Here is a 68028-nt window from a genome sequence, read left to right as displayed (position 1 = left end):
CTCAGGAGGCTGAGGTGGGAGGATGGCGTTGCAGTCTTTCTGCTCCTTAGCTCAGCTAGGTCTGAGTTCTTTACCCAGAAAAAAGAAAAATTAGGAATATGGACACTGGAGAGTGAGTGGAGTAGAATTTATTAAACAAAAGGAAAGCTCTCAGCAAAGAGAGGATATGAGGGGTGGTTCTCCTACCCTACTTGAAAGCGGGAAAGTCCCCCAGGGGGTTGGGTGGGGGGGGGCCCTTTATAGACTCAGAATGGAGATTGTGTGCTGATTGGTTTGTGAGTATGCAAAACAGGTTCAAGTAAAGACACCACTCAAAGGTGGGCACAACAGTGCAGAAAAACCAATTAGGAAAGGGTAGGTATATGTAAAAAAGGTGAAGGCTGGGGCCCAATCAGAGGAAAGTGCACCAAATAGGAAGAAAGTTCTCAATCCAGTTGCAGGATTTAACTTGTAGTTTGGCCTTCAGGCTTTAAATGCTCTTCAGCTTGGAGCTGGGGTTTCACCCGGGACTCACCTTTATCTGCGTAGGCATTTGTCGGCCTCCTGCCACTCTCACTGGCTTAGGCCCGGGAGGTCAAGGATGCAGTGAGCCATGATGACACCACTGCTTGCCAGCCTGGGCAACAGAGTGAGACTCTGTCTCTAAAAAAATAATAATTAAAAAAAATTAAAAACTAATTTTAAAGAAGATGAGAAAACCAAAACTTGAAGAGGTAAAGGAAACGGATTAGTATTTATCCAAACATTGTCTAAGGCTGTTTCCTGAGTGTTGTCTGATCAAGAAAATGTGGAATTTATGTCTAAAACTTGGCAATCTTCTCAATTCATCTGGTTAAGCGGATACATAATAGATAATATCGTCAAACTTTGGGGGTTTTGTGAAACCTAAAAATCTAATCAAGCTGACCCAGGGAGAGGATTAAGGTGGATTTGAGAAGTGTATTTTGTTAATCTAATCACGAAAACCTAATCCATTCCATTGTAACCTAATCAGAGAAAGATAGAAATCTCAAAATAGAAACTTGTAGTGAAGGTCATTCTAGAAAGCCTGGGTTCAGGAATTTTGAATGCTACTTCTTCACAGGGTAGCGGTTCTCAAAGTGTGCTCGGAGGCTTAGTGGTGTAACAGCCAACCTGGCCCTGCTGACCACTGAGAACAAAGTCCACAATAGACAACTGTGATACAATTCCACAGATTTTCATTCTCTTACAACAACCTGTGTTTGGCTAGTACGTTCCTATCATCCGGTATTTGTAAACTGAATGGAAAGCATTCTTGGCCGGGCATGGTGGCTCATGCCTGTAATCCCAGCACTTTGGGAGGCCGAGGCGGGCGGATCATGAGATCAGGAAATCGAGACCATCCTGGCTGACATGGTGAAACCCTGTCTCTACTAAAAATACAAAAAATTAGCCAAGCGTGGTGGTAGGCACCTGTGGTCCCAGCAACTACGGAGGCTGAGGCGGAAGAATGGCGTGAACTCAGGAGGCACAGCCTGCAGTGAGGGGAGATCAGGCCACTGCACTCCAGCCTGGGCAACAGAGTGAGACTCCGTCTCAAAAAAAAAAAAAAAAAAAAAAAAAAAAAAAAGCATTCTCAAGTAAAGTTTATATCCCTCAATTTTCAGGAAGGATTTTTCTCTTTGGGGGAGGTGGATATTTTCCTATCAATGTTTGAGTTGCTTTTTCAACTATGTTACACTTGTGTTTTTCTATTTGTAGAATCTCCCTTGGATGGCACTTCAGTTCATTGTTTTGGTGCTTAGGTAATTGTTACACTGTTAGCATTTCCACTGTCATTTTGTTTCTTAGCTAGTCATGATTATTAGAGTGCTTTTCCCATAGGAAAGTAGGAGTGAGGAAGAATTTGGACTTCTGGTATTGGTAGCTGTGTAATTCTGACCAACCCTGGTAAAACTGGAAAAATATTTTTAAGATCTCTGATTGATATTATTGGAAAGCCAATAAGGTAGTGAAGAATTACTGAGCCAGAATTTCTGAAAGGAAAGAAACTGAAGGATGTAAACCACACATTTAGAACGACTTTTCCAGGTGAAGTATTTCCTAACAGATAGCTAAGAGGGTGAATGGTGTTTGGTTTCTGTTTTTTAAGACTTATTTGAGATCTAGAGTGGTGTTTTTATTTTATTTTGTTTTGTTTTTTGTTATTTGTTTATTTATGTATTTATTTTTAAGGCAGCATCTCACTCTGTCACCTAGTTTGGAGTGCAGTGGCACTATCATAGTCCACTGAAGCCTCAACCTCCCCGTCTCAAGCAATCCTCCCACCTCAGCTTCCTGAGCAGCTGGGACTACAGGCAGGCACCATCACACCCAGCTAATTTTTCAGTTTTTTGTAGAGACAGAGTCCCACTATGTTGCCCAGGCTGGTCTCAGGTCATCTGCTCACCTTGGCCTCCCAAGGTGTTGTGAACCACAATACCCAGCCTATTATGATTTTTTTAAATTATATTTTATTTTGACACAGGCTCTCTCTCTGTCGCCCAGTGCAGTGGCACAATCATGGCTCACTGCAGCCTCAATCTCCTGGGCTCAAGGGATCCTCCTGCCTCAGCCTCCCCATTAGCTGAGACTGCAGGCATGCACCACAACACCTTCCTAATTTATTTTTATTTTTTTATTTTTTAGAGCAAAGGTCTCACTGTGTTGACCAGGCTGATTTTGAACTCCTGGGTTCAAGATATCTTCCTGCTTTGGCCTCTCAAAGTGCTGGGATTACAGGCACGAGCCACCATGCCCAGTTATTTTATTATTTATTTATTTATTTAGAGATGGAGTCTTACTCTGTTGCCCAGGCTGGAGTGCAGTGACGCGATATTGACTCACTACAACCTCTGCCTCCCAGGTTCAAGTGATAATTCCTCAGCCTCCTAAGTAGCTGGGATTACAGGCACCTGCCACCACAGCCAGTTAAGTTTTTTTGGTTTTTTGGTTTTTTGGGTTTTTTTTTTTTTTTTTTTGAGACGGAGTCTGGCTCTGTCCTCCAGGCTGGAGTGCAGTGGCCAGATCTCAGCTCACTGCAAGCTTGGCCTCCCGGGTTTACGCCATTCTCCTGCCTCAGCCTCCCGAGTAGCTGGGACTACAGGCGCCCGCCACCTCGCCTGGTTTTTTTTTTGGGGGGGGGGACAGAGTCTCGCTCTGTCGCTCAGGCTGGAGTGCAGTGGCTCGATCTCCACTCACTGCAAGCTCCGCCTCCCGGGTTCACGCCATTCTCCTGCCTCAGCCTCCCATGTAGCTGGGACTACAGGCACCCGCCACGGCGCCTGGCTAATTTTTGTATTTTTAGTAGAGACGGGGTTTCACCGTGTTAGTCAGGATGGTCTGGAACTCCTGACCTCGTGATCTGCCTGTCTCGGCCTCCCAAAGTGCTGGGATTACAGGCGTGAGCCACCGCGCCCGGCCTCTTTTTTTTTTTTTTTTTTTTTTTTTTTTTAAGACAGCGTCTGGCTCTGTGGCCCAGGCTGGAGTGCAGTGACAGAATCTTTGCTCAGCCTCCCAGGTTCACACCATTCTCCTGCCTCAGCCTCCCAAATAGCTGGGACTACAGGCGTCCGTGACCACGCCCAGCTACTTTTTTGTGTTTTTAGTAGAGATGGGGTTTCTCCATCTTGGTCAGGCTCGTCTTGAACTCCTGACCTCAGGTGATCCACCCACCTTGGCCTTCCAAAGTGCTGGGATTACAGGCATGAGTCACTGTGCCAGGCCTTTTTTTTTTTTTTTTTTTTTTGAGATGGAATATGGCGCTCTCACCAGCCTGGAGTGCAGTGGCATGATCTCAGCTCACTGCAACCTCTGCCTCCTGGGATCAAGGAATTCTCCTGCCTCAGCCTCCTGAGTAGTTGGGACTACAGGTGTGCACCACCATGCCCAGCTAATTTTTCTATTTTTAGTAGAGACAGGGTTTTACTATGTTGGCCAGGATGGTCTTGATTTCTTGACCTCGTGATCCGCCAGCCTTGGCCTCCCAAAGTCCTGGGATTACAGATGTGAGCCACCAGGCCCAGCCTAATTTTTGTATTTTTAGTAGAGATGGGATTTTGCCATGTCGGCCAGGCTGGTCTCAAACTCCTGACCTCAGGTGATTCGCCTGGTTCAGCCTCCCAAAGTGCTATTATAGCACAAGCCACGGCACCTTAAAGCCACTTTAAAAGTATTTATAACTTTTAAACCAGAGGAAGAAAGCTTTGTTGTGAAAAGAACAAAAACAATGTACAGTAAATAGGAGATATAAAGTATAGCAGAAAAAAGTCTTAAGAGTAATTCCAATAAATATAGAAGGGTTAAACTTACCACTAAATACAAGAATGCTGTGATGGGGCTGGCTGGGTGCAGTGGCACACTCCTGTAATCCCAACATTTTGGGAGGCCAAGGCAGGTGGATCACTTGAGGTCAAGAGTTGGAGACAAACCTGGCCAACATAGTGAAACCCCATCTCCACTAAAAATATAAAAATTAGGCCGGGCGCGGTGGCTCAAGCCTGTAATCCCAGCACTTTGGGAGGCCGAGACGGGCGGATCACGAGGTCAGGAGATCGAGACCATCCTGGCTAACCCGGTGAAACCCTGTCTCTACTAAAAAAATACAAAAAAACTAGCCGGGCGAGATGGCAGGCGCCTGTAGTCCCAGCTACTCGGGAAGCTGAGGCAGGAGAATGGCCTGAACCCGAGAGGCGGAGCTTGCAGTGAGCTGAGATCCGGCCACTGCACTCCTGCCCGGGCGACAGAGCTAGACTCCGTCTCAAAAAAAAAAAAAAAAAAAAAAAAAAAAATTAGCCTGGGTGTGGTGGCACACACCTATAATCCCTGGAGGCTGAGGTGGGAGAACCACTTGAACCTGGGAGGTGGAGGTGCAGTGAGCCAAGATCACACCACTGCACTCCAGCTTGGGAGACAGAGCAAGACTCCATCTCAAAAAAAAAAAAAAAAAATGATTGGGTAAGATTATAAAAGGGATGGTTAAAAATAAATACCACCTAAATATGAACCTGAAGAAAGCTAGTATAAAAATGTAAATATGTAATATAATAAACTTAAGTTTAAAAATACCAATAAGGGCTACCCTGTATGATAGTATACAAGTGCATATAGCTGGGCGCAGTGGCTCACGCCTGTAATCCCAGCACTTTGGGAGGCAGACGCAGGCAGATCACCTGAGGTCAGGAGTTCAAGACCAGCACAGCCAACATGGTGAAACCCCGTCTCTATTAAAAAAAATAATAATAATAGTAATAGCCAGGTGTGGTGGCACTTGCCTGTAATCCCATCTACCTGGGAGACTGAGGTAGGAGAACTGCTGGAACCCAGGAGACAGAGGCTACAGTGAGCTGAGATCACACCACTGCACTCCAGCCTGGGTGACAGAGAGACACTCTATCTCAAAAAAAAGAATTAAAAAATGTATACATGTCATTATACAATTTGTCAAAACTCATAAAACGTGCAACACCAATTGTGAACTCTAATGTAAATATGGACTTGGAGTGGTGATGATGTGTCAATGTAAGTTCATTGATTGTAACAAATGTACCATTTTGGTGCTACATGTTGATAGTGGTAGAGGCTGTGCATTTGGAAAGGCAGGGGGTGCATGGGAACTTTCTGTACTTTCTGCTCAATTTGCTGTGAGCCTAAAACTGCCATAGAAAATGAACTCTATTTAAAAAACATATGAGGTAGGCCCAGCACAGTGGTTCACGCCTGTAATCCCAGCACTTTGGGAGGCCAAGGCAGGCGGATCACCTAACGTTGGGAGTTTGAGACCAACCTGACCAACATGGAGAAGTCCCATCTCTACTAAAAACACAAAATTAGCCGGGCATGGTGGTGCATGCCTGTCATCCCAGCTACTCAGGAGGCTGAGGCAGGAGAATTGCTTGAACCCGGGAGGCGGAGGTTGTGGTGAGCCGAGATCGTGCCATTGCACTCCAGCCTGGGCAATGAGAGCAAAACTCCACCTCAAAAAAAAAAAAACAACTATGTGTGTATATATATATGTGTGTGTGTGTGTGTGTATATATATATGTGTATATATGTATGTACACACACATATAATAAGGGTAAAGGGTAAATAAGTATGTTATATATTGATAAAATGAATATATGGGCCAGGCACGGTGGCTCACCCCTATAATCCTAGCACTTTGGGAGGCCGAGGCAGGTGGATCACCTGAGGTCAGGAGTTGGAGACCAGCCTGGCCAACATGGCAAAAACCCATCTCTACTAAAAATACAAAAATTAGCCGGGTGTGGTGGCAGGTGCCTGTAATCCCATGTACTTGGGAGGCTGAGGCAGGAGAATTGCTTGAACCCAGGAGGCAAAGGTTGCAGTGAGCTGAGATCGCACCACTGCACTCCAGCCTGGGCAACGGAGAAAGACTCTGTCTAAAAAAAAAAAAAAAAAAGATAGAGTATATGGCCATCATAAACTTTATTTACTTTTTTACAAACAAGGTCTTGCTCTGTCACTCAGGCTGGAGTGCAGTGGTGTGATCATAGCTCACTGCAGCCTCACCCTCCTGAGCTCAATCAATCCTCCCATCTCAGCCTCCTAAGTAGCTGGGACCACAGGTGTACACCACCATGCCTGGCAAATTTTTTTTTTTTTTTAAGATGGAATCTCGCTCTGTCACCAGGCTAGAGTACAGTGTTGCACTCTTGGCTCACTGCAACCTCCGCCTCCTGGGTTTAAGTGATTCTCCTGCCTCAGCCTCCCGAGTAGCTGGGACTACAGGTGCCCGCCACCACTCCTGGCTAATTTTTTTAATTTTTACTAGAGACAGGGTTTCATCATTTTGGCCAGGATGGTCTCGATCTCTTGACCTTGTGATCCACCCGCCTCGGCCTCCCGAAGTGCTGGGATTACAGGCATGAGCCACTGTGCCTGGCCAATTTTTGTCTTTTTAGAAGAAACAGGGTTTCACCATATTGGCCAGGCTGGTCTCTGACGCCTGGCGTCAGATGATCCGCCCGCCTTGGCCTCCCAAAGTGCTGGGATTACAGGCATGAGCCACTGCACTTGGCAGATGCCTGGCTAATTTTTTTTTTGAGCAGGGGAGTAGGAGATTCTCACTATGTTACCCAGACTGATCACAAACTCCTGGGCTCAAGTGATCTGTTGGCCTCCCAAAGTGCACAACCCTCTCTCAATCATTTTAGTTATTATATACTTCAGTCTATGTTTCTGTCTCTGGGGTTATTGTGTTGTTGTTGTTGTTGTTTTCCTTTATATTTATCTCATTATTTTTCAACTAGCTTGTCTTTTTTTTTTTTTTTTCAGTTGAGATAGGGGTCTTGCCATAGTACCCAGGCTGGTCTCAAATCTTGGGCTCAAGCATTCCTCCTGCCTTGGCCTCCCAAAGTGCTGGGATTACAGGTGTGAGTTACAGTGCCCAGCTGTTCATGATAAACTATATGTATCAATAACACAGCCTGAGCCAGGTGCAGTGGCTCATGCCTGTAATCCCAGGACTTTGGGAGACTGAGGCGGGCAGGTCACGAGGTCAGGACATCAAGACCATCCTGGCTAACACAGTGAAACCCCATCTCTACTAAAAATACAAAAAATTAGCTAGATGTGGTGGCAGGCACCTGTAGTCCCAGCTACTCTGGAGGCTGAGGCAGGATAATGGTGTGAACTCAGGAGGTGGAGCTTGCAGTGAGCTGAGATGGTGCCATTGCACTCCAGCTTGGGCGACAGAGCAAGACTCCGCCTCAAAAAAAAAAAGAAAAGAAGAAAGAAAATCACAAATCCTGTACTTGAAACCAAACAACGTTATTAAAAAACTATTGAGTTAAGATAATTATAGAGGAGGCTGGGCATGGCAGATCATGCCTGTAATCCCAGCACTTTGATAGGCAGAGGTGGGCGAATCACTTGAGGTCAGGAGTTTGAGACCAGCCTAGCCAACATGGTGAAATCTTGTCTCTACTAAAAATACAAAAATTAGCTGGTCGTAGGCAGAGGTGGGCGAATCACTTGAGGTCAGGAGTTTGAGACCAGCCTAGCCAACATGGTGAAATCTTGTCTCTACTAAAAATACAAAAATTAGCTGGTCGTGGTGGCACACACCTGTAATCCCAGCTACTTGGGAGACTGAGGCATAAGAATTGCTTGAACCCAGGGGGCAGAGGTTGCAGTGAGCTGAGATTATGCCACTGCACTTCAGCCTGGGTGACAGAGCTAGACTCCTCTAAAAAAAAAAAAAAAAGACAATTGTAGAGGAAATTGCTTAGAAATGAATAATGAAAATACTACATGTCAAAATTTGTGGGACAGAGCAAAAACAGAATTTGGGGGAAAATATGAAATTTAAATACATTTTTTAGAGACAAAATTGTTCAGAATGAACAGACTAAGGACTTCAATCAAGAAAAAAAAAGTTACAGAGCAAGCCTAAAGGAAAAAGAAAGGAAACCCATGTGGATTCTTATAAGCAAAAGCCAAGAGAATATTAACACAAGAATTAAAACTGCAAAATATTCGTTGGCTGTTATTCTCTGTGGAGATGCCCCGGTCAATTCTATGATCTTGCAGAATATTTTTTAAAGTGTAGAAAATTACTAGACACATCTGTTTAGGGAAAATATGTATATAAGCACGATTATTCAGTGGACACTGTGACTCTGTTTGTGATATTAAAGATATATTATCCAGACTGGGTGCATTGGCTCACACCTGTAATCCCAGCACTTGGGGAGGCCGAGGCGGGTGGATTGGTTGAGCCCAGGAGTTCAAGACCAGGCTCAAATGATTCACCTGCCTTGGCCTCCCCAAGTGTTGGGATTACAGGTATGAGCCACCGTAGCTGGCCAACTGTTTTTTTGTAAAGATGGGGTCTCACTAATTGGCACAGGCTGGCCAACCTATTATTATTATTATTATTATTGTTATTATTATTATTATTTGAGATAACGTCTGGCTCTGTGGCCCAAGCTGGAATGCAGGCCCAAGATCACAGTTCACTGCATCCATGACCTCCTGTGCTCAAGCAATCCTCTGTGTAGCTCAGATGTTTTATATATATATATATATACACACATATATATGTTTTGTTTTGTTTTGTTTTGTTTTTTGAGATGGAGTCTCACTCTGTTGCCCAGGCTGGAGGGCAATGGCACAGTCTCGGCTCACTGCAACCTCTGCCTCCTGGGTTCAAGCATTTCTCCTGCCTCGGCCTCCTGAGTAGCTGGGATTACAGGTGCACGCCTCCACACCCAGATAATTTTGTATTTTTAGTAGACATGGGGTTTCTCCATGTTGGTCAGGCTGATCTCAAACTCCTGACCTCATGATCTGCCCACCCCGGCCTCCAAAAGTGCTGGGATTACAGGCGTGAGCCACTGTGCCTGGCTATATTTTTTAAGCTCAGAAAACTGAGAGTAGAATCTTAACCTGTTTTTTATACCATAGTATAAAATGTTTGGTATAAAAATGTTTTTTACCAAAAATCTACAGCAAATATTACATTTAATGGAGACTTTTTTGGCACATTTCTTTTAAACCGAAAACAAGGGCCAGAGGCCCAGCATAGTGGTGCGGGCTTACGGTCCCATCAACTCATGAGGCTGAGGTGGGAGGATCGCTTGAGCCCAGGAGGTCGAGGGTGCATTGAGCCAAGATTGTGGCACTGCACTCCAGCCTGGGAGACAGAGAGGGGCCATATCTTTGCAACTTTTTTTTGTTTGGTTTGTTTTGTTTTTTGTTTTTTTTAAACAGAGTCTCCCTCTGTTGACCAGGCTGGCATGCAATGGCACGATCTCAGATCTTGGCTCACTGCAACCTCCGCCTCCTGGGTTCGAGTGATTCTTATGCCTCAGCTTCCAGAGTAGCTGCGATTATAGGCACCCGCCACCACACCTGGCTAATTTTTGCATTTTTAGTAGAGACAGGGTTTCAACATGTTTTTCAGGCTGGTCTCAAACTCCTGACCTCAGGTAATCCACCTGCCTCAGCCTTCAAAAGTGTTGGGATTACAGATGTGAGCCACCACGCCTGGCCTGCAAATTTTTTTTAAGTGACAATAATAATAAAGAAAATAACCAGGATGCCCAATCACCACTCTTGTTTACCACATGACTACAGATCTGGGCAATACTGTGAGGAAAAACAAAGGACTTAAAACAGATAACGTTTCAGCGCAAACGTGGTGGCTCACAACTGTAATCCCAGCACTTTGGGAGGCTGAGGCGGGTGGATCACTTGAGGCCAGGAGTTTGAGACTAGTCTGGGCAACATGGCAAAACCCCATCTCTACAAAAAATACAAAAATTAGCTGAGCGTGGTGGTGTGTGCCTGCAGTCCCAGCTACTAGGGAGGCTGAGGCATAAGAATTGTTTGAACCTGGGAGGCGGAGGTTTCAGTGAGCCAAGGTAAACCAAGATTGGGCCACTGCACTCCAGCCAGGGTGACAGAGTGAGACTCTGTCTCAGAGAAAAAAAAAAAAAAAGGATAGGGGGCCGGGCACGGTGGCTCATGCCTGTAATCCCAGCACTTTGGGAGGCTGAGGCAGGTGGATCACCTGAGATCAGAAGTTCAAGACCAGCCTGGCCAACATGGTAAAACCCTGAAACTCCAATTCTACTAAAACTACAAAAATGAGCCGGATGTGGTGGTGTGTGCCTGTAATCCTAGCTACTAGGGAGGCTGAGGCAGGAGAATCGCTTGAACGAGGAAGGTGGAGGTTGCAGTGAGCCAAAATCGTGCCACTGCACTCCAGCCTCAGTGACAGAGTGAGACTCTGTCCAAAAAAAAAAAAAAAAAAAAAAAGATAAGAATTCAAAGGAAAGAGCTGAAATTATCACTGCTTGCATATATCTATCTACTGGGAAAAGCCAACAGAATCATCAGAAAAACTATTACAAACTATGGAAAGGCTGAGCAATGTTGCTGAATATATTATCAAACCACTAACACCAAGAAAATTTCTCTACCAGCAATAACCAGAGAAAATACAATTCAAAAAATAAGAGGCTGGGTGCGGTGGCTCACACCTATAATCCCAGAATTTTACGAGACTGAGGCAGGAGGATCATCTGAGGCCATGAGTGTGAGATCAGCCTAGGCAACATAGGGAGACCTCCCCTCTACAAAAAATAAAAATAAGACTGGGCGTGGTGGTTCACTCCTGTAATCCCAGCACTTAGGGAGGCTGAGGTGGGTGGATCACCTGAGGTCAGGAGTTCGAGACCAGCCTGGCCAACATGGTGAAACTCTGTCTCTAATAAAAATACAAAAAAATTAGTCAGGTATGGTGGCAGGCACCTGGCGACTCAGGAGGCTTAGGCAGGAGAATCACTGAAACCTGGGATGCAGAGGTTGCGGTAAGCCAAGATTGCACTACTGAACTCCAGCCTGGGCAACAAAAGCGAAACTCCATCTCAAAAAATAAAATAAAATGCAACAAAATAAATAAAAATAAAAACAAATTAGCCAGTGTTGTGGGGCACGCCTGTGGTCCCAGCTGTTTGAGAGGCTAAGATGATAAGATGGCTTGAACCTGGGAGGTCAAGGTTGCAGTAAACTGATCTTGCCTCTGCACTCTAGCCTAGACAACAGAAAGAAAGAAAAATGTCAGAATACCAACAGAAACTTTAATGTATTTAAGAACTGAACAAAAACATGCAGACATATACAGAGAAAACTTAAAGATTATATTGAAAGGCTGGATGCAGTGGTTCATACCTATAATTCCGGCACTTTGGGGGGCAGAGGTGGGAGGACTGCTTGAACCCAGGAGTTGGGGACCAGACAGGGAAATAATAGCAAGAACTTGTCCCTACAAAAAAAATTTAAAAAAAAAAGCACGATGATGAACATAGATGACAATCTATATAAACAAAGAGACTAGTCTTAGACGAAATAACCAAACATATACATGTCATCACTCCCTAATATTCCATAAATTAATTGCAGTCTTAATGACGATAATTCCAGATTAAAGGTCCACAAATAAAGTTCCATCATGGAAAACCTGAATGGGCCGGGTGAGGTTTCACATGCCTATAATCCCAGCACTTTGGGAGGCCAAGGCGGGTGGATCACAAGGTTAGGAGATCAAGACCAGCCTGGCCAAGATGGTGAAACCTCATCTCTACTAAAAATACAAAAAAAAAAAAAAAAAAAAAAAAAAAATTAGTTGGACATGGTGGTGGGTGCCTGTAGTCCCAGCTACTTGGGAGGCTGAGGCAGGAGAATGGCGTGAACCCGGTAGGTGGAGCTTGCGGTGATCCGAGATCGCACCACTGCACTCCAGCCTGGGCGACAGAGTGAGACTCAGTCTCAAAAAAAAAAAAAAAAAAAAAAAGCCTGAATGAACAGGGAGGATTGGGCTTCCTAGATATTAGGGCATACTACAAAACCATAGCAACAAAATTCATTGTGGCATTGTTCAAGAACAGACAAATAGACCAATGGAATAAACTAGAAAGCTTGGAGTCAAGCCCACGTAGCTATGAGAACTTCATATACAAGAAAGGCGACACCACAATCACTGGGGAAGGGATGGCTTATTTAGGAGGTGGTGCTGACAAAATTGGCTCACAATAAACCTCGTGACTGCTTAACACAACATACAAAAGTAGACTCCAAATGGAATAAAGGCATAAATGTGAAAGGCAAAAGTTGCCAGTTAATCAAAGAAAATACTGTAGTCCCCCGACTTAACCACAGGTGACGCAAGCAGCATCTCCTAGTGAATGCCTGAAACTTCAGATAGTACCAAATCCTCTATAAACTGTTTTTTCCTACATGTATATACCTATCACAAAATTTAATTTATGAACTAGGCACAGTAGGAGATTAACAGCAAATAATAAAATGGAACAATTATAACAATGTACTGTGAGGACTAAAAATAAAAATTTTAAAACCAACCAGACTCCCTCTTGGCCTAGAGGATCCAAGAGAAACCTTAAAAACTGGCAAGAGAGGTTAGACACACCTCATTATATCCCCTCCTTTTTGTGGTTTAGACCCAAGTGGCCAGCATTAATGCTAAAACAGAAATGATAAGACTGATGAAACAGACTCTTAGTGACAATAAGATACCAAATTATGAACAATACTCGACCGGGCACGGTGGCTCATGCCTGTAATCCCAGCACTTTTGGAGGCCAAAGCGGGCGAATCACCTGAGGTCAGGAGTTCAAAACCAGCCTTGCAACATGGCAAAACCCCGTCTCTACTAAAAACAAAAAACAGAAAAACAATACTCAAGGCCATGCTAGGCAAGGGTTAAGCCATCCACCCCTACACTTAAAGAACAAACTATGTTCTAACTGCCACAGGTTTTTCTTTCTTTCTTTTCTTTTTCTTTTCTTTTCTTTTTTTTTTTTTTTTTTTTTTTTTGAGACGGACTCTTGCTCTATTGGCCAGGCTGGAGTACAGTGGTATGACCTTGGCTCACTGCAACCTCCGCTTCCGAGGTTCAAGTGATTATCCTGCCTCAGTCTCCCGAGTAGCTGGGATCACAGGCGTGCACCACCACTCTCAGCTAATTTTTGTATTTTTAGTAGAGATAAGATTTCACCATGTTGGCCAGGCTGGCCTTGAACTCCTGACCTGAGGTGATCTGCCCGCCTTGGCCTCCCAAAGTGCTGGGATTATGGGTTTGAGCCACTGTGCCCAGCCACAAGATTTTTCTTTTTCTCTAACAGCCAAACAAGCACTGACCTGGAGATAAACAACCTTAAAACAATTACAACGCATCCAACACCAGATGCTGACAAACTGACCCCCGTACCACAAACCGTAGCCACAGCTTTAACTGGGCTAGTTCAGTGACTTTCTCCTGATAAGAGACCACCAACCATGGAGCGGCTCTGGTGGTTTACAGAGGCTGTGCACTTTGAGTGCCTTCGTGTCCCTGTTTTACCCTATGTCATATAGGGCCAGATTGTAATGCATTTAAATGTTAAGTCTCCACTCTAAAGTAAACATGAGATGTATGTAACACACGTGTTTGTTTAATATACATGTATCAGGACTCCCTTCATAAATATTCATAGCTCCTCCTATAACCTGTTGAATATGTATAGGCGGCCAACCTGTTCAACATAAATCCCTGTTCCACTCTCCACTTGCTCAAAGTGCCTGCCTTTCAGTCTGTAATGGAGGCCACATTTCCCAGCCTATCAGAAAGGCCCCCTTTCAGGCTATAACCTATGTAAAAAGTAAAGCTCTGCTTTCTAAATTTATAATTTGTTGACCAGGCACAGTGGCTCACACCTGTAATCCCAACACTTTGGGAGGCCTAGGTGGGAGGATCGCTTGAGTCCAGGAGTTCAAGATCAGCTTAGGCAACACAGTGAGACCTCATCTCTACAAAAAATACAAAAAGTAGGGGCTGGGTGTGGTGGCTCATGCCTGTGATTCCAGCATTTTGGGAGGCCGAGGAGGACGGATCACTTGGGGTCAAGAGTTCAAGACCAGCCTGACCAACATGGTGAAATCCCATCTCTATTAAAACTACAAAATTAGCCAGGCATGGTGACAGATGCCTGTAAACCCAGGTACTTGGCAGGCTGAGGCAGGAGAATCGCTTGAACCCAAGAGGCAGAGGTTGCAGTGAGCCGAGATCAGATCGTGCCTTTGTACTCCAGCCTGAGTAACAAGAGCAAAACTTCGTCTCAAAAAAAAAAAGAGAGAGAGAGAGAGAGATGTATATATACAAAAATTAGCCAGTGTGGTGGTATACTCCTATGGTCCTAGCTGCTCAGGAGGCTGAGACAGGAAGATAACTTGAGCTTAGGAATTTAATACTGCAGTGAGCTATGATTGTGCCACTGCACTCCAGCCTGGGTAGCACAGTGATACCCTGTCTCAAAAAATATATATATTATTTTAATTTGTCATATACTTAATTACAATTCCATATGTTAAATGATTGTCTTTGAGGGGAGTGGTAGGGGGGAAGGCGATGCAGATGGTGGGAGCAGAAAGAACAAAGGAGCGAGAAGGAAGAGTAGGAGAGGAGGTCAGGCCTCTGGGGCCACTGCAAGACTAGCCAACAGGATATTGATCAGGGCTGCATAATGCAATCTGACTTGGGTTTCTTAAAAATCGCTCTGTATGTTGCATCAGAAATAGACTGTGGCAGGCCAAGGTGGAAGTGCAGAGACTTGTTTAGAGGCTATTTACAGAAAACCTGGAAAAAAGATAATGACAGCTCAGACAAAAGTGGTATGAGTGGGGCTGGTAAGAAGAGTCTGGATTCTGGATATTTTTGAAGGCAGAGTAAATAAGATTTCCTAAATGAAGGAGTCATGGAGAAGGTAAAAGAAAATAAAAGAATCAGGCCAGATACGGTGGCTCATGCCTGTAATCCCAGCACTTTGGGATGCCGAGCTGGGTGGATCACCTGAGGTCAGGAGTTCGAGAGCAGCCTGGCCAACACTCTGAAACCCCATCTCTACTAGAAATACAAAAATTAGCCAGGCATGGTGGCAGGTGCCTGTAATCCCAGCTACTTAGGAGGCTGAGGCAGGAGAATCGCTTGAACCCGGGAGGTGGCGGTTGCAGTGAGCCAAGATCATACCACCGCACTCCAGCCTGGGCAACAAAGCGAGACTTGGTCTCAAAAAATAAAAATAAAAATAAAAAAAGAAAATAAAGGAATCAAAGACAATAGCATACCAAGAGAGTTAGTTGTGGTGATAAGGTGGTCTTCACTGGGTTTAGACAACAAGAAATAAAGATGTGCATTGTCAGTAAAGAATTCTAAAATAGACTAAATGCTACTCTGCTATTCATTATCATCATGTACCAGCAATTTTAAACAATGTCTAAAAGTTATAAAATATTTCTCAGCCAGGCACGGTGGCTCACGCCTGTAATCCCAGCACTTTGGGAGGCTGAGGCAGGCAGATCACCTGAGGTCAGGAGTTCAAGATCAGCCTGACCAACATGAAGAAACTGTCTCTACTAAAAATACAAAATTATCTGGGCATGGGGATCCATGCCTGTAGTCCCAGCTACTCAAGAGGCTGAGGCAGGAGAATCACTTGAACCCAGGAAGCGGAGGTTGCAGTGAGCCGAGATCACGCCATTGCACTGTAGCCCAGGCAACCGAGCGCAACTCTGTCTCAAAAAAAAAAAAAAATTCCTCCGCACCTTAGCAGACCACTCCTACTGCTTATTCCCATCAACTTTGGTGTGCCCTAAGGTGACTTAAGGATTTGAGGACTAGAGTACTAGAAAATTTTGCTGAGGGCCAGGCAAGGTGGCTCACACCTGTAATCCCAGCACGACAGGAGGCCGAGGCAGGCGGATCACAAGGTCAGGAGTTTGAGACCACCCTGGCCAATATGGTAAAACCCTATCTCTACTGCAAATACAAAAATTAGCTGGGCATGGTGGTGGGCACCTATGGTCTCAGCTACTTGGAAGACTGAGGCAGGAGAATCACTTAAACCCAGGAGAGGTTGCAGTGAGCCAAGATTGCACCACTACACTCCAGCCTGGGTGACAAAGTGAGACTCTGTCTCAAAAACAAACAACAAAAAAAGTTGTTCTGAATTGTGTTGGGAAAGGCTATGATCAGAGCAGGTTTTAGGGGAGGGGAGGGGTGCAAGTGAGACTGGGAGTTCAGTTCTGAACATTTTAAATTTGAGATACTTATTCAACATTCAAGCAGTTCAAGCAGCATTGTTGGGTAGAATAAGTAAGTCTGGAGTTTAGGGAAAAGATCTGGGTTAGAAATGTACATTTGGAAGTTGCTGGCATACAAACAGTTGGGTTTTTTGGTTTTTTGTTTGTTTGTTTGTTTTTGAGACAGGGTCTTAACTCTGGTGCCCAGGCTGGAGCGCAGTGGCGTGATCTTGGCTCAGTGCAATCTCTGCCTCCAGGATTCAAACAATCCTTCCACCTCAGCCTCCTAAGTAGCTGGCACCACAGGCACGCGCCACCACACTCAGTTAATTTTTGTATTTTTTGTATTGACAGGGTCTTGCTATGTTGCCTGGTCTGGCCTTGAATGTCTGAGCTCAAGCAATCTGCCTGCCTTGGCCTCCCAAAGGGCTGGGATTACAGGCCTGTGCCCCCATGCCCACCTAATTTTTGTATTTTTAAATTTTTTTTCATCATTCTTATTTGAGACAGAGATGATGCAGGCCTGTGCCCCCATGCCCACCTAATTTTTGTATTTTTAAATTTTTTTTTCATCATTCTTATGTGAGACAGAGATGATGCAATTCTTGTATTTTTTGTAGAGTTGGGGTTTTGCCATATTTCCCAGGCTGGTCTCTACCCACTGGACTCAAGTCATCTGCCTGCCTTAGCCTCCCAAAGAGCCAGGATTACAGGCATGTGCCAGGGCACCCAGCCACAAATAAATAGTATTTATTTATTTATTTTTAATTGTTATTATTATTTTTATTTATTTATTTATTTATTTTTGAAATGGAGTCTCACTCTGTTGCCCAGGCTGGAGTGCAGTGGCACAATCTCCACTCACTGCAAGCTCCACCTCCCAGGTTCAGGCCATTCTCCTGCCTCAGCCTCCTGTGTAGCTGAGACTACAGGTACCCGCCACTGCGCCCGGCTAATTTTTGTATTTTTTTAAGTAGAGACAGGGTTTCACCATGTTAGCCAGGATGGTCTCGATCTCCTGACCTCGTGATCCGCCCATCTCGGCCTTCCAAGGTGCTGGGATCACAGGCGTAAGCCACCGCGTCCGGCCTATTATTATTTTTTGAGACGGAGTTTAACTCTTGTTGCACAGGCTGGAGTGCAATGGCACAATGTCAGCTCACTGCAACCTCCGCCTCCCAGGTTCAAGGGATTCTTCTGCCTCAGCCTCCCGAGTAGCTGGGATTACAGGCATGCACCACCACGCCCAGGTAATTTTTTGTATTTTTAGTAGAGACAGGGTCTCTCTATGTTGGTCAGGCTGGTCTTGAACTCCCAACCTCAGGTGATCCACCTGCCCTGGTCTCCCAAAGTGCTGGGATTACAGGCTTGAGCCACCAGGTCTGGCCACAAATAGTATTTAAACCATGAAATTGGGTGAGATTAGCAAAAGTGTAAAGACAGAGAAGGGAATGGGACAGAACATGGAGTCCTGGAGCACTCCTCACTGAGAGTTCTGGGAGAAGAGAAAGGACCCAGAGAGACAGTGAAGGAAGCAGATGATGTGGTGTCCTGGAAACCAAAGAAGTGCATTCACAGCGGAGTGAGCAAGTGTGTCAAACAAGGGAAAGATCGAAAATTAACCACTGAATTTAACAAAGCGGAAGCCATTGGTGACCTTGGGCAGAACAGTTTCTGGGGCAAAAACCAGATTGGAGCAGGACTGAAAGAGAATGAGAGGACAGGCTGGGCGCGGTGGCTAACGAATGTAATCCCAGCACTTTGGGAAGTCGAGGCGGGCGGATCATGAGGTCAGGAGATTGAGACCATCCTGGCTAACACGGTGAAACCCCGTCTCTACTGAAAATACAAAAAAACTAGCCGGGCAAGGTGGCGGACACCTGTAGTCCCAGCTACTTGGGAGGCTGAGGCAGGAGAATGGCGTGAACCCGGGAGGCGGAGCTTGCAGTGAGCTGAGATTGCGCTACTGCACTCCAGCCTGGGCAACAGAGCGTGACTCCGTCTCAAAAAAAAAAAAAAAAAAAAAGAAGAAGAAAAAAAAGAGGACAGGAATTAGAGATAGCAGATGGACACAGCGCGTTGGACAATGTGCGTTTCAAAGAAGCTGTAACTGGTAGGAAGATGAGAAATGTTTTTGTTTTGTTTTGTTTTGTTTTGTTTTGTTTTGAGACGGACTCTCGCTCTATCGCCACGCTGGAGTGCAGAGGCGAGATCTTGGCTCACTGCAACCTCTGCCTCCCGGGTTCAAGCGATTCTCCTGCCTCAGGCTCCTGAGTAGCTGGGACTACAGGCCCAAGCCACCACGCCCGGCTAATTTTTTTGTATTTTGGTAGGGACAGGGTTTCACCATTTTGGCCAGAATGGTCTTGATCTCCTGCCCTCGTGATGTGCCTGCCTTGGCCTCCCAAAGTGCTGGGATTACAGGCATGAGCCACCATGTCTGACTGAGGTTTTTTTTTTTTTTTAAGATGGGAGAATTAGAATGTTTGTAAACTGATGGGAATGATCCAGTAAGAGAGCAAAAGTTGATGATATTGCAGAGAGAAGAAGAGTTACTAGAGCTCTGTCCTTGAGTCTGATGGCTCCGAGGAGATAACGCTTTAGAAAGGAACAAAGAAAGCATGTCTCTGATAGCTAGTAGGAAGGCTCCTGTATATGGGTGCAGATTTTGAAATTCCCATTGCTTGCTAGACCATTTCATTAACCAAATCTCCACTCCAAAGTCAAAACACATGGGCCAAAGTTTTGTGAACATGTTGGGCATATAGTAAGTGCTCAATAAATGATCAATATAATAATATTATCCTCCCTAGTTCTTTGTTTTCATTAGGCTCAAGTCTCTGCCCATTAGCAACCAGCCAACCTCTCTCTTCCCCTTCACAGCCAGTATACTTTAAACAGTTGTCTACATACACTGTCTCTACTTATTTGCTTATCACTCACTCTTCAACTATTGAAATCTTGCTTCACTCTCACTACTCCAAATAAAACCTCTCAATGCTAGATCCAGGGAACATGGCTCTGTGTTCATCCTCTCTGATCTCTCATCTGATCCTGATGACTATGTCCTACTTGAAACTTTTTCTTTTTTCTTTTTTTTTTTTCTTTTTTTTTGAGGCAATTTTTCTCTCTGTCACCAAGGCTGTAATGCAATGGTACAATCACTGCTCACTGCAGTCTCTGTTTCCTGGGCCCAAGTGATCCTCCTACCTCAGCCTCCTGAGTAGCTGGAACCACAGGTGTCCCATGACACCCAGCTAAGTTTCCTTTTTTTTTTGCCCTGAGATGAAGTCTCGCTCTGTTGCCCAGGCTGGAGTGCAGGGGTGTGATCTCAGCTCACTGCAACCTCTGCCTCCCAGGTTCAAGTGATTCTCCTGCCTCAGCCTCCTAATAAGCTGGGACTACAGGTGATCACCACTATACCGGGCTAATTTATATATTTTATATATATTATTTATTTATTTATTTATTTATTTATTTATTTTTGAGACAGAATTTTGCTCTTGTTGCCCTGGCTGGAGTGCAGAGGCATGATCTCGGCTCACCATAACCTCTGCCCCCCAGGGATTTTCCTGCCTCAGCCTCCCAAGTAGCTGGGATTACAGGCATGCGCCACCACACCCTGCTAATTTTGTATTTTTAGTAGAGACGGCATTTCTCCATGTTGGCCAGGCTAGTCTCCAACTCCCGACCTCAGGTGATCCGCTGGCCTCAGCCTCCCAAAGTGCTGGGATTACAGGCATGTGCCACCATTCCCAGCCTTTTTTTTTTTTCTTTTTTTTTTGTGATGGAGTTTCACTCTTGTTGCCCAGGCTGGAGTGCAATGGCGCAACCTCGGCTCACTGCAACCTCTGCCTGCCAGGTTCAAGCGATTCTCCTGCCTCAGTTTCCTGAGTAGCTGGGACTACAGGCGCGTGCCACCACCCTAGATAATTTTTGTATTTTTAGTAGAGACGGAGTTTCACCACATTGGCCAGGACGGTCTTGAACTCCCAACCTTAGGCGATCTGCCCGCCTCGGGCTCCCAAAGTGCTGGGATTATAGGAATGAGCTACTGCACTGGTTTCTGTCTCTTTGCCTCCAATAACACCACTCCCTTGTGGTGAGCACCTTCTACACCTCAACTTCCTCCTTTTTCATCTCTTTACTTGGGTTATCTCCATTGTCTGTGTGATGGGCATTGGTGGCTTTTGTATACCGAGGCTCCATAACCCCTCCAACTCCTAAGCACGTCTTTTTTTTTTTCCTGTGGGGAATAATTCTTCCACAGCTCTCAGTCCTCTTGGTTTAGGGAACACCAAATCCACCACACACAGGAATAAATACATGGTCTGGGCCTGGTCAATTAGTCACTGTTCAGGAAATGTCTGATGACTCAATATGGATCATTAAGGATCATCCCCAGGACTTTTGCTGGAACTATTAAGAAAGAACTGGGGCCAGACATGGTGGAGGTTGCAGTGAGCCAAGATTTCACCATTGTACTCCAGCTTGGGCGACAAGAGCAAAACTCCATCTCAAAAAAAAAATAAAATAAAATAATAGAGAAAGAAAGAAAGAGAGAGAGAAAGAAAGAAAGAAGAGAGAGAGAGAGAAAGAAACTGGTCTGCCGTGATGGCTCATGCCTGTAATCCTAGTACTTTGGGAGGCTGAGGTGGGAGGATCATTTGAGCCTAGGTGTTTGAGACCAACCTGGGCAATGTAGTGAGATCTCCTCTCTACAAACAAATTTTTAAAAATTGGTCTGGCATGGTGGCTCATGGCTGTACTCCCAGGACTTTGGGGGAGCCAAGGCAGGAGGATCTCTTAAACCCGGGAGTTTGAAACCAGCCTGGGCAACATGGCAAGCTTGCCTTTACAAAAAAAAAAATTAGCCATGTGTGATGGTGCACGCCTGTAGTCCCACCTACTCAGGAGGTTGAGGTGGGAGGGTCACTTGAGCCCAGGAAATAGAAGCTACCGTGAGCTGAAATTGCATCACTGCACTCCAACTGGGTGACAGAGTGAGATCTTGCCTCAATAAATAAATAAGAAGAGAAAGAAAGAAAAGCCTAGATCTGCTGGTTCCCATTTTTGCCACCTCATAGGAAGATTCTGCCTGAGAGCAAAGCTAACCCAGAGGGAAACAAAGCCGAGATATCGTGACAGGTGGTGACCTAATGACACTGAGGTAGGGATCTAGCCATGCCCAAAAGCTAGTTCTATCACCTGAGTCGGTAGATTCTTTTGTTTTGTTTTGCTTTTGCTTATGTCAGTTTCAGTTAGGTTTCTGTCATTTACAGCTGATCACAGGTAGCGATCATAGCTCACTGCAGCCTCAAACTCCTGGGCTCAAGGCATCCTCCTTCCTCAGCATCCCTAGTAGCTGGGATTCCAGGCATGTGTCATCAAACCTGGCTAGTCTGCATCTTTTTTTTTTTTTTTTTTTTTTTTTTTTGGTATTCAAACGGAGTCTTGCTCTGTTGCCCAAGCTGGAATGCAGTGGCAGAATCTCAGCTCACTACAGCCTCTACTTCCCAGGTTCAAATGATTCTCCTATCTCAGCCTCCCGAGTAGTTGGGATTACAGACATGTGCAACCACGTCTGGCTAATTTTTGCATTTTTAGTAGGGATGGGGTTTGGCCACGTTGGCCAGGCTGGTCTTGAACTCTTGGCCTGAAGTGATCCACCCACCTCGGCCTCCCAAAGTACTGGGATTACAGACATGAGCCATGGTGCCCGGTCTTAGTCTGCACTTTTTTTTTTTTTTTTTTTTTTTTTGAGATGGCATCTCGCTGTGTCACCCAGGCTGAAGTGCAGTGGTGTGATCTCAGCTCACTGCAACCTCTGCCTCCCATGTTCAAGAGATTCTCCTGCCTCAGCTTCCTGAGTAGCTGGGATTACAGGTGCTTGCCACCACGCCCGGCTAATTTTTGTATTTTTAGTAGAGACAGAGTTTCACCATGTTGGTCAGGTTGGTCTTGAACTCCTGACTTCATGATCCACCTGCCTCGGTCTCTCAAAGTGCTGGGATTACAGGTGTGAGCCACGGCACCGGGCCCTTAGTCTGCATCTTTTTTTTTTTTTCTTTTTTTTTTTTGAGATGGAGTCTCGCTCTGTCGTCCAGGCTGGAGTGCAGTGGCCTGATCTCGGCTCACTGCAAGCTCTGCCTCCCGGGTTCACACCATTCTTCTGCCTCAGCCTCCCAAGTAGCTGGGACTACAGGCGCCCACCACTGCGCCCGGCTAATTTTTTTATATTTTTAGTAGAGATGGGGTTTCACTATGTTAGCCAGAATGGTCTGGATCTCCTGACCTCGTGATCCACCCGACTCGGACTTCTGAAGTGCTGGGATTACAGGCGTGAGCCACCGCGCCCGGCCTAGTCTGCATCTTATATATTGCTGTTATTTGTGTTTTTATCCTGGATTCTTTTCTTTTTCATCCATGAAAAAGATTCCATCCATGCAGCTATAATTTATGTACTAATGGTGCTCTATTTGAATCACTAGTGCAGACTTCTCTGCCCAGCCCCCAGCTCCTACAGCCACCAACTGCTTATTAGACTTTTCCACACATGAATATCCAACAGATATCAAAAATCCAACATATCTAAACATTCACATATCATCTTTGCCTCCTCTCCAAATGTACTGTTGTTTTTGTTTGTTTGTTTGTTTTGAGACGGAGTCTCGATCTGTCGCCCCAGCTGAAGTGCGATGGCCTGATCTTGTCTCACTGCAACCTCCGCTTCCCGGATTCAAGTGATTCTCCTGCTTCAGCTGCCCAAGTAGACAAGACTACAGGCAGGCACCACCATACCCAGCTAATTTTTGTATTTTTAGTAGAGATTGGGTTTCGTCATGTTGGCCAGGCTGGTCTCGAACTCCTGACCTCAGGTGATCCAACCTCCTCGGTCTCCCAAAGTTCTAGGATTACAGACGTGAGCCACCACACCTGGCCACCAAACCTACTGTTAATCCCCATGTCTGTGAGTGACACCAGACACACACAGTTGCCAAGAAAATTATATTTGACTTCTCTCTCTCACCCAGTGATCCCAGAAATCTCAGGTATTGTATTTCCTTCCTCCAAGTCACCACTGAGTGTGGTAAGGATTAAATGAGCTAATCCATAGAAAGCATTTAGAATAAGGTCTGAAACATAGTAAGTTTACCTTTCTATGTCTTCCATTAGGCCAGGGGCAAGGGGCTATGAGTGGTCCATCTTTAAATCTCTGGTATCCAGGCTGGGCATGGTGGCTCACACCTGTAATCCCAGCACTCTGGGAGGCCGAGGCAGGAGGATCACAAGGTCAGGAGTTCAAGATCAGCCTGGTCAACATGGTGAAACCCCGTTTCTACTAAAAATACAAAAATTAACTGGGCATGGTGGCGCGTGCCTGTAATCCCAGTGACTCGGTAGGCTGAGGCAGAAGAATTGCTTGAACTGGGACCCGGGAGGCAGAGGTTGCAGTGAGCTGAGATTGCGCCATTGCACTCCAGCCTGGGCTACAGAGTGAGACTTCCTCTCAAAAAAACAAAAACAAAAACAGAAAACCCCTGGTATCCTTATTGAATGAATGAATGAATAATGAGATGGTGGAAGAAGATAGACTAGAGAAGCTATTCAAAGATACATTGCAGTAGTGTTGAGGAGGATAGGAAAAAGAACCAATAAAAAAAGCTTTGAGGAAGGGAATAGATGAAACAAGATAGTACTGCATGTCAGGAAGCCAAGACAGTGTGACCTTGGGAAAAAACAAGACTGCCAATAGGGTTCTGTACTTCAAGAGACAGAGAAAATGAGAGTAGAAAGAAGCCACTCTGTAGAATGATTGGGGGCACTCCTTGCAGGGTGTCATTTCAGGCTCACCCTGTAGCCCACATCTCTCTTTCCATCCCCTCCTGGAAGCAATGGTCATGGGATAAAGATAGAATAATAAAATAAAATAGATAAAATAAAAATTTTAAAAGGTCAGGCATGGTGGTTCACACCTGTATTCCCCGCACTTTGGGAGGCCAAGGCAAATGGATCACTTCAGGTCAGGAGTTTGAGACCAGCTTGGCCAACATGGTGAAACCTCATCTCCAGTAAAAATACAAAAAGAAGCTGGGCATGGTAGCAGGCACCCGTAATCCCAGCTACTCAGGAGGCTGAGGCAGGAGAATTGCTTCAGTCTGGGAGGCAGAAGTTGAAGGGAGCCGAGATCGTACCATTGCACTCCAGCCTGGGTGACAGAGTGGGACTCTGTCTCAAAATATAAATAAATAAATAAATAAATATGTAATTTAAAAGAATCTGCAAAATAAGAATTACACAGACATAGCTTTGCAATTACCATGTAAGGACCTGCTAATTGTATCATGTCAACTGTTTATTATTATAAAACTTTATGGCCTGGGAGGTGGCTCATGCCTGTAATCCCAGCACTTTGGGAGGCGGAGGCCAGGAGTTCAAGATCAGCCTGACCAACGAGGCAAAACCCCTCTCTACTAAAAATACAAAAATTAGCCAGGTGTGGTGGCACACACCTGTAATCCCAGCTACTCAGGAGGCTGAGACAGGAGAATCGCTTGAACCCAGGAGGTGGAGGTTACAGTCAGCCAACATTGTGCCACTGTATTTCAGCCTGGGTAACAGAGAGACTCAGTCTAAAAAAAAAAAAAAAAGAAATAAATAAAGAAAGAAACTTTATTACTACAAATATTAAGTACTGCTAAAGTTTATTAGCATATAACATTGACATGATTTCTTCCTATTTTTTTTATTATGTTAAAATACATGGGCTGGGCATGGTGGCTTACACCTGTAAGCCAAGCACTTTGGGAGGCCAAGGCAGGTGAATCACATGAGGCCAGGAATTCGAGACTAGACTGACCAACATGGTGAAACGCTGTCTCTACTAAAAAGACAAAAATTAGCTGAGTGTGGTGGCACATGCCTGTAATCCCAGCTACTTGGGAGGCTGAGGCATGAGAATCACTTGAACCTGGAAGTCAGAGGGTACGATGAGCTGAGATTGCACCACTGCACTTCAGGCTGGGCAACAAAGCAAGATTCTGTCTCAAAAAATAAATAAATAAAATAAAATAAAATAAAATAAAATAAAATAAAATAAAATACATGAGCTGGGCATGGTGGCTCATCCCTGTAATCCTAGCACTTTGGGAGGCTGAGGTGGGAAGACTGCTTGAGCCCAGGAGTTTGAAACCAGCCTGGGTAACATAGCAAGACCCCATCTCTCTCTTAAAAAAAAAAAAAAAAAAAAAATTAGCCAGGCATGGTGGCTCACACCTGCTTGGTGCTACTTGGTTTTTCTGCTAGTTTGCTTGTTTGCTTGTTTGCTTTGAGACGGAGTCTCACTGTGTCACCCAGGCTGGAGTGCAGTGGCGCAATCCCAGCTTACTGCAACCTCTGCTTCCTGGATTCAAGTGATTCTCCTGCTTCAGCCTCCTGAGTAGCTGGGACTACAGGTGCACGCTACTATGCCCAGCTACTTTTTTCGTATTTCTAGTAGAGACAAGGTTTGGCCATATTGGCCAGGCTGGTCTTGAACTCCCGATCTCAAGTGATCTGCCCACCTTGGCCTTCCAAAGTGCTGGGATTACAGGGATGAGCCACCACACCCAGCCCTTGGTGCTGCTTGGGAGGCTGAGATGGGAGGATCATTTGAGCCCAGGAGGTCAAGGCTCCAGTGAGCTACAGTCATATCACTACACTCCAGCATGGGTGACAGAATAAGACACTGTCTCTAAAAAACAAAAAACAGAACATAAAATAAAATGGATGAAATGAACCATTGCTAAGTGTACAGTTCAGTTGCACTGAATACATTTATAGTGTTCAACCATCACCACCATATATCTTATTGTTTTCTCCTTGTAAAACTGAAACTCTATACCACTTAAACAATTATTCCTCATTTACCCCTCCCTCTAGTCCCTGGCAACCACCATTCTACTTTCTGTCTCTATGATTTTGACTATTATCATTATCTTATATAAGTAGAGTCATACAGTATTTGTTGTTTTGTGATTGACTTATTTCATTTAGCATAATGTCCTAAAGTTTCATCCATGTTGTAGCATACTACGAAATCTCCTTCCTTTTTAAGCCTGAATCATAATAGTTCATTGTGTGTATCTACCACATTTTGCTTGTTCATTCATCTCTAGATGGACACTTCGATTATTTCCACATTAGCTATTTCAGATAATGCTACTATGAACATGGGTATACAAATATATCTTGGAGACTCTGCTTTCAATTCTTCTGGGTATATACCTTGAAGTGGAATTGCTGAATCATAGAGTTAAACTTCTATTTTTTTTTTTTTTTTTTTTTGTGAGACGGAGTCTCGCTCTGTTGCCCAGGCTAGAGTGCAATGGCCCGATCACGGCTCAGTGCAAGCTCTGCCTCCTGGGTTCACGCCATTCTCCTGCCTCAGCCTCCCAAGTAGCTGGGACTACAGGCGCCCGCCACCACCATGCCCGGCTAATTTTTTGTATTTTTAGTAGACATGGTGTTTCACCATGTTAGCCAGGATGGCCTCGATCTCCTGACCTTGTGAATCCGCCCGCATCAGCCTCCCAAAGTGCTGGGATTACAGGCGTGAGCCACCGCTTCCAGTCTTAAACTTCTATTTTTAATTTTTCTGAGGAACCATCATACTGTTTTCCACAGCAGCTGCACCATTTTACATTTTCACCAGAAGTGCACCAGGGTTCCACTTTCGCCACATTGTCACCAACACTTATTTTCTGGTTTTTGAAAGTAGCCATCCTAATGGGTGTGAGGACACTGATACTATTTTAGAACGTTGTAAATAATAAAATCCTAAACCATGAAATAATTTCTCCCCAGACATCAGAAAAAAAAATGTTTATTTTATTTTTTTTCCATTTAAAACTTTTTTTTTTTTTAAATTTTGAGGCAGTCTTGCCGTGTCTCCCAGGCTGGAGTAGAGTGGTGCAATCATCGCTCTTTGCTGCCTTGAACTCCTGGGCTCCAGCAATCCTCTAGCCTCAGCACCCTGAGTAGCAAGGACTGCAAGCACACGCCACCACACTTGGCAAATTTAAATTTTTTTTCTTTTGTAGAGATGAGGTCTTGCCACGTTACCCTGGCTGATCTTAAGGTCCTGGCCTTAAGCGATCCTCCCTCCTTTGGCCTTCCAAAGTGCTGGGATTACAGGCATGAGCCATAGTGCGCAGTCAAAAAAAAATTTAAATCATGAGATCCAGGGGAAAAAAAAAAAGCCTATTAAAAAAATTTTGAGGCCAGGCGTGGTGGCTCACGCCTGTAATCCCAGCACTTTGGGAGGCCGAGGCGGGCGGATCACGAGGTCAGGAGATCGAGACCATCCTGGCTAACACGGTGAAACCCCGTCTCTACTAAAAATGCAAAAAAATTAGCCGGGCGTGGCAGCGGGCGTCTGTAGTCCCAGCTACTCGGGAGGCTGAGGCAGGAGAATGATGTGAACCCGGGAGGCGGAGCTTGCAGTAAGCGGAGATTGAGCCACTGCACTCCAGCCTGGGCGACTGAGCGAGACTCCGTCTCAAAAAAAAAAAAAAAAAAAAAAAAAAAAAAAAAAAAAAAAAAAAATTTTGTTGGCCAGGCATAGTGGCTCACACCTGTAATCCTAGCACTTTGAGAGGCTCAGGTAGGAGGATTGCTGGAGGCCAGGAGTTTAAGACCAGCTTGAGCAACATAGCAAGACTCCATCTCTACTATTTAAAAAAGAGGGCCAGGAATGATGGCTCACACCTGTAATCCCAGCAGCTTGGGAGGCTGAGGTGGACGGATTGCTTGAGTTCAGGGGTTTGAGACCAGCCTGGGCAACATGGCGAAACCCCATTTCTACTAAAACAAAAAAGAAAAGAAAAAGAAAAAGGAGAAGAAAATTAGCGGGGTGTAGGGGCATTCATCTGTGGTCCCAGGTACTCAAGAGGCTGAGGTAGGAATGGATCACTTGAGCCTGGGAGGCAGAGGTTGCAGTGAGCCTAGATGGTGCCACTACATTCCTGCCTGGGTGACAGGGTGAACCCTGTCTCAAAAATAAATAAATACATAAATACATAAAATAAACTTATTTTTCTCCAGACAGCAGGGCAAATTTCTTCTTTTTTTTTTTTTCAGTTAAATTCGTCCAATATTTATTGAATCGTGAGCAGTTGCAAACATTGCCGCAATCAGAGACTCACCTATCCTGACGCCTCTTTTGGCTTCCCTTTGAGAAGGAAGCCTGAGGTGGGACATACCACAAACTCTGGTAGACAACCGGGGAAACATGGGGTATGCACAGAGATCTGATGAAATCAGGGAACAAGGGTAGGGCGGTATGGATTCTGGGGAAGACACATACTAACAGACTCTCCCACACAGAGGCAAAGACCAGGGGCATCAACCTCTGCCCCCAACAGCAGCTGCAAGAACAGGGGGAGACCAGGCGTCCTCGAGACATTTCAGTCCTTCCTGTCATGAAGCGTCTGCTGAGAGGAGCCAGGTCAAGGTCCTTGGACTCTGCCTTCAGGGCACATTAGCCCTGAGTCAAGGCGGCTTTGATGGCGGCCACCAGCTTCAGACACGTGTTTTCTGTGTCCACGTAGCCATCATCTTCCTTCTTAGAGTGAATCAACTTCTCGGCTACCATTACTTCAAAGAACCCAGTGGCCTGGGGAGTTCTCTTGCTGCAGATATCCAAAGCCCAGAGGACCTCATCTTCTTCTTTCTTTTTTTCTTTTTTTTTCTTCCTTTGAGACAGAGTCTGGTTCTGTTGCCCAGGCTGGAGTGCAGTGGTGCAATCTTGGCTCACTGCAAGCTCCGCCTCCCAGGTTCAAGCAATTCTCCTGCCTCAGGCTCCCAAGTAGCTGGGACTACAGGCGCCCGCCACCATGCCCGGCTGATTTTTTTTGTATTTTTAGTAGAGACGGGGTTTCACTAAGTTGGCCAGAATCGTCTCGAACTCCTGACCTCGTGATCTGCCCGCCTTGGCCTTCCAAAGTGCTAGGATTACAGGTGTGAGCCACCATGTGGTCGGGGGAGAGGGAGATCTCATCTTCTAACTGCTTCTTGAGCTGAAGATACTTGGACTTGTAGCCTCAAGCGCCACATAAACAACTCACGAGAGCCATGGCTCTGGGCTGCCACACCCATTGGGGAGCAGAGGCCTGGGTCTTGTAATAAAAAGGAATTTTATTCATTTAAAATATATGCATACGGTTGCTTACTATAATCTAGGCACTGTCTTCAGTATTTGTTTCCACCAGTTATACTAAATGACTCATCTACATCACCAGATTTCAGGAGAAAGTAGATGCACTGCCAGAAGAAAAGGAAATACTTTAGATACTAGTTTTAGCAAAACATGGCATTAATACATTGCAGATGGAGCAGGATGTGGATTTACCTTCAACTTCCACACTCTGTAACTGATGGATTTTGAGAAAAACTGGGAAAAAACATTGATAAAGAATCCATTAAACCAAATTTCTTGGCTATTCATCTACTTGACCACACAATTTTGCATATTAAACAGCAACTGTAGTTAAAATTATCTATCTCAGATAAGAATCTTTTTCTTTTTAGTCTGTCTGTCTGTCTGTCTGTATATATGTACGTATTTAGAGGCAGAGTCTCATTCTCTCATCTAGGCTGGAGGGCTGTGGTGCGATCATGGCACACCGATGCTTGCCCTCCCAGGCTCAAGTGATCCTCCCACCTCAGCCTCCCCAGTAGCTGGGTCCACAGGCATGTGCCACCACATCTAGCTAATCATGATACTTTGTGTAGTGACAGGTTCTCCCTGTGTTGCCCAGGCTGGTCTCGAACTCCTGGGCTCAAACAATCCTCCTGCCCCAGTCTCTCAAAGTGCTGGAATTACAGGCATGCGCCACTGTACCCGGCCCTTTTTTTTTTTTAATATGAGATGGAGTTTTGCTTAATTGCCCAGGCTGGTGTGCAGTGGTCTGATCACAGCTCACTGAAGCCTGGAACTCCTGGACTCAGGCAACCTTCCTGCTTCTGCCTCCCCAGTACCTAGGACTACAAGCATGTGCCACCACGCAGGCTGATTTAAAAAAATTTTTTTGGGGCCGGGCGTGGTGGCTCATGCCTATAATCACAGCACTTTGGGAGGCCGAAGTGGGCAGATCATGAGATCAGGAGATAGAGACCATCCTGGCTAACACGGTGAAACCCCATCTCTACTAAAAATACAAAAAATTAGCTGGGCGCGGTGGCACACGCATGTAGTCCCAGCTACTCAGGAGGCTGAGGCAAGAAAATCGCTTGAACCCGGGAGTCGGAGGTTACAGTGAGCCGAGATGGTGCCATTGCACTCTAGCCTGGGCGACAGAGTGAGACTCCATCTCAAAAAAAAAAAAAAAAAATTTTGTAGATATGTGGTCTTGCCATATTGGCCAGGCTGGTCTCAAAATCTTGATTGCCCAGGATGCCAAATGTCTTGTTATTTTCTAGAATATAATATGAGAACTGTTGAATAATTACAATATATTTGCAACAATGATAATTTTCAATTATCTTATATTCAGTATTTGATTTGTATAATTTATACAGAATGATTTAATGCTTGTCATAATTGTTATTCTTTAAATTTTTTTTTGGTAGATAGAATCTTACTATGTTGCTGAGGCTGGTCTGGAACTCCTGTCCTCAAGTGATCCTCCTGCCTCACCCTTCCAAAGTGTTAGGATTATAGATGTGAGCCAGTTCTATGCCCAGGTAGGTATGCCCAGTCCTATAATTGTTATTCCCGAGAAATAATAAGCTGACTTATATAGCGTCTTACTGGAGGATGGAGCAACTTTTTGTAATTCTCTAAAACAGGGATCAGCAAGTACAGGCCATAGGCTAAATTCTCAACTTGCTCCTGTTTTCTTTCCTTTCTCTCTTCTTCTTTTTTTAATAGGATTTATTTATTTATTTAATTTTTTTGAGACGAAGTCTCACTCTGTCGTCCAGGCTGGAGTGCAGTGGCATGATCTCGGCTCACCGCAATCTCCACCTCCTGAGTTCAAGCAATTCTCCTGCCTTGGCCCCCTGAGTAGCTTGGTTTACAGGCACCTGCCACCACGCCCGGCTAATTTTTGTATTTTTAGTAGAGACGGAGTTTCACCATGTTGGCCAGGCTGGTCTTGAACTCCTGACCTCAAGTGATCCATCCGCCTCGGCCTCTCAAAATGCTGGGATTACAGGCATGAGCCACCATGCCTGGTCTATTTATTTTTTGAGATGGAGTTTTGCTGTTGTTGCCCAGGCTGGAGTGCAATGGTGCAATCTCCACTCACTGCAAACTCTGCCTCCCGGGTTCAAGCAATTCTCTTGCTGCAGCCTCCTGAGTAGCTGGGATTACAGGCGTGTGCCACCATGTCTGGCTAATTTTGTATTTTTTTAATAGAGATGGGTTTCAGCATGTTGGCCAGACTGGTCTCAAACTCCTTACCTTAGGTGATCCCCCCAATCTTGGCCTCCCAAAGTGCTGGGATTACAGGCATGAACTACCGCACCCGGCAGACAGGCTTTATTTTTGAAGATCAGTTTTAAGTTTGTGGCAAAGTTGAGCAGAAGATACCATATTTCCTGTATACTTCCTACCCTTACACATAAATAGCCCCTCCGTTTTCCAATATATCCCCCATCAGAGTGGTACATTTGGGTACATTTGTGACAACTGATGAATCTACACTGACACATCATTACCACCTGACTCCCTGTTTTGTAGGACCCCTGCAAGCCAAGAATGATTGTGACATTCTTAAAGGTGGGGAAAAAACTTTAAGAGTACTATTTCTTGACATCTGTCTACAGATGATATGAAATTCAAATTTCAGTGTCCATAAATAAAGTTTTGTTGGAACACAGTCAGATCTAGTTGATTAAGCAGTGCCTGTGGCTCCTTTTGTGCCTCCCAGCTGAGTTGAGTAGGTACCACCCTGATCATATGGCCTACAAAGCCTTTGGGAGCCGAGGTAGGCAGACCAGTTGAGGCCAGGAGTTTGAGACCAGCCTGGCCAACATGATGGCCATGCTCTCAAGCCTGTGTGACAGAGGCTGGATCATAGTTCACTGCAACCTTGAACTCCCACCTTTGATCCTCCCGCCTCAGTCTCCCGTGTAGCTGGGACCACAGGCACACGCCACAGTGCCCAGACAATTTTTTAATTTTTTTGTAGAGACTGGATCTCACTTTGTTGCCCAGGCTGGTCTTGAACTCTAAGGCTTAAGTGATCCTCCTGCCTTGGCCTCACAGAATGCTGGGATTATAGGAGAGAGCCACTACACACAGCTATGTGTCCCTGAATTTGTCAACCTCTCCCTTTGACTCTCAGGGCCCAGATTCTTGGCTCTCCAATCCTCCAATCAGGTATGTCCTCTTCCTATTCCTGCACCCCTGCCCTTGCCATTCTGGTAAATAGAAACAGGTCACATTCTACTGAGAGGCCTCTGGAGAATGGCAAGGCCTGTCCTACTCCCTGCCTTCCCCACAGGCTTAACTGAAGAGACCCATGATAACCCCCAAGGATCAAGATTTCCTCACAATTGACTTTCCATAGTCTGCATTAAGAACAAAGTTAGAGTTTTGTTTTGCATTTTCCAAAGAAAAATGCTGTTGTAGTACGTAATATTCTTTTACAAATGGCCCACACATGCGTAGGATACTGCTACACGCCCTTCCTTCTCTCCCCTTTTCCTCCTCCCTTCCCCTGCATTCCTTGGGCACATTTATTGTATTTTACTTTCCCCAGGTCAGAAGCAGGCTGCTGGAGGGCCCAGTTGGCAACTTCCCCACCTGAGAGGCCCCAGAGCCTGCCCAGGGTGGAGAGCAGTTAATGTTTAATGAGTGAGTGAATTAATACATTTTAAAAGGTACGAAGGCCAGGCCTGGTGGCTCATGCCTGTAATCCCAACACTTCGGGAGGCCCAGGTGGGCAGATCACTTGAGCCTAGGAGTTCAAGACCAGCCTGGGCGGCACAGGGAGACCCCTGACTCCACAGCTAATTTCTTTTTTTTTTTTTTTTTGAGACGGAGTCTTGCACTGTTGCCCGGCTGGAGTGTGATGGCACGATCTCAGCTCACTGCAACTTCTGCCTCCCAGGTTCAAGTGTTTCTCCTGCCTCAGCGTCCCGAGTAGCTGGGATTACAGGCGCACGCTACCACACCCGGCTAATTTTTTTTTTTTTTTTTGTGACAGAGTCTGACTCTGTCGCCCAGGCTGGAGTGCAGTGGCGCGATCTCGGTTCACTGCAAGCCCCACCTCCCGACACCTGGCTAATTTTTTTTTTGCATTTTTAGTAGATACAGGGTTTTACTATGTTGGCTAGACTGGTCCTGAACTCCTGACCTCGTGATCTGCCGGCCTTGGCCTCCCAAAGTGCTAGGATTACAGGCGTGAGCCACCGTGCCTGGCCCAAATAATTTTAAAAAATTAGCCGGATATAGTGGCACATACCTCTACTCCTAGCTACTTGGGAGGCTGAGGCAGGAGGATTGCTTGAGCCTTGGAAGTTGAGGCTGCAGTGAGCCATGATTGTGCCACTATACTCCAGCCTGGGTGACAGAGCAAGACCGTGTCTCAGAAAAAAAAAGGAAAAAGATAAAAAGTATGAAGGAAATTGGGGAACTATTGCTCTGTCCCTGGGGACCTTTCTGCTGAGTCACAGTGGCTTTTCTGGGCAGTAGGATGAAGCCCTACTCTCTGGTCAACTCATTGTTCACGAAGTCCTTTCCCACAGCAACTGAAGGACAAATTCATGGTCCTTGCCCAGTCCTCTGCACCAGTCACCCCTCTGGTTTAACCTCTCCCAGGTCTTCTGCCTTGACTACACCCTCTAAATCCTAGAGTGGGGAGAGACTGAAGATGTGAGGTGACAGATGAGGTCTCTTCCCCAGCCAGAGGGTGCAGAAAGCCCCAACATCACAGATGTCCTGAAACCCAAAGAGAAGACAGAAATTGTCAGCACAGGTTAGCTAGCTCCTGGGGTCCTAAGTAACCTTATTTTTATTTTGTGTTCCCAAATGTATTGCCTGGAACATGTATACATATTATGTATTAAAGCAAAAGCAAAATCAGAATAAATATTGCCTTCCAAGTTGTCTTTATTGGTGTGTTTTTGTTTTGTGGTTTATTCCTCTTTCTTTTCGGTTGGGTGGAAGCCAGCTCCTTTCTCCCAACACATGCACAGACTCAGCACACACAGAAACCCCAGGAATTAAATGACTCTCCAAAATGATAAGTAGGAAGACGGGGGTGGGGTGGAGAGTGGAGGAAGGGGGAGGGAGGAGGCCTTTTCCCCTGACCAGGGGGAAAGGTCCAGGAGAGGTCAAGGTGTGCAAAGGCCTCTGGGTAGGAATAGGGACAGGGCCATTGGCCAAGTGTCCTCTGCTCTGTTACTCCCAGAGCCAGCTCCCACCGTCAGGCCTGTGAGCTTGCCCTCTGCTAGTGAGGGGCTTCAGGAGTGGGGGGAGTACAGATGAGCAGCCCTCTTTTTCTCACATTCCCCCTTACCTCAGTTTAAAAAAAAAAAAAAAATTCTAAAATTAACCAGGTGTGGTGGCATGTGCCTGTAATCCCAAATGTGTTCCTACTTGGGAGGCTGAGGTGGGAGAATTGCTTGAGCCTGGGAGGTTCAGACTGCAGTGAGCTGAGATCAGGCCACTGTACTCCAGCCGGGGAGACAGAGGGAGACCCTGTCTCAAAAAAAAAAAAAAAAAAAAAAAAGGAATAATTTTTGTCATTTTTCTATAAGCATCTTTTAAAACTTTTTTCCAGGCGGGGAGTGGTGTCTCACACCTATAATCTCAGCACTTTGGGAGGACGAGGCGGGAGGATCACCTGAGGTTAGGAGTTCGAGAAGAGTCTGACTAACATGGAGAAATCCTGTCTCTACTAAAAATACAAAATTAGCTGGGCATGGTGGCGGGCACCTGTAATCCCAGCAACTTGAGAGGCTGAGGCAGAAGAATCTCTTGAACCTGGGAGGTGAGCCAAGATCACACCATTGCACTCCAGCCTGGGCAACAAGAGTGAAACTCTGTCTAAGAAAAAAAAAAAGGCAGTACTTTGGGAGGTGGAGGTGAGAGGATAGGAGTTTGAGACCAGCCTGGCCAACATGATGAAACCTCATCTCTACTAAAAATACAAAAATTAGCTGGGTGTGGTGGTGCACGCCTGTAATCCCAGCTACTCGGGAGGCTGAGGCAGGAGAATCGCTCGAACCTGGAGGTGGAGGTTGCAGTGAGCCGAGATCGTGCACCTGCACTCCTGCCTGGCGACAGAGTAAGATCCTGTATCCAAAAAAAAAAAAAAAAAGAACTTAAAACTAAAAAAATAAATAAATGATTTGCACAGCAACTTTGTGAACAGAGCCCCCTTTCCCTTCATTTTCTGCCTGACCACCCCCAACAGAGTCCCACGTGGGGGCAGGAGGGTCAGGGATGAGCTGTGGCGTCTGCAAGCAGGCTTGCCTCCACTGGCCTGAATCTCAGCAGGAAGAAGCAGCTCTTCCCTCAGGCCAAGCAGGAAATGATTCTGCCACAAAACACATGACCCTGAGACCTTCCCAGGGAGTTGCACAAATTCATTTTATAACCAGCATAGCAATTCTGAGTGTTTTAGAGTGGGAAGGGCTTGCTCCTAGTTCTCCTAAGACTGTCTACTGTTTAATTACGAAAGCCACTGCTGTGCTCAACAGCTGAGGAAACACAGGAAGGATCAAGAAGTGAACTTGCCCCAACTCCACCTCCCCATACTGCCTCAGAGACCGAGGAACAGGCTGTCCCCCAGAAAGGGCTGCCTGGAAGGACTGAGCAGGCACTGACCGCTCATGCTCGGGAACCAGGCCAGTGAATGCAGCTCTGAATCTAGGCTGGATCACCTCCAAGTCCTTATCTGTAAAATGCCAGGCACGTCACATGCTTGGTACATATTCATTCATTGCATCTGGGCCACAACCCTATGAGGGAGGTGTTATTATCATCTTTGTTTTACCGAGAAACCTAAGGCACAGAGAGGGTAAGAATGTTACCGGGCCAGGTACAGTGGTTCATGCCTGTAATCCTAGCACTTTGGGAGGCTGAGGCTGGAGTATTGCTTGAGCCCAGGAGTTCGAGACCAGCTTAATATAGTGAGACCCCTGTTTCTACAAAAAGTAGAAAAATTAGCTGGGCATGTTGCACAAGCCTGTGGTCCCAGCCACTTGGGAGGCTGAACAGGAGGATGAGGATCACTTGAGCCCAGGAGGTAGAGGCTGCAGTGAGCCATGATGGTGCCACTGCACTCCAGCCCCAGTGAGAGTGAGACCCTGTCTCAAAAGAAAAAAAGTGTTACTAAGGTCATATATCCCATACATGTACCTGAAATTTGAGACCAGGCAACCAGGCACCACTAGGCTCTACCGCTCCTATGAGGAGCACACACTTACCTCTACCTGTCTCAGAGAATCTCTTCTAATTAAAGGCGAGAACACATGTAAGGTGCTCTGAACAGAGCCTGGGACTTAGTACTCTCAGTAAACACAAGTCTGACGTCATCATCGTCATCAGTTATCTTATCTATGCAGAATTCTTTATTATTACTATTGTTATAGAAGGGGTCTCACTATGTCACCCAGACTGGAGTGCAGTGGCATGTTCATAGCTCACTGCAGCCTCAAATTCCTGAGCTCAAGATTTCCTCCCACCCCAGCCTCCCAAAGTGCTAGGATTACACCAAACCTGGCCCAGTCAGAATTCTGAAGCAGTCGCACTCCTGGTCCTGGCTGCACAAACATGGTGGAAACCTTACATGCTTAAAAAAAAAAAAATTGTACTGGGGTCAGGCATGGTGGCTCACTCCTATAATCCCATGGTGAAACTCTGTCTCTGCTAAAAACACAAAATTAAGCCAGGCACAGTGGCGGGCACCTGTAATCCCAGCTACTCGGGAGCTGAGGCAGGAGAATCGCTTGAACCCGGGAGGCAGAAGTTGCAGTGACCTGAGATCACGCTACTGCACTCCAGCCTGGGCGACAAAGTGAGACTCTGTCTCAAAAAAAATCAAAACAAAAAAACCAAATAGCTTTTAGTGATTATTGCCAAGCGGGATTGTGGGGGAAACTCATGTTTCATAGACCTCTATAATCATAACTATTTCATATAGTAATCATGTATTATTTTGTAATCAGAAAAATACGCATAGATAGGCCAGGCGCAGTGGCTCACATCTATAATCCTAGCACTTTGAGAGGCCGAGGCAGGCAGATCACTTGAGGTCAGGAGTTCAAGACCAGCCTGGCCAACATGGTGAAACCCCTTCTCTACTAAAAATACAAAAATTAGCAGGGTGTGGCGGTATGTGCCTGTAATCCCAGCTACTCGGGAGGCTGAGGCAGGAGAATCACTTGAACCCAGGAGGCGGAGGTTGCAGTGAGATCCTGCCATTGTACTCCAGTGACAGAGCGAGACTCCGTCTAAAGAAAGAAAAAAAAAAGAAAAAGAAAAAATAAAAATATGCGTAGGTGAAGACATAATATATAAATGCCAAGTGCAGGTAGTGAGCACTCAGTTCACTTGCTTGTGTATGTTTCTTTCTTTTCTTTTTTTTTTGAGACAGAGTCTCGCTCTGTCGCCCAGGCTAGAGTGCAGTGGCAAGATCTCAGCTCACTACAACCTCCACCTTCCAGGTTCAAACAATCCTTCTGCCTCAGCCTCCTGAGTAGCTGGGATCACAGGTGCCCGCCACCTTGCCCAACTAGTTTTTTTTGTTTTTGTTTTTGTTTTTTTGTTTTTTTTAATACAGACGAGTTTTTACCACGTTGGCCAGGCTGGTCTTGAACTCTTGACCTCAGGTGATCTGCTTGCCTTGGCCTCCCAAACTGCTGGAATTACTGGTGTGAGCCACTGCACCCAGCCCCTCTTTTTACTCTTTTTTTTTTTTTCTTTTTTTGTATTTTTAGTAGAGAGGATTTTGCCATGTTGGTCAGGCTGTTCTCAAACTCCTGGCCTCAAGTGGTTCACCGGCTTTAGCCTCCCAAAATTCTGGGATTACAGGTGTGAGCCACCAAGCCTGGCTTGTTCATGTATGTTTCTCTCTCTCTCTCTTTTTTTTTTTTTTTTTTTTTTGAGACAGAGTTTTGCTCTTGTTGCCCAGGCTGGAGTACAGTGGCGGGATCTCGGCTCACTGCAACCTCTGCATCCCAGGTTCAAGTGATTCTCTTGCCTCAGCGTCCTGAGTAGCTGGGATTACGGGTGCCCACCATCATGCCCAGATAATTTTTTGTATTTTTAGAAGAGACGGGGTTTTGCCACGTTGGCCAGGCTGGTCTCAAACTCCTGACCTCAGGTGATCACCCACCTCAAACTCCCGAAGTGCTGGGATTACAGACATAAGCCACTGCGGCCAGCCCATGTATGTTTCTATTCACCATTTATGGAGCATCTATTGGCTACCAGGCCTTGGCCACAGGAACTGCTATGTAGGGCCAGAACCCTGAAGAATTTCCCAGTGTGATTCACCAGATGGGGTGGGAACAATCTTCTATCTGCTATGGTAGGAACAGAGGGCTGTGTGCAGGTGACAGGCCGGGCCTGGAATATGAACCTCTAATTCCCCATTAAGTGTGATAGAAGAGGCTGAGTGTGGTAGCTCACACCTGTAATCCCAGCACTTTAGGAAGCCAAGGTGGGTGGATTGCTTGAGCTCAGGAGTTGAAGACCAGCCTGGGCAACATGGCAAAACCTCATCTCTACACAAAATACAAAAATTAGTCAGGTATGGTGACTCGTGCCCGTGGTCCCAGCTATTTGTGGAGCTGAGATGGGAAGATCGCTTGAACCCAGGAGGTCCAGGCTATGGTGAACTGTGGAAGCACCATAGCACTCCAGTCTGGGCGACAAAGTGAGACCCTGTCTCAAAAAAAACCAAACAAAAGAAGAGGTGTGATACAAACACTGAGAGAAGCAGGCTCTCAGAACAAAGGTTAGGTTTTTGGTTTTTGTTTTATGTTTCTTTTTGAGACAGAATCTCACTCTATTGCTGAGGCTGGAGTGCAGTGACATGTTCATAGCTCACTGCAGTCTGAAACTCCTGACCTCAAGTGATTCTCCCACCCCAGCCTCCCAAAGTGCTAGGATTATACCACACTTGCCCCAGTCAGAATTCCAAAGCAGTCACACTCCTGGCCTTGACTACACAAAGATGGTGGGGCCCTTATATGCTTAAAAAAAATTGTACCAGGCCAGGAACAGTGGCTCACACCTGTAATCCCAACACTTTGGGAGGCTGAGGGGTGTGGATCACCTGAAGTCAGGAGTTCAAGACCAGTCTGGCCAAAGTGGTGAAACCCTGTCTCTACTAAATATACAAAAAATTAACCAGGCGTGGTGGCGGGCACCTGTAATCCCAGCTACTTGGGAGGCTGAGGCAGGAGAATTGCTTAAACCCAGGAGCGGAGGTTGCAGTGAGCCGAGCTCATGCCATTGCCCTCCAGCCTGGGCAACAGAGCAATACCCTGTCTCAAAAAAAAAAAAAAAAAAAAAAAATTGTACTGGATTAAAAAAAAAAAAAGAAGAAGGCCAAGAGCAGTGTCTTACGCCTGTAATCCCAGCACTTTGGGAGGCTGAGGCAGGCAGATCATGAGGTCAGAAGTTCAAGACAAGCCTGGCCAACATGGTGAAACCCCATCGCTACTAAAAATACAAAAATTAGCTGGGTGTGGTGGCTGGCACTTGTAATTCCAGCTACTTGAGAGGCTGAGGCAGCAGAATCACTTGAACCTGGGAGGCGGAGGCAGTGAGCCCAGATTGTGCCATTGCACTCCAGCCTGGGCAACAAGAGCAAGACTCCATCTCAAAATAAAATAAAATAAAATAAAAAAAGAAGAGGAAGAAGAGGAAGAGGAAGAAGAAGGAGAAGAGGAAGAAGAGGAGAACACTGGGGGAAAAGGAGAGAAGTAGGGAATAAGAAAACAAAATTAGACTCTGGTGATTTAGGCAATCTGCTAAATTTTTCTCCTTGGTTCGTATGTTTTATTTTTTCATTTATTTATTTATTTATTTATTTTGAGACGGAGTCTCACTCTCCCAGACTGGAGTGCAGTGGCGTGATCTCTGCTCACTGCAACCTCTGCCTCCTGAGTTCAGGCAATTCTCGTGCCTCCGCCTTCCCTGTAGCACCTGCCACACCTTGCCTCAGCTAATTTTTTTTTTTTTTTAGACAGAGCTGTGCTGTGTCACCCAGACTGGAGTGCAGTGGTGCGATCTTGGCTCACTGCAACCTCCACCTCCCAAGTCAAGCAATTCTCCTGTCTCAGCCTCTGGAGTAGCTGGGACTACAGGCGTGCACCACCACACCTGGCTAATTTTTGTATATGTATATAATTTTTGTATACTCTTTGTACTTATCATTCTGTTGTATTGGAAATAACTTGTTATCAGTTTGGTGCCTTTGAAAGAAGAAAGGGAAGCAATCTATGTAAAGAAATATATACTTAAAATGGTGACTAGGGAAAACAAACAAAAGTGACATATACAAATGCCACGTCCTGTGTTTGCATGAGATTTGTTTCACAGCAAAGTAGTTACACTTGCAAACTCTAAACTCCTGGGATCAGACATTTGGGCTGAATTGTATTTGCCTATTATAATAGCATTTCTCACTATTTACCAACTTCTATTTTCATTTCTTTTTTTTTCTTTTTAACAGCCCAGAGGTCTTTTTATTTTTATTTTTATTTTTTATTTTTGAGACAGAGTCTCACTCTGTCACCCAGGCTGGAGTGCAGTGGCACGATCTCGGCTCACTGCAAGCTCTGCCTCCCAGATTCACGCCATTCTCCTGCCTCAGCCTCCCAAGTAGCTGGGACTACAGGCACCCGCCACCACGCCTGGCTAATTTTTTTATATTTTTAGTAGAGACAGGGTTTCACCGTGTTAGCCACAATGGTCTCGATCTCCTGACCGTGTGATCCGCCCGCCTCGGTCTCCCAAAGTGCTGGGATTACAGGTGTGAGCCACCACGCCTGGCCTATTTTTTTTTTTTTTTAACACCTATTATTCCATGAATTCATGGGGAGTAGGTTCCAGCAGCTCAGGCTCCTTCCCACTGGTTCTCACAAAGTGCGTTTCTCCAGGTGGAACAGGCTGGTGCTTCAGTTGAACCCAGGTACCTTTCTCTTTGGTTTCTTTCTTTTTCCTATCATTTTCCTTCATTTGCTTCAGGAAGCTATCTTGGCTCTTAGAATGCTTAATATGCTCAATATGCACATTAATTCTCTTGGCAAGAATCTTGCCCTTAACTTGTTTGTTTACAACAATGCCAACAGCATGCTGGGTAACATTGTAGACTCTTCTAGTTTAGACATGGTAACACTGGGGAGCATTCCTTTTTGAACAGTACCCATTCTCTTGATGTCTACACTATCACCTTTCTTATAGGTTTGCATATATGTGGCCAAAGGAAAAACTCCATGTTTTCTAAAAGGCCTAAAGAACATATACCAGTTGTCTCTCCTCTTTCCCTTTGTGTTCGTCATTTTGGCAAATTACTGGAAGACAGCAGTTCTGGCCAAAAGACTCTATTTTCGTTTCTCACCAACCTCTATTTTCATCTGCATGTATCTTTTTTTTTTCCATTTTTCTTCTCATTTCTCCTAAACCTGTTTCAACTTTGAGCATTTTCATGAGCAAAATTATTCTACAGTGCTTTACATTCATAATCCCAGCATTTTGGGAGGCTGAGGCTGGCAGATCACCTGAGGTCAGGAGTTCAAGACCAGCCTGACCACTGTGGTGAAAGCCATCTCTACTAAAAATACAAAAATGTGTGGTGGCGGGTGCCTGTGATTCTAGCTACTCAGGAGGTTGAGGCAGGAGAATCACTTGAACCTGAGAGACAGAGGTTGCAGTGAACCGAGATCACGCCATTGCACTCTAGCCTGGGCGACAGAGCAAGACTCCGTTTCAAAAAAAAAGGTAGGGGGCGGGCACGGTGGCTCACGCCTATAATCCCAGCACTTTGGGAGGCGGAGACAGGCAGATCATAATGTCAGGAATTAGAGACCAGCCTGGCCAACACAGTGAAACCTCGTCTCTACTAAAAATACAAAAAGTAGCCGGGTTTGGTGGCAGGTGCCTGTAATACAAGCTACTCGGGAGGCTGAGGCAGGAGAATTGCTTGAACCCGGGAGGCAGAGGTTTCAGTGAGCCGAGATCATGCCACTCAACTCCAGCCTGGGTGACAGAGGAAGCCTCCTTCTGGGGGTGTGGGGGGGTTGGGGGGAAGAAATTGGACTTTTAAACCAGACACTCTTCCTTTCCTTTCTTTCTTTCCTTTCCTTCCCTTCCTCCCTCTCTTCCCTCCTTCCTTCCATTTCTTCCTTCTGCTTGTTCTTTCTTTCACAGATGTATTGAGCTCACATTCATATAATTCACGTATCTGAAGTGTACAATTCATTGGTTTTTGGTATACTTGGAGTTGTGCAACCATCACCACAATCAAGTTCAGAATAATTTTTTTTTTTTTTTTTTGAGACAGAGTGTTTCGCTCTCGTTGCCCAGGCTGGAGTGCAATGGCTCGACCTTGACTCACCGCAACCTCTGCCTTATGGGTTCAAGTGATTCTCCTGCCTCAGCCTCCCGAGTAGCTGGGATTACAGGCATGCACCACCACACCTAGCTAATTTTGTATTTTTAGTAGAGATGGGGTTTCTCCATGTTGGCCAGGCTGGTCTCAAACTCGTAATCTCAGGTGATCCGCCCGCCTCGGCCTCCCAAAGTGCTGGGATTACAGGCATGAGCCATGGCGCCTAGCCTTTTTTCCAGTTGTTTTTTAGATGTTATCATGAACACTACATTTATAAACATTTGCGCACAAGTTTTTGTATGGACCTATGTCTTCAATTCTCTTCAGTATATTCTTAGGAGTGGAATTACTGGGTCACGTGGTAACTCTATGTTGAACATTTTTAGGAAATGCTCACCTGTTTTCCAAAGTTGCTGCATCTGTTTTGTTTGTTTGTTTGTATGTTTGTGTGTTTTGACTGGGTCTCACTCTGTCACCCAGGCTGGAGTGCAGTGGTGCCGTCATGGCTCACTGCAGCCTCCACCTCCCGGGCTCAAGGGATCCTCCCACCTAAGCCTCCTGAGTAGCTGGGACCACAGACGTGCACCACCACACCCAGCTAATTTTTGTATTTTGTAGAGATGGGGTTTTGCCATATCACCCAGGTTGGTCTTGAACTCCTGGACTCAAGCAATCTGCCTGCATCAGCCTCCCAAAGTGCTGGAATTACAGGCATAAGTCACTGCACCCAGGTTAGTTGCATAATTTTATTTATTTATTTACTTATTTTTGAGATGGAGTCTCACTCTGTCCCCCAGGCTGGAGTGCAGTGGCACTCTGCAGCCTCTTGGCTCCCTGCAACCTCTGCCTCCTGGGTTCAAGCGATTCTCCTGCCTCAGCCTCCCGAATAGCTGGGATTACAGGGGCCCACCACCACACCCAGCTAATTTTTTTATCTTTAGTAGATAGGGGGTTTCACCATGTTGGCCAGGCTGATCTTGAACTCCTGACCTCAGGTGATCTGCCTGCCTTAGCCTCCCAAAGTGCTGGGATTACAGGTGTGAGCCACTGCGCCCAGCCAGCAGTTACTCAATTCTAGTGATGTAGTGTAGAAGCAGCCATAGACAGTATGGAATGAGTGAGGTGTGACTGTTGCAATAAAATTTTATATACAAAATCCGAGTGAGCGGATTTGGCCCACAGGCCACAGTTTGCCGATCTTTGCAGTAGTCTGTTGTTATCTGCCAAACTGGACACATCTTTAATAGCTGAAAGGGATTGAGGAGTTATGGAATCTGATCTAGATGTCGTTAAAGACTCTATTACCGTTTGCGGCCATGCCACCCAGAACACACCCAATCTTGTCTGACCTCAGAAGACTCTATTACCCGGAGTAAAGGGAGAAGATGGAAGAAATATTTAATTACCATGTTTGTTTGACCAGCAATAACAGTGAAATGGAATAAGTGCTGTGATAACTCATTCTATGAGTGCCTAACCTAATTCAGGGTGGGGACAGAAATATGAGGGGAGAGGAGAGTGATACGGAGGCTGAGATCTGAAGGGTGAACGGGAACTGGTGGTAGGAACAGGAGAGTGTTCAGGTGAAGAAAACCAGTGGCAAGAACAGGATTACTGTGTTGAAAGGAACTGAGAAAACATCAGTGTTGCTGGAGCCCATAGTGTGTGAGGTGAGTTCAGAGCTGCAGGTGCCAGGCGATGAGTTTCTTGTAAACCAAGTTAAGAAATTTTTATTTCGATTTTTATTCTGAGGGCAACAGAAAGCTATGAAAGGGTCAGGCATAGTGGCTCACACCTGTAATTCCAGCACTTTGCAAGGTCGAGGCGGGCGGATCACTTGAGGTCAGGAGTTTGAAACCAGCCTGGCCAACATGGCAAAATCCCATCTTTACCAAAAATACAAAAATTAGCTGAGTATAGTGGTGTGTGCCTATAGTCCCAGTTACTCAGGAGGCTGTGGCAAGGAGAATCGCTTGAACCCAGGAGGCAGAGGTTGCCATGAGCCAAGATTGTACGACTACACTCCAGTCTGTGTGACAAAGTAAGACTCTGCCTCAAAAAAAAAAAAAGAAAAAAAGAAAAGAAAAAATAAAGCAAACTATGAAAGGACTTGGGGTTTTAAGAGCTGTGTTTCAAAAGCTCTTAAAACCTGGCTAGGCAGACAACTCACCTATAAAATGGAAATAGTACCTACTTCCCAGTGTTGCTGTGGCAATGAAATAAAATTGTGTTTATGAACCACTGAGCACAATGCCTCATAGTGATACACAGTAAAATTGTCATCAGAAGCAGCAGTAAGAAAAGTGACCCATAAATCAGATTTTGATTAGACACCTGAGGGAGTAAATCAGAAGTAACAGCTGTGGCTGGGCATGGTGGCTCACACCTGTAATCTCAGCACCTTGGGAGGTCAAGGCAGGCAGGTCGCTTGAAGCCAGGAGTTTGAGACCAGACTTGAGCCCAGGAGTTCAAGACCAGCCTGGGCAACATGGCAAAACCCATCTTTACAAAAAAAAAAAAAATTACAAAAATGAGCCGAGTGTGGTTGTGTACTCCTGTGGTCCCAGCTACTCAGGAGGCTGAGGTGGGAGGATCGCTTGGACCTGGAAGGCAGAGGTTGCTGTGAGCCAAGATTGTGCCACTGCATTTCAGCTGGGTGACATTTTGGGACCCTGTCTCAAATAAATAAATTTTGAAAATAAAATGAGATACGATACCTACACCTAAAAGAAGAAGAGGAGGCAATTCATTCACCAGTGAACCAAAGGTGGTTTTTTTGTTTTGTTTTGTTTTTTGAAACAGAGTTTGGTTCTCGTTGCCCAGGCTAGAGTGTAGTAGCACAGTCTTGGCTTTCTGCAACCTCTCCCTGCTGGGTTCAAGCGCTTCTCCTGCCTCAGCCTCCGAAGTTGCGGGAATTACAGGCATGCGCCACCATGCCCAGCTAATTTTTTTGTATTTTCAGTAGAGACGGGGTTTCGCCATGCTGGTCAGGCTGGTCTCAAACTGCTGACGTCAGGTGATCCACCCACCTTGGCCTCCCAAAGTGCAGGGATAATAGACATGAGCCACTGCGCACGGCCAAACTAGGAGTTTTCACAAATGTCAGGGTGATGGAAACCGAATGGGTACAAGTTAATAATGAACGATATTGGAGAAAGCAACAAATTAGAAAATGGGAGTGGGGAGGACGTTGGAAAAGAGGGTCTCCTTTACTGGTAAAATTCTAGAGAAGTTTCTGACTGGGAAATAAGAACTGAGATAAAGAGTCGAAGTAATAAATGGGCTGTAAGGCCGAGGCGGGTGGATCACGAGGTCGGGAGATGGAGACTATCCTGGCTAACACGGTGAAACCCCATCTCTACTAAAAATACAACAAATTAGGCGGGGGTGGCGGGTGCCTGTAGTCCCAGCACCCTGGAGGCTGAGGCAGGATAATAGCTAATTGAATGCTCCACTCAAACAACCCTCCACCACACAGCACAGCGGACTATAATGGGAGGGTTCTTTTCTAAAGAAATTGACCTTGTCAGGCAGTGGGGTGGGGGAGAGAAACTGAACACACTCTGAAGATAATGAAGACATTTGAAGCGGGAACTACCGTCCCAAATAAATTCTTCCTTTAGAGGTACCCTTTCACCGTCATGGCCCCTCCCACTCCTCCAAAAATGAAGCCTTCGGTCAGAAATCTAGGAAGTGCACCCGAAATCCTGGAGAGCCTTTACATTCATTGCATTCACTCTTTTTTTCTTTCTTTCTTTCTTTTTTTTTTTTTTTTTGAGATGGAGTCTCGCTGTTTCGCCCAGGCTAGAGTGCAATAGAGCTATCTCAGCTCACTACAACTTCTGCCTCCCAGGATTACAGGAGTGAGCCACCGCGCCGGGCCTTAACTTTTGTATTTTTAGTAGAGACAGGGTTTCACCGCACCTGGCCTTAACTTTTGTATTTTTAGTAGAGACAGGGTTTCACCATGTTGGCCAGGCTGGTCTCAACCTCAAATGATCCGCCTGCCTCGGCCTCCCAGAGTGCTGGGATTACAGGCATGAGCCACCGGGACTGGCTGCATTCACTCTTTCTTAAAAATGTACATCTGGCCAGCAGGGCACGGTGGTTCACACCTGTAATCCCAGCACTTTGGGAGCTCGAAGTGGGTGGATCACGAGATCAGGAGATAGAGACCATCCTGGTTAACACGGTGAAACCCTGTCTCTACTAAAATTACAAAAACTTAGCCGGGTGTGGTGGTGGACGCCTGTAGTCCCAGCTACTCGAGAGGCTGAGGCAGGAGAATGGTGTGAACGTGGGAGGTGGAGGTTGCAGTGAGCTGAGATTGTGCCACTGTCCTCCATCATGGGCGACAGAATGAGATTCAGTCTCAAAAAAAACCAAAAAAGTACATCAGGCCAGGTGCTGTGGCTCACGCCTATAATCCCAGAACTTTGGGAGGTTGGGACAAGCAGAATGCTTGACCTCAGGAGCTCAAGACCAGCCTGGGGCCATGCATGGTGGCTCACACCTGTAATCCCAGCACTTTGGGAGACCGAGGCAGGTGGATCACTTTAGGAGTTCGAGACTAGCCTGGCCAACATGGCGAAACCCTGTTTCTATTAAAAATACACAAATTAGCTGGGTGTGGTGGCACACGCCTGTAGTCCCAGCTACTTGGGAGGCTGAGGCAGGAGAATTGCTTGAACCTGGCAGGCGGAGGATGCAGTGAGCCAAGATCGTGCCACTGCACTCCAGCCTGGGTGACAGAGTGACTCTGTCTCAAATATAATAATAAAACACCAGCCTGGGCAACATAGACTCTGTCTCTATTAAAAAAAACACAAAAATTACCTGGGTGTGATGGCACAAGCCTGTAGCCCCAGCTATTCAGAGAGCTGAGGTGGGAGGACTGCTTAAGTCTGAGAGGTGGAGGCCGTTCATGCCACTGTATTCCAGCCTGGGTGAGAAAATGAGACCCTATCTCAAAACAAAACCAAACCCCAAACAAACACCAAACAAGACTTCCCAGGCATTTGAGGAAAGCTTGCTATGTGAAAGAAGACCAATATAAACAAGCATTAAAAAGGATTTCAGAGGTAGCAGAGATAATATAAGAGATCCTAGTTAGTATTTTTAGGGAAATGTGAGGTTATTGCATCCATTAAACAACAACAGTGTGCTTTAAAAAATGAAGAGAGAACAAGAAAGTCCTGCTGAACTAGAAATCTGATTGCTAAAATTTTTTTTAAAATGTAGTTGAAGGATTTGAAATAAAAGGTGATAAAATTTCTCAGAATGCAGGACATTTGAGAACTGACCTCAAAATAAATAGAAAACTTGAAAAGACCAACCATCAAGAAGAGAGTTGTCCAAGTCACAACACGAGAAGAAGGAGGAGGAGGAAAAGGAGGAGGAGGAAGAGGGGGAGGAGGAGGAAGAAATAGAGATTAGAAAGTGACTAAAGTGCTGTTATTTTCTTCTTCTTCTTCTTTTTTTTTTTTTTTAGATGGAGTTTCCCTCTTTTTGCCCAGGTGGGAGTGCAATGGTGGGATCTCAGCTCACTGTAAACCTCCACCTCTCGGGTTCAAGCAATTCTCCTGCCTTAGCTCCCCAAGTAGCTGGGATTACAGGTGTGAGCAACCACGCCCGGCTAATTTGTGTATTTTTAGTAGAGATGGGGTTTCTCCATGTTGGTCAGGCTGGTCTCGAACTCCTGACCTCAGGTGGTCCTCCTGCATTCGCCTCCCAAAGTGCTGGGATTACAGGCGTGAGCCACTGTACCCGGCCTATTCTTTTCCTTTCTTTTTTTTGAGATGAAGTCTGTCTCGTAGCCCAGGCTTGAGTGCAGTGGTGCAATCTTGGCTCACTGCAACCTCTGCCTCCCAGGTTCAAGTGACCTGGGTTCAAGCGATCCTCCTGCCTCAGCCTCTCAAGTAGTTGGGACTACAAGTGCCTGCCATGACACCTGGCTAATTTTTGTATTTTTAGTAGAGACGGGGTTTCACTCTTTTGACCAGTCTGGTCTCAAAACTCCTGACCTCAAGTGTTCCACCCACCTCAGCCTCCCAAAGTTCTGGGATTACAGGCGTGAGCCATTGCACCCACCCTTGGTATTGTAGTTTTGAAAGACAGGGTCTCTCTATTGCCCAAACTGAGTGCAATGACACCATCATAGCTCCCTGCAGCCTCAAACTCCTGGGCATCAGCGATCCTCCTGTCTCAGCCTTCCATGTCGCTGGGACCACAGGCACATGCCACCACATCCTGCTAAATTTTTAATTTTTTTGTAGAGATAAGCTGTCATCATGTTGCCCAGGATGGTCTCATACTCCTGGGCTAACCTGTTCTCCTCTGTCGATCTCCCAAAGTCCTGGGACTACAGATGTGAGTCACAATGCCTGGCTAAATATGATTATTTTCTTCCTCTTCCTCTTTTTTTTTTTTTTTTTTTTTTTTGAGATGGAGTCTCGCTCAGTTGCCCAGGCTGGAGTGCAGTGGCACAATCTCGGCTCACTGCAAGCTCTGCCTCCAGGGTTCACGCCATTCTCCTGCCTCAGCCTCCCAAGTAGCTGGGACTACAGGTGCCCTCCACCACGCCCAGCTAGTTTTTTGCATTTTTAGTAGAGACGAGGTTTCACCGTGTTGGACAGGATGGTCTTGATCTCCTGACCCCGTGATCTGCCCGCCTCAGCCTCCCAAAGTGCTGGGATTACAGGCGTGAGCCACCGCGCCCGGACTCTCTCTCTCTCTTTCTTTCTTCCTTCCTTCCTTCCTTCCTTCCTCTTCCTTCCTTTTCCTCCCTCCCTTCCTTCCTTCCTTCCTTCTTTCCTTCCCTCCTTCCTTCCTTCCTTCCTTCCTTCCTTCCTTCCTTCCTTCCTTCTTTCCTTCCCTCCTTCCTCCCTCCCTCCCTCCCTCCCTCTCTCTTTCTCTTTCTTTCTTTCTTTCTTTCTTTCTTTCTTTCTTTCTTTCTTTCTTTCTTTCTTTCTTTCTTTCTTTCTTTCTTTCTTTCTTTCTTTCTTTCTTTCTTTCTTTCTCTTTCTTTCCTTTTCTTTCTTTCTTCTTGTCTTGCTCTGTCACCAAGGATGGAGTACAGTGGTGAGATCATAGCTCAAGCGATTCTCTTGTCTCAGTCTCCCAAGTCGCTAGGACTACAAGCACTCACCACTACACCCTACTAATTTTGTTTATTTTTTGTAGAGATGGGGTCTCACTAAGTTGCCCAGTCTAGTGTCGAACTCCTGGGCTCCAGTGATCTTCCCACCTCAGCTTCTCAAAATGCTAGGATTACAAGTGTAAGCCACCACCTCCTCACTTTTCAACCTCTAAATGGCGACAGTCCCCAAGATATAGCCCTTGGACTTCTTCTTACCTATATTCCTTTTGGAGGCACTGTCATCCAATTCCATGATTTTCAATCCCATTGCTATTCCAACAATCCCAGATTTGTGTCACCAACTCTCACCTCTCCCCTGACCTCCAGGCAAAGAATCTCACTGCCTGGTAACCTTTTCCACTTGGTGATATAAAAACCCTGTCAATTAAAAAAAAAAACAAAAAAAAAAAAAGTCAGTCATGGCGGTTCAAACTTAATATAACCAGAATTAAATCTTAACTTTCCCTGCAAATCCTGTTCCTCTCCCACTCTTCTCCCATCTCATTAGTGAAACTCTATTCATCTGCTTGTTCAGGCCAAAAATACTGCATCCTTCTTGATTCTTCTCTCATATTTCCCTTCTCTATCCATCAGCAATGCTGTCAGCTGTCTTCAAATTAGATCTCTAGGAGGGTGCACAGGCACATTTCTATAATCCCAGCTACTCAGGAGGCTAAGGCAGGAGGATTACTTGAACCCAGGAGTTTGAGATCAGCGTGGGCAACATAGTGAATATCCTGTATACATATATATAATATGTATAATATGCATATAAAATAGATAATACAGATACATAATATATTATATATAAATATATGTATATATAATATGCATATATACTATATATTATGTATTTGTAGAAATGTATACTATATAATATATATAATATAAATACAGGCTGGGCATGGTGGCTCACACTTGTAATCCCAGCATTTTGGGAAGCTGAGGCGGGTAGATCACTTGAGGTCAGGAGTTTGAAACCAGCCTGGCCAACATGGTGAAACCCTGTCTCTACTAAAAATACAAAAATTACCTAGGCATGCCTATATTCCCAGCTACTCAGGAGGCTGAGGCAGGAGAAGCACTTGAACCCAGGAGGCGGAGGCTGCAGTGAGCTGAGATCATGCCACTGCACTCCAACCTGGGGCGAGACAGAGCGAGACTCCATCTCAAAAATATATATATTATATATATTAAATATTATATAATATATATTAATTATATATTATATATTAAATATATATTATATATATAAAGTATAAATATATATAATATAAGGCCAAGCAAGATTGTGCATGCCTGTAATCTCAGCACTTTGGGAGGCCAAGGCAGGTGGATTACCTGAGGTCAGGAGTTCGAGACCAATCTGGCCAACATGGTGAAACCCCATCTCTACTAAAAATACAAAAATTAGCTGGGTGTGGTGGCGGGTGCCTGGAACACAGTTACCTGGGAGACTGAGGCAGGAGAATTGCTTGAACCCAGGAAGCGGAGGTTGCAGTGAGCTGAGATCATACCACTGCACTCCAACCTGGGTGATAGAGTGAGACTCCATCTCAAAAAATATATATATATATAAAATAATATACTACATATTACATATAGTATATATGATATATATAAATATGTATGTATGTGTGTAGGTGAGCAAAAGTGAAAATAGTTAAGAGTCAAATTAAATAATCCCGGAGAGAGATGAGGGTGGCTTGCACTGGGGTGGTGACTGTGGAGGTATAAGACATATTATAGATGCATACGTATTATGCATGCATACATATATTATACATATATACATAAACATACATATATTGCATTTATATATAATATATACATGTAGTTTATATTATATGTAACATGTATAACATACATTATATATGTATGTACACATAATATATGTATTTTATATATGTATATAAAATATATGTACATCACAATATATGTATGTGTGTATGATATGTGTGTATAATATATAATGTATCTATACACACACATGCACATATATATCTGGTACCTCCACAATCAACACCCTAGGGAAGCCGCCCTCATCTCCCTCCCAATTATTTAATTTGGCTCTTAATCATTTTCACCGTTGCCCGCCTATAGTCTATTCTCCACTCAGCAGCCACAGTGACCTTCGAAAACTTGTCTTTTCTGTACTTAATCCCTAATCCACAAAGTACATCATCACATGCTCACCTCCATGCCTTCACTCCTGCCAAGAATGTTCTTCCAGTGATTCACATGATTCAAATCACTGCTCCAATGTCACCTGATCAGAGCGAATGTATCTAAGACTGTGTTTCTCATCACTTCCTACACCTAAGCCTGCTTTACTATTTTTTATGGCAGTTATCATCCCCTAACATATTTTATATTTATTTATTCATGATGATCTCTCCTCATGTATATATATAACCTGAAAGTGTCTAAGATATACATTGTCAAGGGAAAATAACAGGCTACACACAGCACATCTTCAGTAAGTCCTCTTCTACATCCATATTTGCATGTAACTGAAAGACGGCCTGAATGGATATGGGCAAGGAGTTCATGGTGGTATATGTGCTTGTGAATTCGGAGTGGTCATCTCCATCATGCCTGCTTTGCCCACCTTAAATTTGTTTACCTGTATTTTCTATTTTTTTTTCAAATTAATTTCAAATCTGAAAGGAAAGGTAAGGGATAAATACATTCAGAAGGAGGGATAAGATCTAATGGGAATACCAGAGAGAATAGAAAGAGAAAAGGCATTGTAGTGCTTCACAGGTAGTCAAACTACACAGCCCTCCAAAGGGAAGGGGTTAGCATCTCTAGTTGATCATTCCTAGAATGCAAATTTTGGGCGGGCTTGGTGGCTCATGCCTGTAATCCCAGCACTTTGGGAGGCTGAGGAAGACAGATTGCTTAAACCCAGTAGTTTAAGACCAGCTTGGGCTGGGCAAGGTGGCTCACACCTGTAATCCCAGCAATTTAGGAGGCCGAGGCGGGCAGATCACCTGAAGTCAGGAGTTCCAGACCAGCCTGGCCAACACGGCGAAACCCCTGTCTCTACTAAAAATACAAAAATTAACCGGGTGTGGTGTTGGGCACCTGTAATCCCAGCTACTTGGGAGGCTGAGGCAGGAGAATCACTTGAACCCGGGAGGCAGAGGTTGCAGTGAGCCGAGATCGGGCCACTGCACTCCAGCCTGGGTGACAGACAGAGCGAGACTCCATCTCAAAAAAAAAAAAAAAAGATCAGCTTGGCCAACATGGTGAGATCCTGTCTCTACAAAGAGTACAAAAATTAGCCAGAGGGCCAGGCACAGTGGCTCACACCTATAATCCCAGCATTTTGGGAGACTGAGTTGGACAGATCACCTGAAGTCAAGAGTTCAAGACCAGCCTGGTCAACATGGTGAAACCCCATCTCTACTGAAAATACAAAAACATTTAGCTGGGCACGGTGGTCCATGCCTGTAGTCTCAACTACTTGGGAGACTGAGGCAGGAGAATTACTTGAACCTGGGAGGCAGACTTTGCAGTGAGCCAAGATCATGCCACTGCAACTCTAGCTTGGGTGACAGAGCAAGACTCAGTCTCAAAAAAAAAAAAAAAAAAAAATTAGCTGGGTGTGGTGGCACATGCCTGTAGTTTCAGCTACTAGGGAGGCTGACATGGGAGGATTGCTTGAGCCCCGGAAGTGGAGTTTGCAATGATCAGAGATCACACCACTGTACTCCAGCCTGGGCAACAGAATGAGATCCTGTCTGAAAAAAAAAAGAAGGCAATTTTTTTCCTTGCTCCTGTCTTCACAGACACCAGTTTAGAGAGGCAGCTTCTGTCAGTGTGCAAAGGATACTTTCACAAACACATACACACACACACACAGAGAGAGAGATTGGGAGCAAAGCAGCCCTGGACAGCTCAGTCCCTAAGTGACTTTCTGTGTCCTTCCAGGCTGAGAAACAACCAGCAACTTTTAAATAGCAGCTTCTCTTGCCAAACCAAAATTAAGATCTGTCTCTCCAGGCAGCTTTCTACATTATTAATGGCTAAGAGACTATTAAAACCTGCCTGGTCCTGCCCTTCTGTAACTCCACCCCATAGCCTGGGAGAAGCAGAAAGCCGGAGCCAGACATGCTATTAGGACCCTCACTCTATGTGCCTTGGCTGTTCTTCTTTTCATTGCAGAAAACCAACCTGAAACTCCAGAGTAGGAGCACCATGCTCACAGTTGCATGCCCAGTGGGCTCCCAAACTCAGATCAGACCCTAGGCTCCTGTGCCATTTCACTCAACCATGTAAGAAGGCTTATCAGATTGTGGATGATTCCACTAAGAAAACCATAGTCAGCATGGTGCGTATCCCCAGTGGCATGCTGATACGTGTTTAACAACCAGCTCTCTGGGGTGCAAAGGCAGCCCTGGTTTGTAGCACTTGTCAGTTTCCTTGGTGTGAAGTCTTTCACTGTGGCTGATTTCAAGCTACCAACTTGACATCAACCTGAAAATTAAGCAGTCAGCGCTCAGGGGCCAAGGTGTGCAGACTCTAGCACATTACGGTCAACTCAAGGCCCTTCCCAAGGACGTACAGACCCAGGGTTCTGACACCTTCTAGATCAAGTCTTGCCTCTGTCCCACCTCCACAGGACCCTGGTATTTCAAAGACTGTCACTCGTAAGGGTTTTTATTGAGGCAATGTGGACAGGGTGGGGCAGGAACTGGGGAGTTGCACAGGCTTGGTTCCCAATAATAGCCCCACCATATGAGGCCCATGCTACCTAGCTAAGCAGCTCCACCTTTCCAGGTCTCAGCTGCCTCATCTGTAAAACTGGAATAATGATACCTGAGAAAGTTGTTGTGAGAAATAAGTGAGATAATATTCACAAAGTACTTGATAGTCAGTCAATATGGCTTCCTTCTGTGTATTACCATGAACAATTGCTTACAATATAACACAATGATTAAAAATCATAATGTGGGCCAGGCGTGGTGGCTCATGCCTGTAATCCCAGCACTTTGGGAGGCCGAGGTAGGCAGATCACCTGAGGTCAGGAGTTTGACACCAGCCTGGCCAACATGGTGAAACCCTGTATCTACCAAAAATACAAAAAAAAAAAAAATTAGCTGGGCATGGTGGCAGGTGCCTGTAATCCCAGCTACTCGGGGAGGCTGAGACAGGAGAATTGCTTGAAACCAGGAGGTTGAGGTTGCAGTGAGCTGAGATCATGCCACTGCACGCCAGCCTGGGCAACTGAGCAGGACTCTGTATCAAAAAAAAAAAAAAAAAAAAAATCATAATGTGGCCAGGTACAATAACTCATGCTTGTGATCTCAGCATTTTGGGAGGCTAAGGTGGGTGGATCGTTTGTGGTCAGGAGTTCGAGACCAGCCTGGGCAACATGGTGAAACCTTGTCTCTACTAAAATACAAAAACTAGCCAGACGTGATGGTGCACGCCTGTAATCCCAACTACTTGGGAGACTGAGGCACGAGAATCAATTACTTGAACCTGGGAGATGGAGGTTGCAGTGAGCCAAGATCACGCCACTGCATGATAGCCTGCATGACAGAGTAAGACTCTGTCTCAAAAAAAAAAAAAAAAAAAAGAAAGAAAGAAAGAAAGAGAAAGAAAAAGAAAGAAAGAAATAAAAAGAAAAGAAAAAATCAGGACAGCAAACTCTTCCTATGGCTTATTGTCCTGGGATGGGGGTGTGGGAGATGAACAGAGAAGGGCAGGGAGTGCCTCCCCAGGGCAGTGGAGGTGTTTTTTATCTTGAGAACGGTGTAGGTTACACAAGTGTATACTTCTGTCAAGACTCAACCAACTCCACTTAAAATTTAAGAATTTCATTCTAAGAAAATTATACCCCTGTTAAAAGATTTTAAGAAGTGGGGAAGCATGATTATAGATGATAAGTGTGCAAGTGACTTAAAGACGTACCAACTCTGCCCCCCGGCCCTCCAAAAAAGGCAAGCGAATTAGCAAGTGAAGATGAGAAAAAACTGGGTGAGCAGGCCAGGCAGGCCAAAACTCTCCTCCCAGTCTGCCTGGAGGCAGCCTGATTTTCTCTCCAGCACAGACGCCTGCAAGCAGCTGCTGTTCACAGTGAGCCTGGGGGGCCCTAGGCTTTGGCAAGAACACTCTGTTGTCCAGCATCATCGCACTCCAGTTGAAACATGTCCCCAGCAGGCACCTGCTCCAAGCCCATGTGCTGAAGGAACTAGAAGTCGGCGTTCAGTGGAGATGTGCATTGTTGGGTGGGTGTGGTGGCTCATGCCTGTAATCCCAGCAACTTTGGGAAGCTGAGGTGGGAAGACCATTTGAGCTCAGGAATTGGAGACCAACATGGGCAACATAGCGAGACCCCATCTCTACGAAAAATTTAAAATTAGCCAGGCATGGTGTTGCGTGCTTGTAGTCCCAGGAGGAAGCAGGAAGATCAATTGAGCCCAGGAAGTCAAGGCTGCAGTAAGCTGTGATTGCACCACTGCACTCCAGCCTGGTTGACAGAGACCCTATCTCAAAAAAAACCAAAAAGCCTTCCATTGTCCATGGGATACTCCACAAAATGATGCAGCTGAAAAGCCGCACCTACCAGAGTGGCTGATGGATGTGGTTTATCTGACAGGTGCAATAATCAACCCCAGCCTGACTTGGAAGACCGCTAAGCACAGCATTCCCACTCCCTGGATCCCCGCAGCCAGTGCTGTGTGTGTCGTGCTGAATTCTACCCTCCCCAGCCTATTGGTAACTGTGCTCTGACCGAAGTCTGTTGCCAAGAGACCAAAGCTTGGGAAGCTCCAAGGAAAGCTGTTTTGCAATATTAATAGGAAAAAAAAAAGGTCAGAAACATTCTCCTGAACATAAACCAAGAAGATCTACCCCCATTTATACCCTTTCCTACAAAGAAAAAGAAAGTGGCACAAATAAACCAGCCAGAAAGCAGCAGTTACTTCCAGATAAAAAAGGAATAATTCGTAAGATGAGCAGAACTTCCTTTCCCTGCCATTCAGAAGATTCTGGGCCTAAGAATCCAGCAGACAGAATTTGTTTTTTAGATTATATTTCCATTTCACTTCCACTACTTTTAATCTGAATACCAAAAGATGTGCAAAATAGCCCAATAGTAAGATTTAGTTTTTAGGCTGGGCATGGTGGCTCATGCCTGTAATTCCAACACTTTGGAAGGCCAAGGCAGACAGATAGCGTGAGGTCAGGAGTTCGAGACCAGCCGGGACAACATGGTGAAACCCTGTTTCTACTAAAAATACAGAAAAAGAAAAAAATTAGCCGGGTGTGGTGGTGCACACTTGTAATCCCAGCTACTCGGGAGGCTAAGGCAGGAGAATTACTTGAACCGGGAGGCGGAGGTTGCAGTGAGCTGAGATCATGCCACTGCACTTCAGCCGGGGTGACAGAGTGAAAATTCTGTCTCGAAAAACAAAAACAAAAAACCATCAAGTGACATTTAGAAAAATATATATATATATTTTTCTGGTTTTTGTGTTTTGCTTCGTTTTTTGAGACAGGGTCTTGCTCTATCATCCAGGCTGAAGTGCAGTGGTATGATCATAGCTCACTGCAGCCTCTAACTCCTGGGCTCAAGGGATCCTCCCACCTTAGCCTCCCAAGTAGCTGGAATTATAGGTGTGTGCCATCACGCCTGATTAATTTTTTTAACTTCTTTTGTAGAAATGGAATCTCCCTATGTTGCCCAGGTTGGTCTCAAACTCCTAACTCAAACAATCCGCTCACCTTGGCCTCCGAAAGTGCCAGGATTACAGGGACAAGCCACTATGCCTGGCCAAAAATATTATTTTTAAATGGCTTGCTTTTATTTTTCTTTTAAAAGTACATATGTTTTGAATGTTATAATTTATGCTAGAATTTGACATCATGATATGAGTGCTTGAACAAACACCAAAGTTGCTTAAATTTTTTTCTTTCTTTTTTGTTTTTGAGAAAACATTTCACTGTCACCTGGGCTGGAGACAGTGGCACGATTTTGGCTTACAGCAACCACGACCTTCTGGGCTCAGGTGATCCTGCCACCTCAGCCTCCTGAGTAGCTGGGACTACAGGTGTTTGCCACCACGCCTGGCTAATGTTTGCATTTTTTTAAGAAATGGGGTTTTTGCCACGTTGCCCAGGCTGGTCTTGAACTCCTGGGCTCAAACGATCCACCCGCCTCAGCCTCCCAAAGTGCTACGATTACAGGTATGAACCACCACATCCAGCCTCTTTAATTTTTTTCTAGGGAAAAGCTGAATTAGATCACACATTTTCAGAGGTTTCTCAGTTTAAGGAATATGTGTGTTGGCTGGGCACGGTAACTCATGCCTGTAATCCCAGCGCTTTGGGAGGCTGAGGCAGGTGGATCACCTGAGGTCAGGAGTTTGAGACCAGCTGGCCCACATGATGAAACACCATCTCTACTAAAAATACAAAAATTAGCTGGGTGTGGTGGCACACATCTGTAATCCCAGCTTTTGGGTGGTTGAGGCAGGAGAATCGCTTGAACCCAGGAGGCGGAGGTTGCAGTGAGCCAAGATTGTGCACTACTGCACTCCAGCCTGGGTGACAGAGCGAGACTCCATCTAAAAAAAAGAAAGAAAGAAAGAAAAAAGAGACAGAGAGAGAGAGAGAGAGGGAGAGGGAGAGAGAGGGAGAAAGGAAGAAAAAAAGAAAGAGAGAGAGAGAGAAAGAAGGAAAAGAAAGAAAGGAAAGAAAGGAAGGAAAGAAGGAAAGAAGGAAGGAAAGAAGGAAGGAAGGAAGGAAGGAAGGAAGGAAGGAAGGAAGGAAGGAAGGAAGGAAGGAAGGAAGGGAGGGAGGGAGGGAGGGAGGGAGGGAGGGAGAAAGAAATGTGTGTGTTGGCTGGGCGCGGTAGCTCGCTCACTCCAGCACTTTGGAAGGCTGAGGCGGGTGGATCACCTGAGGTCAGGAGTTCAAGACCAGCCTGTCCAACATGGCAAAACCCCGTCTCTACCAAAAATACAAAAATTAGCTGGGCGAGGTGGCGGGCACCTGTAATCCCAGCTACTCGGGAGGCTGAGGCAGGAGAATCACTTAAACCTGGGAGGCAGAGATTGCAGTGAGCTGAGATCACGCCACTACACTCCAGCCTGTGTGACAAAGCGAGACTCCGTCTCAAAAAAAAAAAAAAGGAAAGAAATGTGTGTTTTGCAATCCACTTCCCAGTTTTTTTTTTTCTGCCTAAATATGCCTTAATGGGTAACAAATCAGAGCACAGTAAAAGGAACAAAAGATAACCCATGGCACTGGGTACATCAAGCCTTCTTTGTTATTAGGAAATAGAAATACATTGAACACATCTGGGTTAAAATATCTCTTGCAGTCATAATTAGCAAACAAGAATAGCAATAAGGAGACCACACATAGTTAGGTCCCAGGTTAAGGAGGTATTGGAAAGTAAATTAGTTTGCTGGAGAATGATCATTAAGTTCTTTGTTCCTCGTGAAAGTCATTGATACTGGCTAGCTTTCAGGCTCTCCCATCTCAGGGCTATTGAGTATAATCTGAGCAGCCATTCTGTAATCATTACGGGACTTGGATTCCTGAGTGAGGTAAAGAGGCTGTGCATTTATGATAGTCAGACTTGGGGCAGGATAGGTTAGGGAGCTATGAGCTGTGTAGCAGAGATGGAGGGTCCACTCAGTTATGTGCAAAATTACACATTTCACTCTGAGATTACTGTGCTAAATCAAATGACTATTCATATGGCAAATGTTATCAACTGCCTTTGAAAATTTGTTCCACCTCCTAATACCTTAAAAATTTTAATACACTGTCAGTCTTTCACCATGGACAAGACTCTCTGCTTGTTCTTGGCAGATGAAAAAAGAAAATGGACAAGGCCTTTAATAGGATTACAACTACATTTTACTCTCCACATTTCCTTCTTTATTAAACTTTCTATATGCCACAATTTTATCATTGATATCAGCCGGATCCGGTGGCTCACGCCTGTAATCCTAGCACTTTGGGAGGCCGAGGCAGGTGGATCACCTGAGGTCAGGAGTTCGAGACCAGCCTGGCCAACATGGTGAAACCTCATCTCTACTGAAAATACAAAATTAGCCAGGCATGGTGGTGCATACTTGTAATCTCAGCTACTTGGGGGGCTGAGACAAGAGAATCACTTGAACCTAGGAGGCAGAGATTGCAATGAGCCAAGGTCGTGCCGCCGCACTCCAGCCTGGACAACAAGAGTGAAACTTCGTCTCAAAAACAAAACAAAACAAATTGATACCTTGTGCTTTTCAAAGTTGTTATCAGATATTAGACTAAATCTAGGCTCTAAAACATTCTTTATTGCTTTATTATAATATAATTAAATTGCAGCCAGGCATGGCAGCTCACGCCTATAATCCCAGCACTTTGGGAGGCCAAGGTGGGTGGATCATATGAGGTCAGGAGTTCGAGACTAGCCTGGCCAACATGGTGAAACCCCATCTCCACTAAAAATATAAAAATTAGCCGGGCATGGTGGCAGGCGCCTGTAATCCCAGCTACTGAGGGGGCTGAGGCAGGAGAATCACTTTATCCTGGGAGGCAGAGGTTGCAGTAAGCCGAGATTATGCCATTGTACTTCAGCCTGGGTGAGAAAAGTGGAACTCTGTCTCAAAATAATAATAATAATAATAATAATAATAATAATAAAATTGCAGGAAAAAATGTAGTACTAAGAAATTGACCCAGAAGGAAAAGGGAAGGAAAAGGAAAAGAGGGAGAAAATAAGAAATAGGGAGTCCGTTCTGAGAGCATCTAACACACAGTCTAGGAGTTGAGAATGGGGTGGATGGCAAATACTTTAAGAAATAAGATCTGAGGATTTTTCCAGAATAGAAGAAAGACATGAGCCTTCAGATTAAAAGTACCCAAGTACTGAGTAGCTTCAATAAAAATAAGTCATCAAACACATCAAACTGATAGCTGTGGTAGCCTCTAAAAGGGTTGGGATTGGTTTGATGCTCATAGGAGACCTTAGCCTTAGCTGGAATTTATACATTTTTTATAAGGAGACTGGATCAGTGTGTTTCATATGCAGTCAGGAACTATTTTTTAAACAACCTAACCAGACTTAAACGTTGAATTCCTAACTGGAAAGCTAATCACTTGGAAGCCAGGGAGAGACGTCTTGAGTGAGTGGCCGCTTGAATCATCACGTAGGATATCTGCCCTAGAAGAGCCAGAGCCTAGGGGAGGAGACAGAGCCCCAGAGAAATATACTGGGGAAACTCCCAATATAGACGGTGATAATTGCTGGCACCACCAGCCCCTGTTGATGATATGCCATGTGCCTAATAAACAGTAGCTGATCTAAACTTCATGGCAATCCTATAAGGCTGGGCTATCATTATTTCCACATTATAAAGAATCTGAGGCTGGGCGTGGTGGCTAACACCTGTAATCTCACCACTTTGGGAAACCAAGGCAGGTGGATCACTTGAGGTCAGGAGTTTGAGACCGGCCTGGCCAATATGGCGAAAACCCGTCTCTACCAAAAATACAAAAATTAGCTGGACATGGTGACACGTGCCTGTAGTCTCAGTTACTTGGGAGGCTGAGACAGGAGAATTGCTTGAACCCAGGAGGCAGAGGTTGCAGAGAGCTAAGATTGTACCATTGCACTCCAGCCTGGGCGACAAGAGCAAAACTCCGTCCCCCCTGCCAGAAAAAAAAAAAAAAAAAAAAGAATCTGAGGCTTAGAAAAAGTAAGGTGGCCGGGTGTGGTGGCTCATGCCTATAATCCCAGCTCTTTCAGAGGCCAAAGTGGGTGAATGATACACCCTAGAAGTTGGAAACCAGCCTGGTCAACATGGGGAAACCCAGTTTATACAAAAAATACAAAAATTAGCCTGGCATGGTGGTACATGCTTGTGGTCCCAGCTTCTCGGAAGGCTGAAGTGAGAGGATCTCTTGAGCCTGGGAAATCGAGGTTGCAGTGAGCCGTGATCACGCCACTGCACTCCAGCCTGGATGACAGAGTGAGACCCTGTTTCAAATAAATTAATAAATACATAAATAAATAAATCAGAACTTGTGCTCTTAATTAATTAATTTTTGAGAGGGAGTCTTGCTCTGTCTCCCAGGCTAGAGTACAGTGGCATGATCTCGACTCACTGCAACCTCTGTCTCCTGAGTTCAAGCGATTCTCCTGCCTCAGCCTCCCAAGTAGCTGGGACCAGCACACACCAGCACACCTGGCTAATTTTTACATTTTTGGTAGAGATGGGGTTTCGCCACATTGGCCAGGCTGGTCTCGAACTCCTGACCTCAGGTGATTTGCCCACCTCAGCCTCCCAAAGTTCTGGGATTACAGGCGTGAGCCACCGCACCCAACCTGCTCTCAATTTCATATTTTGCAAATGCAGTGAGAACACAGAGGAGGCGAGGGGCTAATTTGCATTTGTGGATGAGGGACCCAGGGAGGAGCAGGAAACATTTGAGTGGGCCTTGAAGGGCAAATAGAATTTTACCAGAGCTGGGAGAAAGGACAGTCTCACAGAAGATAACTCATGAGCAAAGTGGCAGGACTGGATGTGGCCTGGGGGGAGTAGAAGGAGTAGATGTGAACAGGAGGTGAGTGTCACACTGAGGGGAGGTCTCTGATGGTCTCTTCTGTACCTGAGCTTAAATCCCAGACTATGAATGAGTGACCCACCTGCTCTGTCCTCAGTTTCCTTCCTTTCTTTCTTTTCTTTCTTTCTTTCTTTCTTTCTTTCTTTCTTTCTTTCTTTCTTTCTTTCTTTCTTTCTTTCTTCTTTCTTTCTTTCTTTCTCTTTCTTTTTTCTTTCTTTCTTTCTTTCTTTTTCCTTTTTTTTTTTTTTTTTTTTTTTGAGACAGAGTCTCACTCTGTTGCCCAGGCTGGACTACAGTGGCATGATCTCAGCTCACCACAACCTCCACCTCCAGGTTCAAGCAATTCTCCTGCCTCAGCCTCCTGAGGAGCTGGGACTACAGGCACGTGCCACCATACCTGGCTAATTTTTGTATTTTCAGTAGACACGGGGTTTCACTGTGTTGGCCAGGCTGGTCGAGAACTCCTGACCTTGTGATCCACCTGCCTTGGCCGCCCAAAGTGCTGGGATTACAGGCGTGAGCCAGTGTGCCTATCTTCCTCAGTTTATTTTCTATTCAGAGTACCTGAGACGAAAGCGCTCAAACAGTGCCTAGTGTATCCTAATTCTCAGTATGTTCGTTATAATTAATTTTGACACAAGCAAGAGTAATTGCCCTCTCACATTTCTGTATCAGCCATGACTTATTTCAAGTGACAGAAACCCAGATCAGACAAATGTTTTTATTTTGTTTTCTTTTATAAGACTTGTATCACATCACCATGGAAAGTGCAAGGGTCCAGGTTGCGTTTGTTTCAGGGATGGCTAGATCCAGGATCTCAAACACTGCCCAGTCTCTCATCTCTGTTTCTCTCCACCCGAACTCTACTGTTCCAAACCTACACTGGAGTCATGGTGGCCAGTGGCCATAGAGTCTCCCATCTTCACCACTGAACTGGAAGTCAGAGTCATTCTCTCTAGTTCCAGGTTTAAGCAATCTTGGGGTTAAATACACTTTGACGTGACATGACCAGGGAGGTGGGGGCACCTGTAAGACTTGGGGGCACCCATTTGGAACACATGGTGTATGTGGGGGAAAGAAGGATTGGAACATTACCCAGAAGAGTGAGGTGTAGTTTCTGGGCAGATAAAACAATAGAGTTCACTGTAACTTCACTTACATTTAAAAAAAAAAAAAATATTCCTTGCCCATACTGTTTTTTGTCTGGTAACAGAATGAGTATCTTTTGTTTACAAAGATTCAACATCACTGGCCAGACTGTGTGTTCATGCTTGTACGGTTTACATCAGCATATTTTCTTCTGAACACAGGATTGGAAAACTTGTTTTTCTCTCTGGAATCTTGTAACATCTTCTTTTTGTCTCTGTTGTTCTGAAATTTTATGCCAAGTTAACTTGGCATGAACCGATTTTCATACAATTTTCTAGGAACTTGGTAGACCCTGTGGAAACCAATGTTCTTTAAACTTCTTGAGTTTTCTCTGAAGATTTCCTTCCCTCTGTTTCCTCTGTTTTTTCTGGAACTCTTGAAACTCAGATACTATACTTTCTAGACTAGCCCTCTGACTTTCTCATTTCTGCTTTATGTTATTTATTTTATTTTATTTTATTTTATTTTATTTATTTTGAGACATGGTCTCATTTTGTCACCCAGGCTGAAGCACAGTGGCATGATCTCGGCTCACTGCAACCACCACCTCCCGAGTTCAAGCAATTCTCCTGCCTCAGTCTCCCAAGTAGCTGAAACTACAGACATATGCCACCATGCCCAGCTAATTTTTGTATTTTGTAGACACAGGGTTTCACCATGATGCCCAGGCTGGTCTTGAACTTATGGACTCAAACAGTCAGTCTATCTTGGCCTCCTAAAGTGCTGGGATTACAGGTGCGAGCCACTGTACCTGGCCCTATTTTCTATCGATATTGTTTTGTACTATTTTCTGTGATCTTCCCGTAACTTAACTCCAACTCTTCTATTCTAATTTTCATTGCTATTGTTATTTTTATTTCAATACCTGTTTTATATGTGTGTCAAACATGATTTTACGCAGAAAACTGTTTTAGGTTTTGTTTTTTTGACACGGAGTTTTGCTCTGTCACCTAGGCTGGAGTGCAGTGGCATGATCTTGGCTCACCGCAACCTCCGCCTCCTGGGTTCAAGCGATTCTCCTGCCTCAGCCTTCTGAGTAGTTGGGATTACAGGTGCCTGCCACCATGCCTGGCTAATTTTTGTATTTTTAGTAGGACAGGTTTCACCATGTTGGCCAGGCTGGTGTCAAACTCCTGACCTCAGGTCTGCCCGCCTCAGCCTCGCAAAGTGCTTAGATTGCAGATGTAAGCCACCTTGCCCAGTATTTTTTTAGCTTTTTAAAAGCATCTCTACACGCAAAACAAAGAACAAACTTCTTTGACTCCAGAGAATTTGAACCCAGAGAATCACTTGAACCCAGCCACTATGCCCAGCCCAGTTAAATTTTTTTTTTTTTTTTTTTTTTTTTTTTTTTTTTTTTTTTTTTTTTTGAGACAGAGTCTTGCTCTGTTGCCTAGGCTGGAGTGCAGCAGTGCTTTCTCAGCTCACTGCAACCTCTGCCTCCCAGGTTCAAGCAATTCTACCACTTCAGCCTCCAGCGTAGCTGTGACTATAGGCACGCGCCACCACTCCTGGCTAATTTTTGTGTTTTTAGTAGAGATGGGATTTCACCATGTTGGATAGGCTGGTCTCGAACTCCTAACCTCAAGAGATCTACCCACTTCGGCCTCCCAAAGTGCTGAAGTTACAGCTGTGAGCCGCCGCTCCCGGCCCGTAAATTTTTTAAAAAAGAACATAATTAGCGGGGCACAGTGGCTCATGCCTATAATCTCAGCATTTTTTAGGAGGCTGAGGCAGGTTGATCATCTGAACTCAAGAGTTCAAGACCAGCCTGGGCAACATGGCAAAACCCTGTCTCTACTAAAAATATTTTTAAAATATAAAGACTAGCTGGGCATGGTGGGGCACACCTATAATCCCAATTACTCAGGAGAATGAGGTGGGAAAATCACTTGTGCCCAGGAGGCAGAGGCTGCAATAAGCTGAGTTGGCGCCACTGCACTCCATCCTGGGTGACAGAGTGAGATCCTGTCTCACACACACACACACACACACACACACACACACACACAAATTAGCCACGTTAGGTGGCTCATGCCTATAAATCCCAGCACTTTGGGAGGCCAAGGCAGGTGAATCACCTGAGGTCGGGAGTTCAACACCAGCCTAGCCATCATGGTGAAACCCTGTCTCTACTAAAAATATAAAAATTAGCCAGGCATGGTGGCAAACGTCTGTAATCCCAGCTATCCAGGAGGCTGGGATTTGAACCTGGGAGGCAGAGGTTGCAGTGAGCCAAGATCACACCACTGCACTCCAGCTTGAGTGACAGAGCAAGATTCCATCTCAAAAAAAAAAAAAAAAAAAAAGACCAGGAGTTTGAGACCAGCCTAGAGAACATGGTGAAACCCTGTCTCTACTAAAAGTACAAAAATTAGTCGGGGGTGGTGGCAGGTGCCTGTAGTCTCAGCTACTCGAGAGTCAGAGGCACGAGAATCTCTTGAACCCAGGAGATGGAGGTTGCAGTAAGCCGAGATCGCTCCACTGCACTGCAGCCTGGGTGACAGAGTGAGAGACTCTATCTCAGTAATAAAAATAATAATAATAATTTTTTTTGAGAACTCGGTTGTGCTTAATCAAAAATTGCAAAGATGCAGCCGGGTGCGGTGACTCACGCCTGTAATCCCAGCACTTTGGGAGGCTGAGGTGGGCAGATCACCTGAGGTCGGGAGTTGGAGACCAGCCTGACCAACATGGAGAAACCCAGTCTCTACTAAAAATACAAAATTAGCCTGGTGTGGGTGGTGCATGCCTGTAATCCCAGCTACTTGGGAGGCTGAAGCAGGAGAATCACTTGAACCTGGGAGGCAGAGGTTGCGGTGAACCAAGATCACGCCATTGCACTCCAGCCTGGGTGACAAGAGTGAAACTGTCTCAAAAAAAAAAACAAAAAAAAAGCTTCCCAAGGAGCTAGGAATGATAGAGCGCGCCTGTAGTCCCAGCTACCTTGGAGGCTAAGGCAAGAGGATCACCTGAGCCCAGAAGTTTGTGGCTGCAGGGAGCTATGATCTCACCACTGCACTCCAACCTAGGTGACAGGGAGACCTCATCTTAAAAAAAAAAAAAAAACAGACCGGGCGCGGTGGCTCAAGCCTGTAATCCCAGCACTTTGGGAGGCCGAGACGGGCGGATCATGAGGTCAGGAGATCGAGACCATCCTGGCGAACACGGTGAAACCCCGTCTCTACTAAAAATACAAAAAACTAGCCGGGCGTAGTGGCGGGCGCCTGTAGTCCCAGCTACTCAGGAGGCTGAGGCAGGAGAATGGCGTAAACCTGGGAGGCGGAGCTTGCAGTGAGCTGAGATCCGGCCACTGCACTCCAGCCTGGGCGACAGAGCAAGACTCCGTCTCAAAAAAAAAAAAAAAAAACACAAAAAACAAGGAAGGGTGTGGTAGCTCACACCTGTAATTACAGCATGTTGGGAGGCTGAGGTGGGCAGATCACTTGAGTCCAGGAGTCCGAGACCAGTCTGGCCAACGTGATGAAACCCTGTCTCTACAAAAAAATACAAGAATTAGCTGGGCATGGTGACGTGTGCCTATAATCCCAGCTACTTGGGAGACTGAGGCAGGAGAATCCCTTGAACCTGGGAGGCAGAGGTTGCAGTGCGTCGAGATCGCGCCACTGCACCCCATCGTAGGCGACTGAGCAAGACTGCCGCTGCAAAAAGAAAAAAAAAACAAAAGCCTTCCTAATCGCTTTCTTATCCACAAGGCCCTGCAGAACCAGCCTCTATGGTTTTTCTGACTTTAACTCCTACCATCTCCCCTTTGCCCAGTATTCTTCAACGGCAATGCTCCCCAGGCGCTCTCCCACTTAAGGGCCTCTGCTCTAGCTATTCCCTTTCCCTTGATTGTTCTTTCCCCAAGGACCAAATGGCTTGCTTCCTCTGTTCCTTCAGATCTTTACCCAAATGTCACCTTCTCAGTGAAGACTTCTCTGAACACCTCAACCAACATTTCAATACTTGACTTCTCCTGCCCA

At 45.4% G+C, this 68028-nt stretch overlaps 1 protein-coding gene across 1 annotated transcript; it reads right to left on the bottom strand.

Annotated features, from left to right (window-relative positions):
- Positions 1-29126: 29126 nt before the first annotated feature.
- On the bottom strand, positions 29127-29721 carry SELENOW (selenoprotein W). The gene is made up of 2 exons (XM_007979671.3): positions 29625-29721; positions 29127-29296 (listed from the first exon to the last, which is right to left on the bottom strand). The coding sequence occupies exons 1-2, from the start codon at positions 29719-29721 to the stop codon at positions 29127-29129; spliced, it is 267 nt and encodes an 88-aa protein (XP_007977862.3).
- Positions 29722-68028: the final 38307 nt, after the last annotated feature.

The sequence above is a fragment of the Chlorocebus sabaeus genome, chromosome 20, assembly GCF_047675955.1.
Source record: "Chlorocebus sabaeus isolate Y175 chromosome 20, mChlSab1.0.hap1, whole genome shotgun sequence".
NCBI classification, from domain to species: Eukaryota; Metazoa; Chordata; class Mammalia; order Primates; family Cercopithecidae; genus Chlorocebus; species Chlorocebus sabaeus.
The sequence above is the reverse complement of the archived record's forward strand: the minus strand, read 5'-3'. Positions and strand labels throughout refer to the sequence as shown.